The 58,418-nt window shown below is 50.8% G+C and overlaps 3 protein-coding genes across 7 annotated transcripts; 1 reads left to right on the top strand and 2 right to left on the bottom strand.

The window, feature by feature from the left end:
* Positions 1 to 367: 367 nt before the first annotated feature.
* On the top strand, positions 368 to 36,455 carry LOC122377719 (phosphatase and actin regulator 4B-like). 5 transcript variants are annotated; one of them, XM_043358083.1, is made up of 9 exons: positions 368 to 875; positions 23,799 to 23,966; positions 24,781 to 24,900; positions 25,522 to 25,776; positions 26,490 to 26,806; positions 27,178 to 27,374; positions 29,449 to 29,795; positions 34,632 to 34,735; positions 35,587 to 36,455. In XM_043358083.1, the coding sequence occupies exons 1-9, from the start codon at positions 737 to 739 to the stop codon at positions 35,773 to 35,775; spliced, it is 1,836 nt and encodes a 611-aa protein (XP_043214018.1). In that variant the 5' UTR covers positions 368 to 736; the 3' UTR covers positions 35,776 to 36,455. The 5 variants fall into 5 exon arrangements, with proteins under 5 accessions (XP_043214018.1, XP_043214021.1, XP_043214017.1 ...); XM_043358086.1 differs by having other exon boundaries at positions 406 to 875; positions 25,522 to 25,677; XM_043358082.1 differs by lacking the exon at positions 368 to 875 and adding an exon at positions 6,534 to 6,938.
* A 612-nt stretch (positions 36,456 to 37,067) lies between these two features.
* Positions 37,068 to 39,633, bottom strand: LOC122377720 (serine protease easter-like). The gene has a single exon (XM_043358087.1). The coding sequence runs from the start codon at positions 38,615 to 38,617 to the stop codon at positions 37,493 to 37,495; it is 1,125 nt and encodes a 374-aa protein (XP_043214022.1). The 5' UTR covers positions 38,618 to 39,633; the 3' UTR covers positions 37,068 to 37,492.
* Positions 39,634 to 47,538: 7,905 nt separating this feature from the next.
* Positions 47,539 to 56,369, bottom strand: LOC122377721. Its single transcript, XM_043358088.1, has 12 exons — positions 56,290 to 56,369; positions 54,655 to 54,831; positions 54,250 to 54,423; positions 53,643 to 53,963; positions 53,161 to 53,393; positions 52,509 to 52,676; positions 52,048 to 52,189; positions 51,519 to 51,731; positions 51,147 to 51,373; positions 50,792 to 50,907; positions 50,400 to 50,491; positions 47,539 to 48,180 (listed from the first exon to the last, which is right to left on the bottom strand). Exons 2-12 carry the CDS (start codon positions 54,829 to 54,831, stop codon positions 47,959 to 47,961), a joined length of 2,085 nt encoding a protein of 694 aa, XP_043214023.1. The 5' UTR covers positions 56,290 to 56,369; the 3' UTR covers positions 47,539 to 47,958.
* Between the last annotated feature and the right edge of the window lie 2,049 nt (positions 56,370 to 58,418).

The following is a 58,418-nucleotide window of genomic DNA, read 5'->3' on the forward strand; positions in this document are numbered from 1 at the left end:
ATATGGTGTGAATATGAATATGGAATACCGGTGTATACCTAATCAATATTATGCTGACAGCAGGCGGATAAAACTTGAGACGAAAGGGTTAGGAAAGAATGTAAAGCTGAATATCTTCTGAACATATTGTTTACCAATGTTGCCCTACATCTTGTGCAGACAAGCTCAGATGAAACATGCATTACTACAATTCAGCCATAGATGAGGCTTGGTGTTTTAAACACAACCTTATTCGTATTTTAATGTCAATTGTAACATCAAAGTTGCATAAATATTGATTTGCACCCAATTTGCACCTGCCATTCATAAATCGCCAGCATGCTTTGTCGTTTCACACGGGGAATAATAAGTGTTCCCTGCATCAACTGGCATCAACCAATCGCAATGGGCGTAGTCTTTTGTTCGTGTTCTTGGCGTTGTTACCTGTTGCTGAAATTTGTGTCTCGTGATTCGGCCTTGAAATCGTTTGCCTCTAAAGCGACGTGCAGTGAGTCACTATTCGTGTAATCACGTTTTGTGTTACATTTCAATTATTGAGACTTATTAGTCATCAAGCTGAACAAAATTTGAGTAGCTGAACTAGCTCATACCGTTATAACAAGCAAGATTCCTACATGTAACAAGACCAAGCTGATTGAGATGGTGTGTGATTCAGAGCCTGGATTTTCGTTTTTCATAGTTGACTGCTAATTTTCAAGGAATTTTTGATATATAAGGAAAGTGCCTTGCTAATGAGATGACAGATAAAGAGACTTTTAGAGGTGCTCATGCAATGAGGAATTTTTTAAGTAGAAAGAAGAGCAATTCTGATCCAAATATAAATGCCAACAAAGCAGCAAAGCCCGATTCAACAGAGGATGCAAATGGCGAAATAGGTGAGTGTTCTCATTTCCATTTCTGTCATCTCAATGGTGCTTTTGACAATTTTGCTGCCTTGAATTGTAAAACAGGGCGGTGTTTCACGGCTGTGAGCTGAACACAACAGAGTACCTATTTGGTTTCCATGGAAGCATCAGCAAATTTGGATACTCGCAAAGCTGGAGCATTGAGCCGAAGTTGTCTTGCGCGTTGCACCAACACAGCAGCACAGCGCACTGTAGTGCGCAGAAACACCTCCCATAGTAAGATTGCCCCATGAATGTGCCATTCCAGTTCAGTTCAGCAGTGTAGGTGTCCTATCATCCTATGACAGATGTCTACAACAGATGCACCAGCTGAGAGTAGAAACTGAGGATATGGAGGAGCTGTTTTATTTCATTCCTTTGCTTAAACTTGTTGTGAGGTGATTCAAATTTATTTCAAAACAGACACATAATTCAAGTTCCTTTGTCGTTGTGACCTAGAAATTAGAAGTTCTTCGAAATTGGAATGGCAACTGGATTCACCCATGGAAAATATTTACTTCATGGTAAACTTTCTATAGCCTTGAATTGAAACTTTGTCTCATTGCAATTGTGCCAAGGGAAAAGGAAGGGTGAATGGGGTCTGCTTCATTCTGTTTGCTCTGTACAGTTGATACAGAAGTCAACCCAGCTGAGGTCAGAGGTGAGGCCCAGTCTCAAGTATTGATAGAAGTTTTTTATGCAGTGCAGTTCCTCAGCATTGCAATGTTTTTCCTTTGACCATCACATATGTGTGTCACATCACATTCATCACATCCACATTCATATTTTCATCACATCCATGTTTGTGTTACCAGAGATGTGGATTGTGGAAACTTATTTTCTGTTTACAGTCATACATTGACAATTCTAATGCCAAACAAGCTCTCTCCCTAGGAGTCAGTGTTTCTTATTTGAACTTTGTCTTCTGCATTCATCCATCCTGTTTTTTTTTCTCTGCAGGTTTATCATACCTCTCATGGGCAAACATGACCCTCTAGACCAGTAACTTATATACCTACTGAGGTTACAGGCATTGCCTTAGGCATCCACAGATGTAGTGTTTTAGGCACTGGTACATGTATATCAATTATCAAAGCTTCAATAGTTACTTATGCAGCCATGCTTCAAGTCTAATAAGAAGCCCTGTGCTGCTGCATTATAATTGTACCCTACCTGTAGTGCTAGGCCTACCATGTCATGTAGGACTAGGCACTTTACCAAAGGTCAGATGCTTGCTCGAAATGTGGTTTCAACTTCATTGTAGTCATACTCATTACCCATGACTAACATCTTTTTCACATCGCCGCAGTCACAGGTCTTCAGTCGTAATAATCTCATTATGGTCATATAAGATGCTCGTATTGTTCAATGTTTATGACGTATTTTGCATGTAGGACTGATAGAGGTCGCCTGGGATGCAGAATCCGATCCGGAAGCCGTCGAGAAAACACGCTCGGAACTAGAGCCGTCAAAAAAGATTCGGCTAGGTTTATGAAAGAATCTCCAAATCTAATCTCGAAGCAAATACATAAGATAACTCAGATATCTATCTATCAATACCAGTATCATTGAAGATGTTATCTAGTGTCGTGGGCGTCGAATGAAGAGCACGGCATTTATGATATTGCGTCCCTAGGGCTCCGTACTTCGTAGATCTTCCTCGTTCCGAGACGACTCGCCGATGCTCTGCAGTCTGTTGCCGCCCGGTGCCACGGACACTGGCACGCAGCGGCGCTGGCACGCGTAACGGCGCGCCATGTGACGCGTGACGCCGTCATCCCATCCGGTGTGGTCTCCGTGACGCCAGCTGGTGACGAGCATCCTGCGCGAGCCGCCAGTGATAAGGCAGCCGGGGCGGCCAGTCGGTCTTCGAGCCAACCCGTCGGGGTGCGGCGCCGCTGAGGTGGTCGCGCTGATCACCGGGGCCGACACGGGGGTGACTCGGCGGTGCGGCCAGTGGCCACTGTCCACCGGGCGACCGAGGTGGACACGCCGTCTGCAGTGGTGCTGCCGACCAGGCTCAGTGAGCGTGAAACGGTGTGCGAGACGACCGAATCGTGGTCGTGATCTGAGTGCCTACGGCGAGTGACGACACTCTGGTCAACCCCTGCTGGCGTGACGGGAGTGGCAGTTCGGCATGTTAAGACGCAGCTGCAGTGTCGGGGAGCTGCTCCGGCTCACCGGACCCTGTGAGTGTCTCAGATGACCCCTTTGAGGGAATGACTGGCCATGGTAGGGTGTCCCAGAAGTCTTGAAGCTTTTTTATTTTTGTCGTGTGACCTTGCTATGCCACTGATTAAGGCAAATGACGCCTCAAACGAAAGAGAATGAACTGAAGTTTTGTATTTTTATGCGTAGAGCACCACTTTAGTCAGGTGGCCCCCGTTGTGAGTCGCACAAGATTGAGCACGAGAGATCACGTTCTTCGCTGCCGCCAAGATCCCCCGGTTTGCGAAACACCGGTGTCGCCATGCCCGTTTCTGGTCAGCTTCAGAGCCTTATTTCATGAAGCGAGCCAGGAAACAGAGTATTGGATCTCGGAGAAAACATGAGCAACATAATGATTTGCTGATCAGAGTTTGCACGCATCCTGCAAAAATAAGGCTCAGCTGCTTGAGCGCGCTAAGCAACAGCCCGTTGTAATCCTTTGATTCGTCGCATTATTATGGGGCTAAAACGAATATCAACCCGTCGCAAATATAACTATGTCGCTAATATTATGTCGCTCGCTTCAGGGAATAAGACTCTGAAGCTGACAAGAAACGGGTATGGCGACACCGGTGTTTCGCAAACCGGGAGATCTTGGCGGCAGCGAAGAACGTGATCTCTCGTGCTCAATCTTGTGCGACTCACAACGGGGGCCATCTGACTAAAGTGGTGCTCTACGCATGAAAATACAAAATTTCAGTTCATTCTCTTTCGTTTGAGGCATGATTCGCCTTAATCGGTGGCATAGCAAGGTCACACGACAAAAATAAAAAAGCTTCAAGACTTCTGGGACACCCTGTAGTTGACTGACTGGCACTCGTCAATGGCTGGCTGACTTCACTTCCGTGAGTGACCGATTTATCCCCTTCAGCGGCTAGATTGACCACTCTTACTCTTACTGGCTGACATACCTTTGTCAGAGGTCACGGACCTGAAGTGGTCAGTGACTCTTGAGTGGCTGACCGGGTCATGTTGCAGTGACCATCCAGGCTACTTTGTGCAGCAATTGATCTAGATATAACGTAGGAATATTTTTATGTACGTTTTGTTAAATTGCTATATTTTCATCCTTCCTACGTTGCACGCTTCAGTCTTCAATCTGCTTCAATCTTCCGTCATGCGCTCAGGGACCTATGGTGTTTGGTCGGTGTTTCCGGCGTGTTCAGCCGTCTGCAGTGGCTAGGCAGCGGGTGCGACCGCTTCCCTGTCTCATATCTGCACGAGGCGCGGGGCGGTCGCCGCCGCATGGCGCAAGCTTGCACCGCACGTCCGGTTTGCGCCACTCCCGGGACGAGCAGCTGGGCTCGGCTCCTCCGGCCGCCCGCTAGATGGCGGACCTGTACGCTCGTGGGACGGACAGGGCCTGCGCTGCGCCCTCGGCTAATTACGATGCAGGCTGGGCTGCGCCGCTCGGGTGTCGGCCGGAGGGGCCGCGCCCCCGGCCCGCCGACCAATTGAGCATGGTAATCAGCCGATACGATTGCCTCTAGTCACGGCCGTCTTTGTCCAATGCTGCCGCCAGACTTAGTGCTGGCTGCGGTCCGGCTGGGTGAGGCACAAAGCATGAAGACTGTTTTGGTCAGCGGGGCTGTTTGCTTACGTCTCGGTCGTGCGGCTGGGGCCGTTTCAGGAAACTGGCCTATGCGCGGTGACACTGGAAGTAATCGGCCCTTTCCGCGCCCATGATGTCACCGGATGTGCTGACCGCATCACGCTCAGTTCGTGTCTCGTGCGACCTAATGCGGACGTTCCAGGCACTGGTAATGCGTACGCTGGCGGCTGTGTGGGTGGGTCAAGTTGACACATATTGGATTTGTGGACACGAGCTGACATATATTGGATGTGTTGACACGGTCAATATGTCAACATATCCTACATCGAGGGTCGACCATGACATGACTAAGGGCGGCGTACACGACCCACTCCCTGGTTCTGGGCATTCATGTTAAAACTGTTAATACATGCAGCTAATTGCTGAGTGTGGATCAACTCTGGAAGACGATAATCACGCGGCGTGAGGAATAATTTTGGCATATTTTCAGCTAAGCGCCTTCTGCGCTTGAATGGTTGATAAGAAGCCCGTAATAACCTTCCTTCTGCTGCGCCCCGTCTGGCCAACTGCGCTGCCCGGGTTGTGTATCATTCCCGGGAACTTCCCTTGTTTGGCTGGCGACTGAGATAGTGTTTATTTGCTCCCGCCCAGTATCAGTGCTAGCTATGCCGATTTGCTGTTTGCGGACGCCGAATGCCACAGAGTAGGGTGATAATTATCGCCTGATTGCAATTGTTTATAATCGATAAACGATTAGGTATAGTCGTTCCGCGAAAGACAGTTACCCAATGAGTACTGGCAGTGGCCCTTGTAGTGATGCCATTGTCCGAGCAGCTACTTGCCTGGCATTCCCAAAGCCTGTGTTACCCTTGCTCGTCTCCGTCGACGACGGACCGGAGTACCGTTGACGCTCTGAGACAGACTGCGATTTTGTCGGTGACGTTATGCTACGCTGAGTCAGCGGCCGCGTCACCGGTAGGTATGTCTGCGCTCTGCGCGCCGACATCAACGGCTCTGTGACGGCCGGCCTCTCCACACAACGGGGAGTGACCTTCGACACAGCTGACTATCTCACGGAGTCCTCCTCCTTCTTCCTGACTTAAACATGCCGCAGGCCTGGGATGGCAGTCCCGCGGCCCATCAGCTATAATAGCCGCAATAACAGACGGGATAATTATCGGCAGCAAAGGATTGGATAATTTTACGGCGGCTTTGGTCTTCCCTGAGAACGGCGTCGGGCGGAACTGCTTCCGACCCTGACCAGGGCAGCTGGGACGGCAAACTGTCGTAGAACGGCAGCGCCTTCCATCTCACTGATATTGCTGAACAGGAATGAACAGTAGGCCAAAGCGACTTGCCCTCAATCTTACACAAAAACAAGGATTGTTTTTCATCGCATGAGTGGCACATGACAAGTCGATCGGTCCTGTTTTGACTGCAGTGCCTCGGCTGGGCGCTCCCCTCCACCCCGTCTCTGGGTCGGCGGCGTTGGGGCCCCTCTGGGTGCCCGGGTGCCAGTGAACCCGGTCTGCGTCCACCCCGGTAATTGGGCGCCGTGCAGCCGCGCGCTGCTCTGCCGGGCCTCCCTGCGGCCGGTCGGACCCGTGCGCCGGCCGCGCCGCACCGAATAATCACCGCACGGCCTTGACGGGCCGCTCTGCCGACCGGCACCGGCCGCGAAACGGACGGACGGAGCGGCGCGGCCACAACACTGCCGGCCCTCCACCACTCGGCCGCCGCCGGCTGGGCCGTCTGTTGTGTTCCTACTCGCCGCCACGCACCGCGGCGGCAGTGCCGGCGGCACCGCATTCCAGCGGGCCGTCCGTCGGTCCAGGTACCCGCGGCCCGGGCCCTCGTCCAGCCGCTGCGCTGAGCCGTCGCTCGGCCGACCGCCGCGCCAGTTTGAACGGAGCGGCGCTGGGAGCAGGTGGCCGGCGCGGCGCGGCAGCGGACGCCGACCGGTGTGCGGGTCCGTCGGAGCGGCTGGCCGGGCGCGGTGGTGCTGAGTGGGTCGGTGTGTGGTCGCTGCACGGTCTGTGCTGTGCTCGGAGCTGCCGGTAGCTCGTCTGTGTCTGTGTTCGCCCCGCCCTCGGAGGGGCGCGGCGCGATGGCCGTCCAGATGAACAGTGTGTATTTCACGACGCCTCGGCCGCGCGCCGAGCGCTCGGCCAGTGTGGATCACCTGGATTTTCAGCAGCGGAGACAGGCAATCGCATCGGCACTCTCCTTCAGTGATCTGATCTCTGGGCATAAGGTGGCCGCCGCCGATGGACGGCTGCACGGCGATGGAGCAGGTGGGTATTGTAATCCCCTTTGTCCAGCGTCTTGGGACACCTTGCAAGGGGCTTGGTTCCTCGTCCGGGGCAGTCTGTTGGCGTCACCTGCATCAGACGGTTGTGCTAGGCTGCGGAGATGCGATGATTGCATACTGACATTGATGAATGATGATGTTGCTCGATAGTCTGATGTCCTTTATGATTGTGCTCCACTGTCCACATTTTTCAGTTACTTTGTGGAATCATCGCAGAGATGCGCCACCTTTACCGGCTTTACCCAATGATTACACGGATGATGTGGATGGACCGTTCAGTAACCATTATGTAACTGATGGAGCACCGCTCAGACCCAGCTGTGGCTCCTCTATGGTCGCCGATTTACCGCTTTCCGACCGACCACTGAACCCATCCATATGGTATATAATCATCACAGAGTTCCGAGCGGTGTGTGGTTAGATGCCCGAAACTACATCTGGCGACAGACCAGGATTTATCACGTTGGCAGCACATGGATGATGTGTGTTTGGATCTGTTACTCGTGATTACGGCCGAACTGTCGAACAACTAGAGCCGTTGTGATCTTAGGCCCGCTTACCCTAGCTTTGTTGTTTCCTCTCGTCAAACATAGCTTGGTCATATCGGTCCCTAACGAACGCCCATCCTCTTCAACATTATTTTTGGAAGCAGGTTATTCGTCACTGGGAGAAGAATGAAACACTACGTTCCTGGAGCTGCATGCAAATTCATTCTGGGCATCCACTTCAGTCCCCAATTTTCGCTTATTATTATTTTATCCTGACAGGGTCGGGCTTTTCTTGGCCCACCCTTCTGTTTAAAGTTGTCTGAAGTCGCTCCAACTGTCCTCCGGTGGAGCTGGCCGCTGCACTGGTCGCGCGGTTGACGGGCACGCCTCGTCCACTGCAGGACCGCACGTGAGCGGTGCGGACAGCGCCGTCCTCTCGCTGTCGAGCGGTGCGTTGGACCTGCAGTACCGGGCGGCCCGGGTCCATTGTGATGCCGAGCACGCTCCATGTTGATTCCAAGCGATACGGTGCTGCGGGCAAGGTCTGCCGGACGCGGCACGGGCTGGTTTCAATGCAGACTGCCGACTCTGTCGTGTGATGTGAATTCACAGCTGCCATGGCGTGCAAAGCCTGCCTTGTAAGAATAATGCAGTAGTTTTTTGCACAGACTCCGAAATTATGCCTGCATGGTATGTTGGTTCGACTCGTATTTTGTTCCTGCTTCCTGCCTCCTGAATTTCGCCGCAGTTCAAGCGCTAGCAAAAATTGGATTTCGTTGGTCAATATGGCTTGCAAGCCGGTTTCTGGGTAGCATGTAAATACAGCTGATGCCTGAGAGAGCTGTGCTATTCGAATAGTAGGTAGGTACGTAAGTTTTATATGTTATGCCGACTTATATAGCAAAGCAGGATGCATGCTTTAAAATCCACGCAAAAATATTACATTGTTTGGGCCAGCCAACGTCAGCTTATTATGTTCATATATGTAAGCACATGTTTTTGCTATGTTTCATGTCTGTTCTGCAAACCCAATTCCATTTGTGGTGTTTGGCGTCCGCTACAGACTTGTTTTGCGAGGTCATCCGAGATGTCATGTTCTGAGAACGACATGTGACACCCGCTGTCGCTCGCTGGCTGTCACCCAAAATCACCCGACGTCACTGCCCATCGCCAGCATACGTCACCAGACGTCATCCGCCGTCACGTGCCGTCAGTTCCCACCAGCCGTCTCCCGATGGTCCTGTCCTTCCGCTGCAGCGTTGTCCCCGCGGAGCCTTGCCCGTGTCAAACAACGGTGACCAACCGGCAGACGCCGCCGATCCGGCCCCGTCCCGGTCTCCCCAGGGAAGCAGAGCTCGTGTCCGACCTTGCCCAGACCAGAGCTCTCGAGAGCGAGAGCGGACCGGCCGCGGCCGCCGCTGTGCACTGTGCACTGTTCCGTGCATTGAGCGCGCTGGTGCATATCGGTGCAAACCGGTGCAGGGACTCTGGCCGGACAGACGCGGCGGTGTCATGGTCGTAACACGCGGTGCCGCCGGGCAGCGTCCCCGTGCGCTATCGGCCCCCGGTGACCTGTCGGAGCCGACCCGCCGATAGCAGAGGCGGCTCCGACTCCCGGAATGACGAAATCCTCAGTGGAAAATGAGCGGTTTATGGTGCACAACAGCGGAAGTGATACGACTGAAGTACTGAGCCAGCCAATGGCTCACTGATACGCCCGCGATTTCGACGTTCAGGCACACCTGGCCGTATACATCGGTCTTGTTGGAAACCTAAGAGGGCTGAAAAGAAGCAGATTGCGTTCAAAAGACTGTGCTGAACTAGTGCTACAGGACTGCGATGGATGCCCAAGCGTCCAGAAATTTGTGCACGCGTGATCAGACCACCGTTTTTGGATGGCTCACGGACCATCGTATCTGAGAACCACAGATCACAGGGCACGATTATGGAACCAATTTGGCCGCAACGCTCCCTTATCGTGCGTCTGTCTGCGGCGTTAGCGCCCCTGGCGTACCGGTCACGGCCTGGTGAGTCCAGCTGACTGCCGGTCAGTCTGTTCCGTGTGTGTGGCCGGCCTCGGCAGCGGCGAAGGCCAGGGGAGTGCCACCGGCCGTCCTCCCCAACCCCTCCCGCTCCCGTCCACCTCAGCACTCAATTCTCCGTCTGGAGGGGGCAGTTTTTTTGCCAACGGTCGCCATGCCATTCACCTGTTTGAACAATGGTCCGTGGTCAGCCGGGCCGCCCCAGTCTCGTCCCTCGCCTCCCCCTACCGGACCGCGCGGGTCCCTCTCCAGACCCAGGGACACCCTTCCCTGACCAGGTAGTGCCGGTGACGGCGGCCCTGTGTGGATAGAGCGGGGTCATTTCTGCCGGCCTCGCCGAGCCGGTGGTCGGACCACGCCCCGTGCGCAATGTGCCCACCGCCGCCCCCTTCAGCCCCACCCACGCCCGTTTATGGGCACACGATATCGCTCAAATCTGCCAGATAGCGAACGCTTATTACGCACACTGTCATGCGCTGAGACATTGTTTGAACATAATCATGAATTAAGGAAAGAAATGATTTTACGGAAATGCGAGGAGGAAATGAACGATGCATGAAGCTAACTGCCAGGGATATTTCAAACTTCATCACATTTGGTGAGATGATCAGTCGCCTTGTTCACTCATTCTACTGGGACAGAGTACTAAGAAAGGACTGTTTCTTCGTTTCTCGGACTTGTTTTTGTGTGTGTAAACATCATCCACTGCCCTCCACCATATCTTTTCGTCTGCGTTCTCGCTAGAGGACCGACTGGGGCGTGGGCCTATTATCGGCCGGCCGGCTCGTGCTAATCTGACTGCGGCCCCAACCGATAGGCGTCGGCGTGTCTCGCGGGCAGTGTGCGGCCGGATGGCGAGCACGGACGTGCTCTCTGTGGGGTCGTGTGTGACACTTGTTCTCGGCGTGCGTCTCGGTGGAGCACGCGACGAGCCCGCGCGGTGCAAGTGATCGGTGGTTAGCTCTGCTGCCGTGTGTGGTGGTTATTGGCGTTGTGACGGCTGACTGTGCCGTAGTGTGATGGTTTGACGCTCTGCGGTGTGACGTGAGGCGCCGTCGTGTCACGGAGACAAATTCTAAACGCGTCCGAGAGTCAGCTGTCCTAGCTTGAGCTGCATTTAGCGGGCCGGAGCTGAAGCCATGAACGAAACGTTTCCTCGTCCCTCACCCGGTAAGCCTGGGAAGCAAGATCCGTGAAGCGAGGTCATGCACGGTCACGGTCAGACAAATTTGATCAAAACTTCTTTGACTTTTCTGTAGGTATTTGGTGGCAATGGTGACAGGGTCCGCAACTGTTACTACTTGCGATCGTTTATTTTGTTGTTTTGATAATTTTCTTTAGCGATAAAGCTGAAAATGTAGTTTTGGTTTTACATGCCAATCTCAGTTCACTTCTCATCTTATATTGCAGCTTAAATCTTTACACAATTACACTTGCCAGCATTTCGCATGTCTTTGCTAGCTTTACCTGTCGATAACATCGTTTTTTCCTGCCACTAAGTTTGTTTTTCATTTGTTCCTTCTTAGTTTTCGGCTTCTTTTTTAGTCGTTCTACTGGCATTCATCGATTTTCGCTCTGGTTCTTTTCCGATAGACTTTGAAGCGTGAGGCCTTAAAGGTAGTGTGCCAGCTTTCCTGGACCGTATGGAGTTAATGGCCCAGATAAGGAGAACCGGATTTTTAGAACTTATCCATACCTTCAGAACTCATGGAAACGTCTTAAATTCTTCAAATTTTGAGTACCCCAGTGCGAAATTCGCCCCGACGGGTTGTCGGTCGTACCCCAACCACAGTTCACACCACTATGAACAATAAATGCACACACTGAAATCGCTATTACCGATATGCTCATCCAATCAAGTTTCGATAAACCCGTTCATCATCAGCTCCTGCGGTTTCGAACACGCCTGTTAGGTGATGCGGTAGACCGCGCCCAAAGCCAGGGCCCCGGTAACGTGAGGTAGCCGAGTCAGGGCAGCGTGCGCTGACCCAAGCCGGAGCCGCGCGTCCTTCCGGTGTCATGTGATAGCCCGGGGCTGCCCGCGGGGATGCGGTAGACCGCGCCCAAAGCTGCGGCCCCGGCTTGGGTCAGCGCACGCTGCCCCGACTCGGCTACCTCACGTTACCGGGGCCCTGGCTTTGGGCGCGGCTTCTGCTCATACTTTGTGGTGCGGTGGTGGTGCGTCGGGCTGCGCGCTCTGACTTCGGCCAAGAAAAATGCGTCAGCTGATCATTGTCATTTCTGCCACTTGCGTGTGGTGAAATGGGGTCATAACTTATGAGACGGCTTTTTCATATCAATTATTTTACATAAAATCATATTTCAAACCATAAATAATGTTCGACAGCCAAATAAAAGAAACAATACCAATACAGGCTTACAGTTTAAGGCTCGACATTGTGTTGTCTACGATTAGACAGCTGATAACTCATTCCCGTACGTCGTATGGTCGTAACACTATAATGACCTTTGCTTATTGTCACATGTGCGCCGCATTCGCGATTGTTGCCGACGCCTGTTTGCAGGTGAGCCCACTACAGTTGTTATACATATTGTTAGGGTTCTGTCCCAGCCCCGTCTTGTCCCGTCTTTCCACTTCGTAGTTAGAAAAATACAACGTTTCAATTATCTTGCATTTTCCATACGACTTCTGTCACAGATACAAAAATCGTTCGGCACACAGCCCCTACCAAACACCACACACAGCGTCCAACCAAGAACTCCTCTCGGCCCGCCAGAAAACACCATTCCAGCCCCGACACGGGATTGGCCCAGAATCGACCACGCAACAAGTCTTGGCCAATCCCACCGCTACTACCATCCGATAGAAGAGATGGGCGCGGACAGTGGCGACGATTGAGTACCAAGTAGGCATAGGGATGGGAAAATAAACAATCTCTTCCTCCATCGACGTGAATGACGCAGCTCTAACGAATAACGGCGCAAATGGCTGCCAACCCGCTACCAAATCCAGTTTCCTCTATCGCTTACCCTCACATCCCCCTTCCCTTAAATTCACTAGGACGCGTCATACGTGAATCTATATGCCTAGTGACATCAACTCACTTCGCTGGTTTTGCTACACCAAACCAGTCGCACGAATCGGAGTATGGCAGCATTCGTACAGTGCACACAAATCAAACAAACATCCGACAGTAACATCGTTCTAACTTAACTCTTAACTTTAGGTCACACGTCCCACTACTGGTGCGTCATGTACCGGATGCTACCGACAGCATCTTCCATGTCTCAATCACACAATAGTTGACGAGTATCATCACACCATACCACTGGAATGTCAGTCGAGAAAACGACGAGGGCGACGCACCTCGCGTCCACATCTCGTTCTCACCACTGTCTCGGCTGCCCTGACCTCTAGGTCACCGGGCCCGGGTGACGCCCCCACCAACCGCGAAGGTGGCGCCACGGTCGCCTGCCCAGGTGCCGCCACTGACAAACGTTCACCGTCCTCACACGTCTGTGGGCGCTGCTCACCTGTCTCAGCACCTGTCGTCTCCAGCGTCCGCTCGTTAGCCACTGTCGTCCCCACCGGCCGTCCATCGGCCGTCACCGCCATCGGTCGTCCATCGGCCGTCACCGCCATCGGTCGTCCATCGGCCGCGATCAACTCCATCGGTCGTTCACCAGTGCTTGCCTCGTCCATCGGCTGCTCTCCGGTAGCCGACTCCTCCAGAAGCTGCTCTCCAGCAGCCGTCTCCTCCAACTGCCGCCTGCCAGCAGTCACCTCGGCCAGCTGTCGCTCGTCAGCAGCTGTCCCTGCCAGCAGCCGCCCGCCAGCAGCCGCCTCCGCCGGCCGTCGCTCGTCAGCAGCCGTCTCATCCAGCTGCCGCTCGTCGGCAACAGCTTCCGCCTGCTGCCGCCCGTCAGTAGCCGGCCATGGCCTTTCTCCGGCCACTGTTGTCGCCTCTGCCCACGGCAGGCCGCCTGCCGTCGCCACCAGCTCGAACTGCCTGCTGTCAGCACCGACCGCCTGTGGTCGCCCGCCGACTGTGCTGGTCTCCGGCTCCGTTTCACTTCCAGATTCCACAGCCACTTCCCGGCTGTCCCAGGTATCAGCTCTCTTGAGATGCGCTCCATGGATCCACCTCCGTCGTCTTCCTTTTCTGAGTAGATAGTCCGGTGGTCTGCATTTGATGATTGAGTACGGTCCCTCGAACTTTGGCTGCAGTTTGCCCTTGACACCTCTCTCGGCACGGAAGTTTCGGCACCACACTGTGTCTCCCAGCTTGAATGCTCCGGTGGATTGCGCGTCAGTCCTGCGGCTCTGCTCCTGCTGCACGCGCTCAGACACCAGCTGGTGGATGTCCGTCAGCCGACCCCGTAGACTCTCCACGTAGCGCTGGTAGGTGCGCTGCTTCAGCTGCTCTCCGTCCAACTCTGCCCTGAGCACGGTTCGAGGCGAGAAGCCGTGCACCAGTTCAAACGGAGTGAAGCCTGTGACAGAGTGGGTACTGGTGTTATACGCGGCTGCTACTAAGGGAAGTAGTCCAGGCCAGTCTTCCTCAGCTGTGAAATGAGACAGCATTTCACACAGAGTCCTGTTGAATCGTTCAGTGACGCCATTGCAGCATGGTCTGTACACAGTGGTCCTCAACTTCTTGATTTTGAGCCGCTCACACAGACCTCGTACCAGTCCACTCTCAAAATTCCGTCCTTGATCCGTCAGCAGCGACTTCATTACTCCATACCTGCTGATCACCTTCATGAGACAATCTGCTACATCTTCGGCTGTCTGCGTTCGCAGTGCAAACAGCTCCACCATCTTGCTAAACAGGTCCGTCACCACCAAAACGTATCGGTAGCCCTGTTCGGTCCGAGGCAGCTCCATGATATCAGCAGCCCATTGCTGAAGCGGTTGACCCTCCACAGGCACCGCTCCTCTTCCTTCCTGGCACGCTGTCGTCTTGGACTTGTGGGCCAAACAGGATGGACATGAACGGCACATCTGCCTCACGTCCAGTCGCATGTTGTGCCAGAAGTAGTCCTCTGTCAGTCGGTGAATCGTCCTGCGCACACCTCCATGTCCTGCCGTAGGAACATCATGTGCCAACTCCAGCAGCTTCGTGCGCAGACTCAGGGGTACAAGTACCTGCGGCTTCTGATGGCCCTTTGACTCTCTCAGAATGATGCCGTTCTTCAGGCTGAGTCCTCCGAGCATGCTGTAGAACTTCAACTCCTTGACTTCACTGTCAGTCAGGTCCTCTAACTTCAGCTCTTTCCCTTGTAGATGCAGACTGAGTCTTCTCAGTACTGGATCCCTTGCTGTTGCCTCTCTGAACTCAGCCTCACCCTGAGTTGATGCTGACACACTGCCGACAACAACAGCTTCAACTGTTGCTTCATCAGCCACTTCTTCTCCATCCTCATCGTGACCTTCTGAGTCCACCACACGTCTCAGATATAGTCGGTGTAGTCCCTCGCTCTGTGGTACGAACTCCGCTGCGTTCACATTCAGCTGGCTCTCCTTGTCTGCTTCAGTAGGCTCGTCTTGTCTGGATAGAGCATCCACATGAGGAATGGAGCTCCCTCGTACATGCTCCACGGTGAAGTCGTATTCCTGCAGCTTCTCAAACCACCGGTACAGTCGACCGGACGGTGGCTTGGACTTCTGCAGAAACTGGATTGCCTCATGATCCGTCCTTATCTTGAAGGGCTTGCCGATCAGGTAGTGTCGATACTTCTTGACCGACTTGATGACAGCAGCCAGCTCTCTTTCGGTTGCCGACCAATTCTTTTCAGCCGGTGTCCATTTGCCTGAGGCGTAGGCAATGACGCCCTTTTCCTGGCTCAGCACAGCTCCCCATCCAGTGCCACTCCCATCAGTCGTCAGCGTGAATTTCTCCATCACATCCGGGAACTTCAGAAGCGGATACTCCTCCAGATCCTTCTTCAGCAGTTGGAAGTGTGACTCGCACTCCTCAGTCCACTTGAAGGTCACCCCTTTCTTCAGCAGGTCCGACATCACAGCTGTCTTGCTTCCGAAGTTTGGAATATACTGCTGGTAATAGCCAACAAAGCCCAGAAATCGCCGCAGCTCCTTGACTGACCGTGGCGATGACCACTTGCGGAGAGCTTCCACTTTCTCTTCAGCTGGTCTGATGCCTTCGGTGCTCAGATGATGCCCGAGGAAGTCCACTTCAGTTACGGCCACTTTACACTTGGTTGGGTTCAGCAGCAGCCCTCCATCTCGGAACTTCTGAAGTAGCTCCTTCAAATCTCGCAGGTGTTCCTCAGTCGTCTTCGAGAAGAGGATGACGTCATCCAGGTAGATCATCACTTGTTTCCAGGTCATTCCTTTGAGTAGGTCTTCCATGATTCGCTGGAAAGTTGCTGGACTTGTCTTCAGGCCAAACGGTTGTCTGGTCCATTGATGAAGACCGAACTCTGTGGTGAAGGCGGTGACTTCCCGTGACTTCTCTTCCACTGGGACCGCCCAGTATGCTGCTCGCTGGTCTAACACCGTGAAGATGGTTGACCCCTGTGTCGCCTCCAGCATGTCCTCGATTCGTGGTAGCGGGTACGAGTCATGTTTGATTACCTGATTAACTGCACGGTAATCACAACACAACCTCATGCCTCCATCCTTCTTCTTGACGATCACTACTGGTGAAGCCCAGGGCGACGATGATGGTTCCACGAGGCCCTGCTCCTCCAGCTGATCCAACTGCTCCTTCAGCTGCTTCCTCAGGTGCAGTGGAGTGCGGTAGGCCCTCTGCTTGATTGGCCTGGCTCCTCCTGTGTCGATCACCAGCTGATGGGGTCCGTTGTACTCTCCTACCTCCTCTGGGCTCTTCGAGAACACATCCTCGTAGCTCTGCAGCAGCTCCTGGAACTGGGAACGAGCCGGCTCAGCAAGGTGTGACACATCAGGCAGACCCTCTGTCTTCTGCATGTGGCACAGCTCCGTATCCATCAGCTCATCCTGCCCCAGGACTGTCCCAGCTGGGATCACGACTTCATCATCACTCATGTTCAGCAGTCGAATCGGGATCGCTTGGTGGGCCAGACGTACCGAGGGTGCCATGACTACTCCATCCACCTCGGCTGGGTAGAACACTCTCGGCTCAGCAACTGTCACCCTGCGGATACTCATGACAGTCTCTGCCCAGGGGGCACATGTGACTGCACACCTAGCCCTCACAGTCGACCACCTCGGGATACTCCTGCCCTCAACTGTTAGTTGTCCTGTCCCACAATCGATAGTGGCCTTCAGCTGTTGCAGGACATCCATACCAATCAGCACACAGTCAGTGAGGTCTGCTACAACAAAGCTGTGGGGAAGGGTGGTGTCACCAACCTGCAGCATCACAGAACATCGTCCCATTGTCGTTACTCTGGTGCCGTTTGCTGCGACGAAGTGCTCGGACTCAGATGATGTCGCCTCCCGCTCCAGTTCCAGGTCATCAGCCACCTCCTTGCTGATGATGCTGGTCACACTCCCAGTGTCCACCACCGCCTGTACCTCCGTCCTATTCAGACAGATGACTGCCTTGACCTCCGCTGGCTGATCGGAGCAAACACGCCGCACAGTTCCTGATGCCTCCTGTGCTTGTCCCCCTCCTGGTATGGATCCGCTTGCTTCCGACCTCTGTGCCCCCGGCTGGGAGGGACACTGTCGCTGAACGTGGCCCCGGCCTCCACACCTGAAGCATGTCTGTGTGACATCCCGGCTTGATCCAGATCGACAGGCAGCTGCAAGATGTCCTCGTCGACCACAGCTGAAACAGGTCGAGGCAGGATCCCGGCTTGATCCTGTCCGACAAGCAGCTGCCAGGTGTCCCTGACGACCACACTTGAAGCATGTTCGTCGGTGGTCTGGTGCACCCCTGGCTGAAACAGTTCTTACTTCCTTTGGCCTGTTGGTGTCAGTTAACTCGTTTTGAAGTTCTTCGGTTGTTTTTATTCTTTCAAGTCGCCTCACCAATGCTTCTGTATTAGTAGCTTCGCTGTCTAGTACCCTCAGACGCCACTGACTGGGTACAGCACGGGTAATCTGTTCAGCCACCAACTGCTCTTGGGCCTCCACACTCAGCTCTGGCATAGCAGCTCTTGCCAGTGTTTGCAGTCTTCCTACAAAGGCCCGAGGCTCATCTGAGGCAGCCATCTTTAGCTCATAGAACCTATGTAGAAAGGCTCGTCGTTTCTCGGCTGGTACCAGTCGCTTCATCACATGGTCCTTCACCTCCTCCATGCTGGTGAGGGTGACGTCCTCTTCCAACTCTCTGGCCAGCCACTCATGGGCCTCCCCGAAGAGTGCCGGCAAGATGGCTCTCTGTTGACTGTCGGACCACCCGTTGGCCCTGGCCACTCTTGTAAATCCCCTCATGAATGTCTCAGGGTCTTCTCCCTCCTTATAACCACGGGGCTTGAAGACCGAACCGGATGGCTCCATTTCACTGGTCTGGCTATTTACGTTAAGATCAGATTGCAAAGTTACTGGTTTATTTTCCAAATCCTCAATATTCACTACCTGAACTTCCTCTTTTATCTTGCTCTTGATTTCACTCATGCGCCAGGATTGCCTCGCTCCGTTGAGTCAAATCCCACTTCTGTTGTTAGGGTTCTGTCCCAGCCCCGTCTTGTCCCGTCTTTCCACTTCGTAGTTAGAAAAATACAACGTTTCAATTATCTTGCATTTTCCATACGACTTCTGTCACAGATACAAAAATCGTTCGGCACACAGCCCCTACCAAACACCACACACAGCGTCCAACCAAGAACTCCTCTCGGCCCGCCAGAAAACACCATTCCAGCCCCGACACGGGATTGGCCCAGAATCGACCACGCAACAAGTCTTGGCCAATCCCACCGCTACTACCATCCGATAGAAGAGATGGGCGCGGACAGTGGCGACGATTGAGTACCAAGTAGGCATAGGGATGGGAAAATAAACAATCTCTTCCTCCATCGACGTGAATGACGCAGCTCTAACGAATAACGGCGCAAATGGCTGCCAACCCGCTACCAAATCCAGTTTCCTCTATCGCTTACCCTCACAATATCTAAAAACCGATAAACTTTTAGGCGAAAAAGGCACTATTCCAGGCCCATTTTTGATTTTTTTGCGATATTAGGTAAAAACAGAAGCTTCTTATCCTAGGAAAAATAAAATGGGAAATCTTTCAAAGGTGGCACACTACCTTTAACTACAGCTTTGTGCGGCTCAAAGGCAGCTGGGTCACTTTATAGTGAACCCAGATAAAATGGCACGTAAAAGCAAGTCGCTGTTACCGATAATAACAAGAGTCATTGTCTCAAGCGTGTCTGAGAGTACCCATACGAGTACCCAGGCGTTTGTGCGGCGGTTTCGGCTTGATGTTTGGACTATGGACTAGCTGACGGTTATATACGGTTATTCCCGCTACCCACTGGTCGGCTTCTCTGACAGGCTGAAGTCCAAGTCGACTCAGTGCTGGCCAGTGCCCACTGACCGCCGCCCACGTATGTCGACAAACTGACTGAAATAAAACCCGAACTATCTGGCACTTGTGCTCTCCCATAGCCTGCCATTCACGGCGTTAAGTGGATGCCTCTGCGGCAGCTGTGCGTGTCTGAGCTGGTGTATCCAGAAGAGGCTGTTCCGGTCGGCCGACTGCCGTGACTCGTGTCCATCCGAGCAGCACGCGTCCGATCCGCTCCGGCACGTGCTGGCACTCATCCCCTCGGACATGGCGTCCGGTTCTGATTAATGGCCCCTGAGATACGACATCAGGCCATGTTTAGTGCTCGGAGGTCCTAGAGTTGTGCTGATCGGGATAGTCCTTCGGGCGAAGCAGAAGGCCCTGTCCAGTCTTCAGTGTCCGGTTGTCCCTAGAATAGTATGTAGAATACAGCCCAAGTTGTTTCGTGATTCGTCGGAAGAAGGCTATCAGATACACACCGCATTTCTCGGGACATTGGCTCGTCCCTTATCATTGCGTCTTCGTCTGTTCGCATGCCGCTCTTATCTCAACATATCGTCATGTGGCACTCAAGTTCGAGTCGCTCTTTGGCGGTTTCTTCCCATAAAATGGTGATCGCCGTGGTGACGACCGGCTCAGGCCGTTGGGACTAGGCGTGAATGTGGCGCACACTTCCCTGTTACAATGCTTCTCGTCATAGATCTTTGGTCTGGTTAGTGGGACGCGGTATGAAGTCGTGTGATTATCTGCCATGAGCAAACTGTGTCAGACCCTGTGCTGGGTCCTACCCGTGTGGCGGATGTCGCCGGGTCCTGCCTGTGGCGAAAAGTGTCGTGTGGACACTGGACGGCGCCGGGTTGTTGGACGCCGACTGTTCAGAATCCTGTGGCAGAGGCGGTGCGGGCCTTGTAATGAAGACTGCCCACTTCTACGGAAGGGTATCCCTGAGTGACGAGGGAGGTGCGGACCGCGACTTGTTTGTGCGGCTGGACCCGCGGCGGCGCCGTGTGTGGTCCGCTGTGTTATTCGCCGCTCCTCGCAGAGGGCGGACTGACCAGCCACTGACTCCTCATACCGCCTGTCGGGGCCCGACCATGGGCCACCTCACCTCACCGACCCGACCCAACTGCTGTTCAGACCCGCCGGTCTGCCCAGCCGGACCTGCATGGTCTAAGGATTCGTCGGCGCCGATGACAAATGCCGTGCGGATGCGTCCAAAAACCAAGACCGGAACAAACCAAACCAATAGATTATGGAATCTTCGATCATCATTGCCGAATTCACTTTGGGATGGTTGTTGCATAAACCACCAAGGAGACTTGGTCGGTATAAATCTACACCTGCCATGCTTCCGTGCTCACCACTTCACGCAGCGATTGCAGCTTCAGTCACAGGGTTACGGGTCGGAGCTCTAGCTCGTCTCAGGGCTACCGTTTCGGGCGCCTTATTATATAGCATAATCGATAATTATCCTTATCTCGTGCAGTGTAAGAGCAGCATAAAACATGTAAATCTGGCATTTATGTGAATCCATTAAACTTTCATTTTCAGTCTTCCAGATGAGTGGGGTTCACGATGTGAAGTAGAGGTTTTCACTAATTAGCATCGTTGGATGTTGTTTTACCCGGATTTTATCGATGATTTGTGTGGTACCAATTAATGACAATATGATAAACGGGATATTTTGGGTCAATCATGCAATATGGCTCGTATTTTATTGTCTCCATCATCATCATCTGGCCGCATTTTCTTCTGTCGCCACAGTCTTGTTCCTTTTCATGTTCTGCCTTTCCCTTGGTTGTATTCCAATCAATCAACCTGTGTCACGAATCGAAGACGCAGCATCATAGCACGGAAGGGTATCATAGGGTGGTGGTATTTACAGATCTGGGCTTAGAATGGTGACATGGAGTTGGACACGGTCACGTAGCTGGGAACGGAATAGCGACATGTAACTGGACACAGAATGGATCTTGGCGTGGACTGGTCGTACGAACTACGGATCCGGCCACGGGATGGTGGCACGTCGTGTTCTGAGGATACCTTCAGTCAGCCGTCAGTGACAGCGGCGGCAGTTCTGACAGCCGGGAGTCGGTAGTAGCGCTGGCCGCTGACAGCCGGGAGTCGGTAGCAGTGCTGACAGCTGCGGTCGGCGGTCAGCGGCCGTGCTGACTGCCGGTGTCAGTAGCAGCTCTGGCCGCTGACAGCCGGGAGTCGGCGGCAGTTCTGACAGCCGGGAGTCGGTAGCAGTGCTGACAGCTGCGGTCGGCGATCAGCTGCCGTGCTGACAGGCGGGGTCGGTGCCGGCTCGTCGGACGGAAATGGGGCCCACCTCCGCCGCCGGCCGCGTACCTGACATTCCCGAGGACAGAGTCGGACTGACGAGCGACGCTGGCAGCCTCCGGCGCCCACTCCTCGCCACCCGACCCCTCTCCACTCTCCAGCCGGGAGGTGGTCTGACAGACCATGTCCGACCGCTCCTCTCACCCCCCCCCCCCTCCCCGACACACCGCCCCTCTAGGCAGAGAGGGAGGTTGAAAGATGAAAATCTCGGAAAACCATGAATCAGGATTGTCTTGTGCTGTTTTCGAATGGAAGCATACCAATTTTGTTTAGTTTGTTCCTTTTAGTAAGTTGGTCTCAAACAGAGGTCTTGAGAATCTTGAGCCTGTCACCGTCTAGAATGATTCAGGGAAGCGAATTCGCTTCTGGGGAACCTGTTCCCAGGCTGGTTATATGTGCGTTCTATATTGAACACACACGGCTGGGAATTTCTCCAGCAATGTAACATTGGCCCGATCTGAAGCTCAAGAGGAAAGTTGGGAGCACGCTGGGTATTTTTAACCAGCGCCTGATTACTAGTGTCTACTATTGTCCTGACTCCTGACGCTACTTTTCCTGGGAAATCCGTTTGTGACATTTATGAGATGTTACGATACGTGCACATCCGTAATGGCCTCAAGTGAATTTCCCGTGTATGATCCTAATATTGGAAGCAATCTGTCCACATTTCGTACATATTTATGTTCGCAAATGATCATTGCCTTTCCGTTGCAATGTAGTTTTGTTCTGGTAGCTGGTGTCTATTGTTGCTCGCTTCAACCTCTATGAAACGGGCTCGTGGCATTATGCAGTGGTATATTAGCCTAGCCGCTTAATTACACTCCGCCTAATGGTAAGCTGCTCATGAATGCGACACAATGCAGCAATTAGCAAAGACGATATTGATGTTGCAAAGACGGTAATGAATCCTTGCGCGTTTCCCATGTCGTAGTATTGTGGAAGACACTGATCTTTGGTATATGACTTGTCAAAGCGCGTTATTTCCTTTGCACCTCCGTACAACATGACTGTGATTGGCTACCAATAAATTAGCACGCAAATATTTTCAAATAGGCGTTCGTTCACCTATTGCTCATTCAGACCACAAAGCATTTGCAGTATAATATCATGGATACCTGGCATGACGGATGATATCTGCTAATTCCTGGCGCATAGTGTCGCTCTTATTTCGCATACGGTGTGCTGCCCCGATGTTGAGCGTTACTGGTCTCGTGATGCTGAATAGCATTCGTGCTGTGATTGAGCTGTGGTCACGTAACACTGACTGACATGCCGTCGTGCCCTGAAGTCGACCCACGCGTGCGACCGGACAGGTGGTCGCGTGATAGACGCGTGCAGTGGTGCAGGGACGCGAGTAGTGACACGTGACTTTTGCAGAGTGTAGTGCGAATAGTGCTTTTAAATCTCTGTCCATGATAGCTGCGCGTTAGGTGTCCACTGAACAACATGGACGTGGTGAAATCATTTATACGAATCGTCTTTTGGAACAGTCTTCTGCCACGGTACGCTATAATGGCCGCTTGTGATCGGGTGGCTAGTATCATTGGCATGCCACCCACCACTGAAGTTCGGAGGGTATACTCCGGCTGTCGAGATTGCCCTCACGGTCGGGACTGAACTAAGTGACGGCTTGGATTATGAGTTGATAAGGATCGATAGCTTCGGTAGCGTCATCGGGGAGGGCGATAGGGTATTCGATGATGTCATATTTCCACCGACATCCCAACGCCATAAGATTGTTCAGCTAGCGCCGCCAGACCTCTAACAAGGATGCAGAATCGACAGATACTATGCGTGAGAAGGCTTATAGCGCCGTCTGACTGTTGTGTTGTGTATGAACTGAGCGCTAATTCCACAATGGAGAGTCACTGCAATAATCTGAAACCACGCGGAGGGACTTGAGCTCAAGTACCGTTCTCAAGCTTATAAAGTCTGAGAGTGCTAGATAAAACAAGCTATGATCAATGTCCCACGCTCTGCCGTTTGGGTTTCTGTTTGACCATCGACCTTGTCCCCTGTGCACTTCGGTGTACCTTCATCTATCAATTTTATCTGCATCACTGTCTTTTTGATTTCGTGAGGCGGATGCTCTGTCGATTGGTCGTTATCTCATACGGCCGCCGCTTGCCGCGGGCTGGTATCTCCGTCTCTGTTGTCCGTATTGTTGGCAAATCTCAGTCGCACAAATTCGACGTGTTCCGGTTCTCTGCAAACTGTGTCGGGTGGGTGTGCCCGTCTCTGGGGAGGCGTCTGGTGGCCGGCTGCACTGGTCTCAGCCGCGCCCATTGCCGCTCTGTCCACCTAACCCGTTAATCTGTGTGTGCTGTGTGTCTATCGCTGGACTGGGTTGTTTGTCTCTGAGCAGGCAGCTGATGTGCGCCGGACCGGGGTGTCTGAGCTGCATCTGACTACTGTATATGTCTATGTTGCATCTGACAGCTGTTGTCTGCTCTTGCTGACCGCTGGGACTTCTGTCTATGTTGCGTCTGACCGAGGGAACGTCTTTCTATGTTTTATCTGACCGCTGGGACCTCTGTCTATGTTACAGGTCGGCAGACGGCCGAGATGGGCAGCACCCTTCCCTCAGCACACTCCCCGCGCTCGCGGACACCTCCCGTCGAGAGGAAACAGAAATTCGCCGGCCTCGGGCGCCTCTTCAAGCCCTGGAAGTGGAAGCGGAAAAAGAAGTCTGACAAGTTTGCCGAAACGCAGCGTTGTAAGTGTCCGCCTGTTCTGGGGCGGCCGGTGGGCCAAAAAGTCCGGAGTCAGGCCTGCAAACATGAGGATGTGGTGTATACGTCCGTTCAGTTGCAGATGTTATCGCTCACTTCCCGGTAATGCACTGCAACTTGGTTGTTCGGTAAAGTTGTGTTCTGCCGGGTGTAGCTGCGCTTTGCCGTAATTCCTGGTCTCTGGTGTGAGAGTCGTGGACGCCCTCCCTGTTCGTTCATATCACGTACCATACATCTTTTGGGTGTAATGCTATTTTAAATGTGTTCGACTGGGCATGTAAGACCAAAATTGTTGTGAATGTGACTTTCCAGTTGTTTTCCAATTTCCATTAGTGTTATTGTTTATTCCATTAGAATCATTCTCCCATCGCCACATCACCTGTGTCTGTTTTCCTGTGCTGGTGGGTGGGGCATCCACATGTGGCGGCGGCAGAACGCCCAGACAATCGTCATTGCAACGGACGTTTCTACGAATGACCTTGAATGAATCAGATACCATCGGCCATAAAGGCATTCAAATGCACGCGACCAGCATTTCATTGAGCTTTCCACTGCGGTACCAGCCGATGTTTTTCATTCATTCCACGTGAGGCGGATGTATACCTATGATTTCAACATTCTATTGCGCACTCCTTGAATAACACTTAAGCTGTGTTTGAAATATTTAGTATTTATGCATGCAGTGTGTACATTCCTCTAAAGTTGCTAGGATTGCTATCTCGTTTTTCCTTTATAGCATAGGAGCATTAACTGACCATGTGGTGTGTTCATGACTCTGACATTCTCTGTGCGTTTCAGCGCTGGAGCGGAAGATCTCAATGCGTTCAAATCGGGATGACCTCATCCAGAAGGGCATTTTGTTACCGGATAGCGCTACCTCATCGCCGTCAACAGCGGCGCCCGCCAGCGACGCTCCCGGTGGGTCCGTGGGCCCCTCTACCCAGCGGCCTGACGCTCCCGCTGGGTATGCGGTCCCCTCTTTCCATCCTCCAGTGAGTCTCTTGCTGGGTCCTCGAGCCTCTCTCCCCATCTCGGCCAGTCGCTCTCGGTGAGTCTACTCTCCCTCTTTTCCAATATCCGCCAGCCCGGGCGCTCTCGGACTCTCGGTGGGCCCACGGTCTCCGCTCTCCACCCTGGTCTGATGCGCTAGACCTTGGGTGGTCGATGCTGCCACCTAACGGATCTTGGCTGACAGACGTGGACAATGGACATAACTTAGAGCGTTGCACAATGAGCATAACACAACGATGTAGCTTATTAGTTGACAGAGAGGCTTTGTGAAGGCTTTTAGATAATCTTGAGCAATTTCCATAGCTCGAGTTATAACTTTGTTAACTATCTACTATTTGGTAATACAAAGCTAGATGTAGATGCTTTGTGTAGATGCTTCGTTTGTCGTTTGACATTAATCTCCATGGTGTATCCCTATGGCGTATTGAGTTCGATGCACGCCCTCTTACTGCATGGTCGCTTTGTTGTCCTACGCCACAGTGTGTCGTACCTCGCCGTTGACACCCCTCCCCCTCTCCCGCTCTGCAGACCTTCTGAAGGAGCGGGACCTGCTGAACGGTGCGGTCAGCAGGTCATCTCCCCCGGCCCAGCACCAGACCCCTCCTGCTACCCCGGCGGCCGCTGCGGAGACGCCGCCGCCGCCGCCGCCGCGGCCCGAGCGGCCCGAGCGGCCGGCCAGCCTGGGTAAGTTGGCCGCGCCGCCGCCGCCCCGGCCGTCGCCGGTAGCGGTGTCGTCAGCTCAGCGACCCGTCAGCGTGCCGTCAGCGCTGCTCAGCAGGCCAGGTGAGTACGGAGGGCGGCCTCAGCACGCTCCACCACCCGGTCCGCCCGTCCGTCAGGGCTGTCCTGCACGCGGCGCAGCGGCCTGGCCTAGTCTGCGACCGGCGACTGCCGTGTGTGTCTCAGTGTAGCCGGTTTGAGCAGCGGTCCTCTGGTACTAACCGTCTTCCATCGAGATTTGGAATGCGTACAAATACTTGGAATGAGCCCCGCCCCTGTGGCCTTTGTCTCGGTCTCCCCGCATCTCTGGCGATTCTTCAGTACCTACCGGTAAAAAGCATGGTCTTTCGTGGCATTTCTTCTGTGTAATGGTAAGTGTTTTTGTCCTTTCTGGTTATGTTGCGTTTGACTTGCACGTTCTTGTTCTGTTTCCAACTTGATTTGGTTACAAAGCTGGTGACTGTTCGATTTTGTTGTCATCGTCTTTACTTTTGCATGGTTCTATGTTCGTCTAACATTTTCTACCTTTTTTCCTTGATACATTGTTCCGATTTGAGATGGTGGAATCGTAACGAAAAGTAGAGCATACTAAAGCTTATGTTTACATTTTACTTGTTTGTAGTTTTTATGCTCTTTGATAAATAAGAATGTAACTTCTAAATCACTTTTTTCATAACCTCTTTGATGACTTGCCGGCGCCGTGCGTTGTTCGGCGCGTCCGGTGCCGTTGTTTGGTCGCCCCACCCCTCTGACAGTCCCTCGATCCGTGTCCTCAGGCGCACCCCCGGCCCCGGCGGCCGCCCTCCGAGGAGCCGAGCCGACCGCCGAGCCGCGCCTGTCACTCTCCCGGCTGCCCGAGCCGCCGATCGGTGTCACTGAGATCGGACTCATCCCGCCGCCTGCCATGTTCTCCAACGGTGGCGCCACTGCGGCAGCAGCAGCCGCCGCCGCCGCTGCCGCTGTGCCGCCCCCGCCCCCGCCGACAGCCGCGCCGCCGCCGCCGCCGCCCGGTCTGCTGGCCGGTACCTCAGTCAACACAGCCGTGCCACTGGACCTCAGCGACCCGCGCTTTGATGATCTGGAGGAGGAAGAGGTGGGAAAAGGGGATGGAGAGACGGAGAGGGTGGTAAACAGGAACTGGAAAGGTGGAGGAGGGACGGATAGAGGAATGAGGTAGGGAGGGAGCACAGAAGGGTCCTGAAAAATGGATGAAGAAGGTTGCGAAGGGGGCAGGACAGAAATAAAATATTTTACCTTGCTTGCTACCTACCTGTCATTTCCAACTTGTGAATGATTTGTCGGTCAATGCCTATGACTCAGCCTCGGGGATGACGAGACGGACAGCTCACCCAGGCCAGAGGGCGCCCGGATGATACCACTCAGCCGGAACTGTAGGTATCCCTGTTATGTATCCCGGCAGTCTCACCGCTCACCGCCGAACGCTCACCGTCTGCCTCCCCTCAGGTGATGTTCGGTGACGATGACGACGATGACGAGTACTACCCGATGGCCGGCGGCGGCCGCGGCGACGAGCCGGCGCTGCCGCCGCCGCGCGAGCCGCGGCTCGACCTGGTGCCACTCAAGTCGGCGCTGAAGAAGCCCCGGCCGCCGTCCGAGCCGGCCGCACCGCCGGGTAGCGGTCAGCAGGACCCGGCGCAGGGGTGAGTCGACTGGGGTGGAGGGTGGAATGGGCCGGGTGAGACAGAGCACTTGACGGTGTGAGCACTGGCAGGAACAGTTCAGACATGTAGCATGCACTGACGATGTTAACAATTAACAATATATTTTGTTCTTTAAACTCTCCTCTATCCGCTGAGCTGAGCATGACCAGTATTTGGTTTTGTCCTCCAGTCCGTTATCGTTACTTAATGGAGCCAACTCTCCAGGACCCATTTATTATCTCATGATGTCGACATCGTGGTGCCAGTTCCGGTCTCCGCTCAGTGGTAGAAACTGGCGCCAGTCGACCTATAGTTGTCCGGACCTAGAATTGTCCGGACCGGACGTCCTCCCTCACTCAGCGGAACATGGGTTCGCCTTTTCTAGAGGCTCCCGGGCGGTCTGTCGCAGCCGGCCCGGAGGACAGAGTCTCATGTCCCGCGGGTCATTGGCAGTTTGCGGAGTAAGTGCTGGCATCGAAGCTTCGCTAGGTACATGTACGCTAGCCTTTGGTCTTGTCAAACGATGCCTTTTGCATGTTCTGCAATGTTATTGAAGTGGACCAAACCACCTGAAAGGTCAGTTTAGTGTTTGGATAGAAAATTTTTCTTATTCTTGAGCGTTTTGGGAGCTATTTATTCTCTTTCTACACTGACTGTATCTCTTTTGAAGCTGTATACTATGTTGTTTAGTATGCGCTGGAAGTAGGCTGAATTCAATATTTTTTATAGTGACGCTTTTTGAAGGATCCCAGAATGACTGGCTCCGAGTAGAATATCGCACACTATTTTGCAGGCTATACGCTTAGTAATTACATATTCATACGTTGTCGGCTTTTCTATATCTTTACGAAAGTGAATGTTTTTTTTTCAAGGTGTGTTTCGGTTTCACTTCTGTCGTACCCTGCACTTCGATGTGCGTGGGGCTCTCTTTTGCGACAGGATCTAAAGATGTGCGGTGACCATGGCATAGTACCAGTCTGCTTAATCGCTAATCGGAGGATCATTAAACATCCGACAGCATCCTCACTCGACGCTGGATCAGGATTGTTTTCCTCGATAAAATCACCATGTGTAATATGGGATTTTAAGAACAAAGACTTCTTACGTTTCCTCTTCAGAGAGCGGGTCACGTGTGATGCTTCCTCCCTACCCGTCCGTTGCACAGTGATGCTTGTATCCAAGCCTTTGTTCTATCCCTGTCACCAATATCGTAGGCGCGCGACATAAATGTCGTATTTGTTACCCCATGACCCGTCCCTTTTGCTGTCTGTTGACCCGTCCCGTTAGTCCCCTGTTGACCCGTCCCTCATTGTTGACCCGTCCCGTTCACTCCCCTGCGGCCCACCAGAGGAGTCCGCGCTATGACCGACCTGTGTCGGCTGCGGTTCAGGTGAGAGCTCTATCCAACACCCACGGGCTTCGCTCGCACTTCTGATGTCTGCTCTGTCTTTCCTCTGTTCGGGCTTCCGTTCGAGTGTTTGCAATATGTGGGGATTTGCAAATAAAGCGGACTTACCAACTTTTGTTACTGTTTTCTACTATCAATGAGTGCGCTGTTGGTTTGCTTTTTTCCTATGCCTCTAATGACGCATTTTGTTGAGGGTTTGAGTTAAATTGACCATCGGCAATGATCTCAAAGCGTCCTGCTTCGCTTGTCAGTTATGATCCTCATGCCTTGGGTTTCATAGTTTTTCGACCCTTTACTCTTTCGTTGTTAAAAGAATCGCATGCACCTTATCTCCACTTCTGTTCCGGTGATATGTCGGATAGATGGCAGAACTCATTCGAAGGTTTAAGCGTGTCTGCTTATACGGCATCACACTTCTAGGCTGTGGAGGCCTTGGGTGTGATCTAGAATATGTACCACTGCTCATGAGATGTCCCTGACCTTCCGCAGCCCGCCTTGCGCCGAGTCGCGTGTCCGTTGAATGGTGCGCCGACCATCGGCCGCTAACTGGCTCAACTGCCGCTCGGCGGCGGCTGCAGCGGCCTCGTGCACGGCAGTGCCGCCCCGCGCCGCCCACTGCCCGGGAGCTGTGTGTGTCCGCTGACGGCTGTCTGTCTCTGTCGACAGGGCGCTGCTGACCGCCGGCGGCGGCGACCGGCGGCCGGTCGGCGGCGCCGCCAGCTCCGGCGAGGATAGTGATGACAGTGACGGGCCGATCCTCTACCGCGACGAGCCGGCCGAGGGCGAGAGTGGCGTGCTGACCCGACTCGGCTCGCGCGTGCAGCGCTCCGACAGCCTGGCCATCAAGCTGGCGCTGCGGCCCGACCGCCAGGAGCTGATTGATCGCAACATCATTCACGCGCAGACGGAGCAGGACCGTACTGACTGGCGCAGCGAGCTGAGCGCCAAACTGAACCGGCGCCTCAGCCTGCGGCCCACCGCCGAGGAGCTCGAGAGCAGGAACATCCTGAAAAGTGAGTGGTGCCGCCGCGTGGTCCGAGTACCCAGACGGTCGGCCTGCCTGACATGCACGGAATACTGAACGAACGATGTGTCGAATGTCCACTGTGCATCTTTTTCATTGTCTTTGGCGTCAACGCTGTCTTTGTGCTCAAAGCCCTAAAACACTACTGTATTTACTGCTCAAAATTGTTCAGAGATGATCCAATGTCTCGGCGCTCATATTTAACCCATCAGTTCACATCAAGTCACTTCGCTGTTTCAGTACGGCCTCCGGGCCAACTACCAGGACCTACAGTCTCTTATCCGTTGGCGCACACCCCTTGTTTTAGGTCTCCAGGAGACCAAGCTTGCGCCAAACGTCACCCTTGCCATCAAGGGCTACTCTGTTTTTAGGAGAGACCTGGACACCCCTACCATTGCCCATGGAGGTGTGCTTCTGGCGGTTCACCACAGCGTACCTGCGCGCCAGGTGCCGCTGCAGACTCCCCTGCAGGCGGTGGCCGCCAGAGTTGATTTCAACCACCGGGAACTGACTGTGTGCTCCTTATACCTTCCACCAGGTATAGCGCTCCCGGTGGTTGAGCTTCATCGACTTTTCGATGAGCTTCCACCTCCGGTCCTGATAGTCGGCGATTTTAACGCCCATAGCCTGGCGTGGGGATGTGACACGACTGGCACTCGTGGTCGACTTTTAGAATCTTTTATCCGCGATGAGGCGCTGTGTATTTTAAATACAGGACAGCGCACCCATTTTACAACACCCTCCGGTCAAACATCGGCTCTGGACCTGAGCTTAGTAAGTCCGCGGCTAGCTCAGCTATTTACCTGGTCCGTCCATGACGACCCACTCGGGAGCGACCACTTCCCAGTGTGGCTGGAGCACCAGGAGTCCCCAGTGTCGGGCAACCGTCCACCTAGGTGGAATGTTCGGAAAGCCGACTGGGACGAATTTCAGGCCGCTGTAGAGGCCTCTGTTTTAGCCAGAGCCGACGCCTCTGTGATGTCTACAGAGGATTTTACATCTTTACTCAATGACTCCGCAAACGGGTGCATACCCAAGACGTCGAGTCAGCCTCGTCGTCCTCCGGTCCCGTGGTGGACTAAGGAATGCGGAGATGCGATTCGTGCCAGGAAACGCGCTTTTAGAAAGTTTGACCGGAGTAGTACTACTGAGAACCTCATCGCTTTTAAGAGAGCGCGGGCTTTTGCCCGACGCGTTTTAAAGGAGGCAAAGGCTGTTTCATGGCGCACTTATGTAAGTTCCTTAAACCGTTTTACTCCTACGACCCAAATATGGGCACGCATGAAGCGCATTGAAGGTCGGTTCAGCTCTGTTCCGCTTCCGGTTTTAAGAGTGAACAACACGGACATATCTCATCCTTCAGACGTCGCAGAGACGATAGGTCGTGCACTCTATCAGCGCTGCCGAGGAGAGCCGTCCTCACGACCTGCACCAGCCGCCGTGGACTTCAGCACAGCTGAAAATTTGGTGTACAACGAGCCTTTCTCTATGGCTGAGCTCACGTCTGCCATCAGCTCGTTGCGCAGCGTCTCAGAAGGTCCGGATGCTGTCCACAACGACATGCTCCGTCATCTCCCAGCAGTTGCCCTCGAGGCGCTGCTAGCAACCTTCAATTCGCTTTGGGAGACTGGCACTTTCCCTGAGACCTGGCGGGAAGCCACTATCATTCCTATCTTGAAGGCTGGTAAGTCGGGACATGACCCTCTCCATTATCGGCCCATCTCTCTCACATCATCGCTATCAAAGCTGATGGAGAAGATGGTCAATGTGCGTTTTAGCTGGTTTCTGGAACATCATGGTGTTTTTACAAACGCCCAGTGCGGTTTTAGAAAGCACCGCAGCCCTGTTGACCACATTTTAGCCCTTGACACCGAGATACGCACCTGTTTTACTGAAAGGAAGCACCTTGGAGCACTGTTCTTTGATATTGAGGCGGCCTATGATACAGTCTTACGACACAGCATACTTTTCAAAGTTTATAAGTACGGCATACGCGGCCGGATGGGCCTCTTTATCGAGAACTTTTTATCGGGTCGTCGGTTTAAAGTCCGAGTCGGTAACCAGTTGTCTAGCAGTTTTACCCAAGAGAATGGAGTCCCTCAGGGAGGGGTGCTTAGTGTGGCGTTATTCGCAGTGGCGATTAACGATATCGCCGATGATCTCCCGGTCTCTATCGGCAGATCGCTTTTTGTTGACGATTTTGCCATCTGGTTCGCCGCTTCCAGCGCTCGGCACATGGCCAGACAACTGCAGCTTGCAGTCAGACGGCTTGAGAGATGGAGCCGCGACAATGGTCTCCGTTTTTCAACGAGGAAGACTGTTGCCATGCATTTCTGTCGCCGCCGCTGCGCCGACCCTACATTGGGTATCCGTCTGTACGGACAGACGATCCCCACGCAGCCGGTGGCGAAGTTTCTTGGTATGACGTTTGACGGACGTTTGACGTATAAAGAACATTTTAGAACGCTTCGGGAACGATGTTTTAAATCCCTGAACGTTTTAAAGTGTGTTGCCCGCACATCATACGGTGCGGATCGCAAAACTCTGCTCCTCTTGTACCGGTCGATCATCCGATCGAAGCTGGACTACGCGTGTTTTGTTTATGATTCTGCAAGTGAGTCCAGCAAGAAGTCCCTGGACGCAGTACATCACGCTGCGCTCCGCGTTGCCACCGGGGCTTTCCGCACTTCTCCAAAGAGTAGTCTTCTGGCTGAAACGAATGAGCCACCTCTAGCTCTTCGTCGCCAGATGCTGGGGATGCGTTACACTTTGAAACTTCGCCAATACCCAACGCATCCGACGTACCCGTACGTCTTTTCACGTCACGCTACTCGATCTGACGGGAGGGTACGACCGTCGTTTGGAGAACGCATGGGAGGTCTTTTTTCAGCTGCTAACATATCCTTGCGTGGCGTTCGGCGTACCTGGGACACGCCCCCTCCACCCTGGAAAAACGCCAATCCGCAAGTGGACCTCTCACTATCGACTGTTAAGAAGGACAACTTGTTGCCTGCTGAGGCGCGAGCCAGAGCCTTAGAGCACATTGCCGTTTATGATGGTTTTATCACGGTTTATACAGACGGCTCGAAGACAACCGAGGGAGCGGGCTGCTCTTTTGTCGCTGGTCGTGACACCCGCTCGTTTTCTCTGCCACCTTCCGCCTCGGTGTTTTCTTCAGAGCTAGTCGCTATAGAGAAGGCTTTGTGTTTCATCGAGGTTTCTGGCAGTCCCTTTTACTTGATTTTATCTGATTCTCTTAGCAGCTTATTGGCCTTACGTACTTTTAACTCAGTTGACCCCATCGTGCGGGACATTTTAACTCGGCTTACGTCGGTGGAGCAATCTGGAAAATCAGTCCGTTTCTGCTGGATTCCCAGTCACGTCGGCATTGAAGGCAATGAGCTTGCTGATGCTGCTGCCAGACGCGCCGCCGCAGCACCCTGCACTCGGCGCTTGCCTCTGCCTGCCCGGGATTTTTATCCGCTGGTGCGACCCTTCATGCTTTCAGAGTGGCAGGCAGAGTGGGATTTGTGTGTAAGGAACAAGCTGAGAGAGTTGAAACCAACTCTAGAGCCTTGGCAGTCTTGCATGCAAGGCAATCGTTTCCATGAAGTGGTCCTCTGCAGACTCCGTATTGGTCACACATACGCGACGCACAGCTATCTCCTTTCAGGAGGTGAGCAGCCTTTGTGCAACAGGTGTTCCGTGCCTCTAACCGTCGCTCACGTTCTTTTATCTTGCCCACTCTTTGAACGGAACCGGACACGCTACCTGGGCTGTATTGCTCCTGGTACCACTATCCGCCACTTACTGGGTGACGAGTCACCCTGGGTTTTATCCGGCAATATTTTTTCCTTTATCCGTTCGGTCAACTTCCAGGTGATTTACTCAACCTGACCCAATTCCTCTCTAGTCTACTTGTCTAGTCAGTTGACTGTTACGACGCTCTTGCGTTGTTCTATCTTACCTTGTCTTTTTATCAAGTCTTTTACTTTCTAGCCTTGGTATATAGAAGGTCTCTTGTTTTGAAACACTTGTTTTATTAGTGTGACGTTATGGGCGCAAAATGACCTTCGCAGTCGGCGCGCCCTAAAGCCCCAATAAACAAACAAACAAACGCTGTTTCAGTACCTGTTCACTGTGTCAGTGTTTCCCCGTTACTGCAAAACTGCTAAGTGATGTCCACGAGTACTCTGCCTGTTGCTGTCTTTCCTCTTGGCTCTTGGCTCTGTTCTTGCCAGTTGCACCCTACGTTGTCATTGCCGTTTTATCAGTACCTGGTAGTTCTGTCAATTGTCATCGCTTTATCAGATAGATACAGATACAGATACAGATATATTCGAGCCAGATCCACACATTGGAGTGGCTTTTCACAAGCTCACGTCATACGATGGGGGATATAATGGGGAGGGGGAGTATATCGAGCACACATCCACGCATTCACAAATCACAGTACGTATGCTCAACATAGACACACACAATCTAAGCATCTTGTTCAGGCATTGTTCGCAGCACCTTCATAGCGTTAGCTCTGAAAGATGACACCATTGGGTCAACTTTGAGCTGTACCTACTACACCGCTGTTCCTACACCCTGCCCCACTGTATCAGGTAGTCCGCATCACTCGTGTATTTCAGTATCTTTTAGTACCGCTTCCTACCCACTGTATTAGTTCCACCAGTCTGTGTCACCACCATCCCTCTGAACTCGCCTCTCTATCAATACCTTCCGTCCTCTGTATCCCGTGCCACCGTTGACTGCACTGACCTGCATACACCACCGAGTGTGGATCACTCTAACGGCTCCTTGCCCCGTCCGTCCGCAGCTATGACCAACGAGGAGTCACAGCGAGAAATGGAGAACAAGAAGGCCACTCTGCTGCGGAAGCTCAGCTTCAGACCCACGGTGGAAGAGCTCAAACAGCGAAAGGTACGACCCGCCTGGCTCCGTGATCGAATGAGCAGTCTTGGTAGAAGGGAAAGAGGGTAGGCCGTGCCTGAATGAGCGGTCTTGGTGGAAGGGAGAGGCGGAAGGAAAGGGGTTTGGTGGGACAGGTCGTGTGGGACAGGTCGTGTGGGATAGGGTCGTGGGGGACAGCATCTAACTGACCTACTGCGGGAAAATATTTAGAACGGAGGCGTGATGTAGTAGGCCGCGGACAGTCCAGAGCTTGGTGTGGCTTCCTGCGCTAAGGCTCGCCTAATTCTGAGAGGCTGCTTGGATGATGGCGGTTTTTTAGAGCAGCTTGGTTTGTGGTTCGATTGCTGGTGAGACAGACAGTGGTTAGTTCAGATTAGCACTCGGTGCAGGTCCCATGCAGTGCTGAGCGGGGATTGACTGGATTAGACCCGAGTGAGCTCGTCCACAGGCTCCTCGGCCCCGCTAAGACTAATGGCGCCGGTATCGTCTGTGGTCCTGACCAACATGACCATTGACCAAACCGGACCCTCGCTCCCTACACCTTACCTATGCCTCCACGAGACTCCGGCTTTGGGGATCACTGCGTCTCGTTGATCCCACGAAGAGGTCCTCTCCGGGCCGGCTGACAATATCTTAGGCGTGTGGGGCGGCTTGTGGGGCGGTCCGGGCTTCTGCTCGACCTTGCCCGCGTGGCACACCCGCGGGCGCTTGCGTGACGTGCAAAAGAAATAGAAGATCGACTGGATTCTACTTTGTGATTATGATTCGATCTTTACCCCATCCACTAGTGTGTGGTCTGCTTGCTGGCTGATGTCGCTCGCGTGCGTGTTCTTATCCTCTGACGCTCCATTCCGCCGCAGGTGATTCACTTCAACGAGTACGTGGACGTAACGCAGGCGCACGAGTACGACCGTCGGGCCGACAAGCCCTGGACGCGGCTCACACCGCGCGACAAGGCCATGATCCGCAAGGAGCTCAACGACTTCAAGTCGTCCGAGATGGACGTTCACGAGGAGTCTCGCCACCTGACTCGCTTCCACCGGCCCTGATGCCGGCCCTCGCCGTCCGCCGCCGCGTGTTGTGATAGTCGTCAGCCGTGCCTGCCGCCAGACATCTGTCGGCGCCGCGCGGAACCCAAAGTGTCCATGACGGCCGCTGGTCGTCCGTCGGTGTCGGCCATTGTTCACCATTCGCGAGAGATTTGTGCGATACGTCGTAGTATATGAGAATCGCGAGTGGCGTGTCGTTGCTTCGTTCCAGAGAGTGCTGCCGTGTATATGTGTGCGTGAGTGACGCGCCGGTGCTGTGGGCCTCGTGCCAGCCGTGCCTTACTCTGTCCGACGGTAGATAATTAACGGGCCGACTCCGTGGCCGGGGCAGCCGCCTTTCGCCCGCCGTGGCCCGCCTGAGCTGCCCCGCGCGACACCGCGCCCATCCGCATCGATAGATATACTGGCCGTGGGCCGAGAGCATCACTTATGCAGACAAAGTGTGAGGAAGCTGGTAAGTGCATTTCTGAGCGAATTACTCGTTAATGCTTGTTTTAATAAATCGTTGTCTTCCACACGTGGTACCTGTTTTCATCTCATATTTTATGGTCTGTATTTTTATTCCGCCAAATTACTTGCTTGACGTGTACATATTTGTACGTTCCATGATTTTGGAACTGCGAGGGAAGTCCTAAATTGTCTCATATCTGGTAAATGATGAATAATAATATATGAACTAATGATGGTTTTGCTATGCCGAAGGGTAAGAGGTTGTCGGTCTCTTTTTTTCCAAGCTGCTTCTCTTCTTCGGTATCCAAGAGTACCAAGAGTATAGCTAGCGTCGTGTTTCGTTACCATCTGATTTTTTTGTCTTGGTTATTTTATTTCATTGCCGCTCGCTCAGATGTTTCGGTGCAACAATGACCTGGGAAGTGGGAATCATAAGTGCGCTACTACAGATTACGATCGGATTTTCTGTTATGCTTAGCATTTTGTGGTCTGCTTCTAATACGTATTTACTCTGCCCAGGTGTCTCCGGATTATGTTGGAAATGGTATTTGTGGAAACTGTTGGCCTTAACCCAAAGAACGGAATGGCACTGGAGGGAGTCGGGATCAGCTGCGCCACGTCTCAGCCAACCGGACTTGGCCTTCAATGTACGCCAACCTGCCTTAGGGCTTTCATACTCTATCCCTTGTTGACGTTCAGATTTAAAACTTGTTTGTATGGATGTTGCCCAACCATGTCTAGGTATGACCGCAATAATAGATGTAGCTATAGCTTACATCTTTCAGTGTTTGATCGAATTTATTTTTTCTCATCTACCATGGGCATCCCTGAGAACATCTGGCCGTTGTCTATACCATGTATTATATATCGTCACCTCTAAAACAACGGCGTCATAACCAGCATAACCTCCGAACTGGAAACACGCCTCTCATTCAGTCCCAAACAATACCGTCCCAGCGCGGACGACGCACGGCAGCTGCATCCATCGAGCGTGCGCGGGATCCTGGTCATTGAACATTGCTGCGGGTAATGCCCCATAGGCACCGGACTCGATCTCAAATGTCCTCTAATATCCACTACAACGCTGGCCTCGGCTCTCGCAGGAATGACAACTTGAATGCCCGCAGGCGCTGCCACGTTCAGCCGGGTAAACGGTCAGCTGCGTCAAATGTAAACACGGCTTTATATGCAAGAGTAGCTACGTCTGCTCAAAGATCACTTTGCTGATCAAACACAACTCAAAGTTCGCTGCTGAGGCGCAGTGCCCTCACTTGTTGATCTGCTCCAAGATCCAATCCCGGTAGTCGAAGACGCGTGTGTAGCCGGCCACGCTGCCGCAGACACGGGTGCCAAAAGACGAGATGCCCGTCTGGAAGATAGTGGTACCGAATCGATCAGAGACCATCAGCGGTCCGCCCGAGTCCCCGCGGCATGTGTCGGTGCTGTTGGGCCCTCCGCCGGCGCACAGCCGGCTCGGCAGGCTGCGCCGGAACGACGTCTCGCACTCTGACAGATCGCGGATCGGCAGCCGCGCCTTCTGCAGCACCGGAGTGAAGCCGAGCTCAGAGCTGACGTTGCTGCGCCCCCAGCCGGCGATGATGCCCATCTGGTCGGGGGTGATGTCCGTTCGAGTGGGGTCACCCAGCTCCGAGAAGTCAGTCAGCAGGCATATTGGCTGGATGAAGTCGGTGAAGGGGACCTCGCGTGCCAGCCGCACCACGGCGATGTCGTTGGGCAGAGCCAGCTGACGGATGTTCTGGAAGTGTGGGTGCGGGAAAATGGCATCGATGTCGACGGTGATGGGTCTGTCGGCGCACTCGCTTGGCATATCGGGCAGGCAGTCGATCTCGCTGTCGAAGTCGAGCTCGCCCAGAATGACGGAGACGGGCGTCAGCTCCGGGAACTGGGGAGTGCTGAGGAAGCTGACACAGTGAGCCGCCGTCAGCACGTGTCGCGATGTGATGAGCGTGCCTCCACAGCCGTGCTCAGGCCGTGAGTCGGGCGTCTTGGTGTACTGGATGGATGCCATCCACGGGAACTCTCCGATGAACGCATTTACGCCGCCCGTCACCCGCGGTGAGAAGCCGTGCCCGCAGCTAGTCGGCAGCTGCACCCTCGGCGGCGCCACCGAGCGCCTCACCTCATTCTGACAGCAGATCTGAATACGACCGCTGGCCGACCGGGGACACCTTCGAACGAGACTGCGCAGTCGCTGGACGGCCGGTGTGTTGGGACGGGCTGAGCGGGCCAGTCGCTCCAGCTCGGGACAGTCGGAGAGACTGCCGCACACGCCGCCGGTGCCGGCCTCGTCCACCGTGCACGGCACCTGATCGTCGCCGGTGGCGGCTGCGACCAGAGTGCAGCACACCAGCAGCGTCACAGCGCGCACCATCGCGGAGTGGTCCTCCCGGCACGGCGGTCACGGGTTCACTGACAGCGATGCTACGGCGGCGGAGCTGGCGGCGCGGGCATCAGAGGTGCACGGCCGCTGCACGGCGACGGCCCCACCGGGGTACCAGCGCGGAGCGCCCGCTGATACTGGAAACTGCACCGCTAAATGGGCTAAGGTAAAGCGCATGGCAACAAAAAGAAAGAAAGAAAATAAAGTGCTAAATGCTAATCATTCATAAGCAATTTAAAAGATTTTCGTCCTCATTCCCCTTACAACATGATTATGTTGACTTTTTTCAAGTAACACTGTTCAGTGATCACTTCTTTAAAACAGTCGGACGTCCCAGGATCGCTACTTTCGACCCCAGGGCCCAGAGCGCATGATATGAGCACTGCTCTGCAATAAATTTACATCCTCTAGCATAAACAAGCCGCCGAGGAGTTGCGGCGTAGTTTCGAGCGTCCTGCGAGGGACCTGGGACTTCCGTCAATTCAAATATGGTGCAAATATGCAGCAGCAGCAGCTGCTGCATCGCCTTGTTTTGTTGCGGGCAGTCTTGAAGCAAACACTGCGGGTGGAGAGTTTGCATCTCCGTGGCTCACAGAGATATCGTCAAGGCCGCGCGGTGCTCTGGAAAAGCTGGGTTTCCCGGTGCGGCTGGGCGACCATCCGGTCGCCGAGTGGCTCGGGAGGGGGGGGGGGTGGCCGCCCCAGCTGGGACGACCCATGACGTCATGGCATTGTGTCCTCTCCCCACCTGACTGAATTAACTGCGCGGCCGAGCCGCCGACAAGCAGGCTGGAAAACTGGGGTGATTACCACTTACCAGCGGTAATTATGGGGATCTCCTCGCGTGCGAGCGACATTAGACGGGAAGAGTAAACAACGAAACAACGAAACAAGGCGTGAGGTAGGTTTTCCCATTTAGGTTGTTCCATAACATGAAAAAGATAGGTAGGTACCTATAGGTAAAGTTATGTTGTGTTAGCCCGCGTCTCGTAGGGCTATTGCCGGACCCTGCAACCGGGGGGGGGGGGCTGCCCCCCAAGAACTCGTAAAGTTACCGACCGATTTTTAAAACGGCGTTCGATAGCCCCAACGGAGAACTACCAAGTGACCAAATTGCATTGACCTAGGTCAAGTCAACTGATGGCGTCTCAGACTCAGGCCAAAATTTTGCATTTGTAAGCAGTAAGAAAACATATGTGATTACGTCGAGTTAACCCGCGCATGACTTGGGTATTTTCCATAACGCGAGTGACTGAGGGGGGGGGGGCTCTCCAGAGCCCCCCCCCCTCCTATCTCCGAAGCTACTGGGCCTATCGTCAAAATTCAAACGGCGTCTGATAGCCCTGGAAAACTGTCGAACGAAACCTATTTTCATTGACCTCGAGGTCACCGATGACGTCACAGGTCAGGTCAAAGTAATAATTATCGGCATTTTTGCTTGTTTACGATTTAGGCTCTGGCCGCCGGCTGACAAGTCCGATCAGGCTCATCTTTGGTTTACACACTCCTTGATATATGCATTAGATACCCTGAGGGTACCGAACTTTTACTTTGAATTCTTCAGGTCAAGGCCAGGTCACCCTAGGTCACGAAAATTGTATATCATGTATCGGTCACGTGACGCATGTTTTATGGTCTATTTTACACGTAGATTTCGAAAATAATGTCGTCTGTGTCATTTGAGGTCATTTTCAGCTGAATTTACCGGAGGTCAGGTCAATTTCAGGTCAGAAAAGGTCGAATTTTGAAAATGAAATTGTTCAACAAAAAAGGTGTCTATCAGATGCAGTTCGAGCTCAGGAACACGATGGTGCCATTTATATTACTGTACGATGTCAAAAACGTACTGAAAACGGTTTTGAAAAATATATAATTGTAAAATTTTGACAATTATATACTCGAGGGCAGCGCTTTTCGAGGAGCGCTGTGGCCCGAAGGTTTGGACTTTGAATTGTGAAAAACGCCCGCCCGCCGGAAAACGCAAACACCGCAAAACGCGCAAAACGCACGCCCGAAACGCCAACGCAAACGTCGCAAAAAATAAACAAACGCCCGCCCGCCGCAAACCGCAAATAAAAAACGCAAAAACGCCGCTAAACAATAAAACCGCCCGCCAACCGCAAACAAATTTAACACCGCAAACGACGCAAAAAAAGAAGAAAACCGCCCGCATCGCCCACCCGCCCGCCCGCCCGCCGCCAAAGACAAACACCGCAAAAAACACAAAACGCCCGCCCGCTGCAAAACGTAAACACCGCAAAACGTGTAAAACGCACGCCCGAAAAGCCAACGCAAACGGCAAAAAATCACCCGACCGCCGCAAACCACACAGAAAAAAACGCCGAAACGCCGAAAAAAAATAAAACCGCCCGCACCGCACCGACGCTAACTGCTAACCGAAAACGACTAAAAGTCGCCCGCCAGCCGCCAAACGCAAACACCGCAAATAAGCGCCCGGCCGCAGCAAGATAATAATTTATCAGCGGCTGGCATACCGCTAGGCTGGTCATTTTCACAAATCAAAAAGATATCTGCAAAAATCTCCTAGATGAAAGCGCCCGATTAAAAAACGGATGGCACGTGCGTGTTCCTCGCCCCCAACTTCCTTCAAGTCATTCGTCATTTGGGTCATCTAACGCATTGACGTATCTGCAAAAATCTCCTAGATGAAAGCGCCCGAGTAAAAAACGGATGGCACGTGCGTGTTCCTCGCCCCCAACTTCCTTCAGGTCAATCGTCATTTGGGTCATCTAACGCATTGACGACCGGCTGGGTGGAGTGAACATTGCGCCAAGAAACGTAAGTATATTGTCAAAAAGAATCCCCAGAGTGGTGGATCCCAAAAGTTTGAAACTACCACTTTGGCCCACTGGACGACACCTTAAACAGTTGCCGACCGGATGACACCCATTGTTTGGTCACCCACGCCATAGTATGCATCATGGGTGCGCCGAAATGACCAAAAGTCCCAATTTCCGGTGTGCAGGGTCATTTTCAACGGCACGTGGCACGTGGTTCTGGACTTTTCCGGCCACTTTGCGACATACCCATGGGTAGTGCACCGAATGGTGGTTGATCTGCATGTAAGAAAATGGGGGGTCGTTTGGATCGTTTTCGAGCAATCTGCCGTGGAACGCATTTTTTCATTTTCCCCATTGGCTTAACACGGGAATTTTTAAAGTCACGTGGCACGTGCACCAGATGGTCCGCGGAGGGGAGACCCATACCAGAACGTAGATCACCTGGCCCACTAGAAATCCTGAAAAAAATCAGAATATTTGGACCAGCCGTTTTCAAGAGCATCAAGTTGTACTGATCTCAGGCAGCTTTTGCCAAATTGTCAGGGAACTCAGATTTGTTTTTCAATAGAAAAACACAATTCTAAAGAATAGTGTTTTAACTATTGACAACAAACCTTCGGTTATGTACTTACCGAGACGAACGCGTGGCGCGTGCTCAAAAAGTGCAAATTCGCGTCATAGACTTTACATGTATAAATCGGCGTGCGAAATCGGGCGAAAACGGCTAATTTTGGCCGACACGGGTCCAGTTCCCGTGCAATATCTTGGTGACCAGGGGTCCGACCGGCACGTGGAAAACAGCATCGTGTACAGAATTGAAGGGGCTATTGAATGGTGTGCAATGCAGAGGATAGCACGCGCCACGTGCACCGGAGAGGGCACTTTTATTTGAAAAATTGCGGTTTTTGAGGGATTTTGGAATTAATTTTATTTTTAGGTGACCGTTAACCCTATTAGTGGCAGGGGGGGGGGTTGTTTTTATCCACCCCTCAGGTTTTTCGGGAATATCTCCGAAACCGCTGAAGCTACGATGCTGAAATTTTCTGACTTTTCCTAAAACTAAATTGGGCACATTCCCTGAAAATTTCAAGTTCATAACTTTACCAGGGGCGGCTCCAGAGCACTGGGAATTGGGGGTCCTATTCGTGAAGCGAGTCATTTGGGCGAAGATCACGATGCTGCACCAGTTTTACGAACAGTGAATGAAAGGTATCATGTGATAACATATACAAAGTTATTGTGCATCCTCTTTTGACACGTTTTTGCTATAATAGGCGGATCCAGGCGTCCAAAAAGGGGGGTTATTTTTTACCTCCCAACATAGGTGCCCTGACACCGCCTATGCATGACCAATACAATTTTAGTCGTTCTCTCATAAGAAAATTGTAACATAACAAGACCATTGCCACCCTTTTTAGAAACAGTACCAACAAAAACCTTATTTACTATACTTTTTGTGTACCCCCAATCTCAATGATCTGTATCCGCCTATGATTTTTGAAAATGCATATTTTTAGGATCCATGTGAATTCCTGGTTCATTCTCTATCGATCGGCAAAAGTTGCGTTAAGATTGGTTCAGAAACCTGGCCGTGATAAACAGTCTAAAATGTATCTGCAATTTGCCCGTTTTTACCCCCCTCTACCCCCCTATTGACATTTTTTAATTTTTTTTTTTAGAAATGTAGATCTCGTTGAGCCAAATCGAATGCCGTTTGAATTTTGAAAATCGGCCGGTTAGATCTCGAGATATCAAGGGGGGGTCGTAAACAGCCCCCCCCTGCCACTAATATGGGGTAGCCAGGAGCCTGCCACTAATAGGGTTAAATGGAGCGAGTTGAATCAACGCCTATTTGCAAGAGAAAGGTACCGCCTCTCATATAAAAATTGTGAATAGCTAATTGATCGACGCCAAGGTGGCACAAATCGCTAGAGAAAATGGTGTTTTTCGATGATGTGCCACTTTATTAATTAGGGTAACTGTGGGGAAAACGCACCCCTGGGTTAAACGCCTCCCCTAAAAAAATCGTAGATCTTATCGGCGGATAGGTGTTTTATCCTGTCTTTCAGAACAGTCAGCTGCTTGTTTACGTAGTTCTCTATTTCCGGTTCTGCGTCTTGGGGAGCAGCGTGGGTAGGTGCTGATGTTGGTTTTGGGTGTTGTTTTTGTTGTTTTTACAGAAGATTCCTAAGCTTTTGATGCCCTCTTTATTTCACAAAACTTGCTATTGTGCACATCACTCAAAACTGCGTTTTATTGTCATTCTGTTGAATTTATTATGCTGTGGCGTTAGTGGCGCGTTTTTTGTCAATATTTTGTTGACCGGAAATGGAGTGGATGGGGAAAGACGCCTACTCGATGCATGGGGCAAGACGCCCCCAGTTTTCTGAAAGGGGGGCGTTTTGCACGGTGGTGAGAGTGCAGGGTAGCGCCCTGTAGGTCGGGGCCGAAAAGGCCTCTCCCTGTCCTTTTTTGCTGATACATCCTAAACGACTGCAGATATCGTCACCAAACTTTCAGGACTCCTCCGGGCATCCATTTTACACATTGCAACAACATTTTATTCCAAAGGCTATGATAGGTTGACCACAAATGACGTCAGAATGACGTCAAGTTGTGCCATGTTCATCATTTTCTCTGTTGATGGATGGGGTGGGGGCGCTTTGCACATGGGTGTGGGCGTATTACCCAGGGTGTGGGGCAAAACGCCCTTTTGTAAGGGTATGCGGAAACCTTTTTTGGGGGTTAAATACCACACGCAAGTGTCTTTTCTTGGTCTCAAAGCGTAGTAAAAAGAATGAGCTACATGATGGTGCCCAAAGGTTTGAGTAATCTGGGTTGGGTTGAGTGTCAGAAGGTTTCGCGCTTACTGGGGGCGTTTTTGACCTATTCACCCTACACGGGTTTTGCTGCATGACCTGATACGTTTGGCAATTGAAAATGGCACCGTTGGAAAGAGCATTCAATTCTGTCCAAGATTCACTCTTCATGTTTGCATGATGAGCAACAGTATTCTTAAAAATGTAAATGTTCCAAACCATTACATTGTCATTTTTAGCGAAATTCAGCGATGGCCCTCAAAAGACTTCACGCCAGTTTTCGAATCATTCTTAAGTAGAACGCATGATAATACGACACGGGCACCTCGATGCGATGTATCTTTTTGTTTTATTACAAAATGCTTGGCCGTCAAAAAGCAATCGAACGAAATGGATACCAACCAAACCGACACAGACCAACCCAATACCCACGGGTCAAAAATAACCCTTCTTCGCGTTGCGGAGCACGCGGGTAACCCTAGTAACTTGGCTATTTTTTAAGATATTGGGCTAAAACTTGCTAGAGTAGCTCATCAGTGTGTGTTCTATCAGATCTATTCCGGATTTTGCGAAAAATCTAAAACTTTTTGAAAAAAATAAAAAATATATATTTTTTGTAATTGTAAAAAGATATTCTTCGAAATAATCAAAATTTCGAAAATTCGAGACAGTTGTTTGATAGTTATGTGTATTTTTAGTCCACTGATGCAAAGAAATTGGATCTAGCTTTAAAACTAAGCTGTTGAGAGCATTTGCCGTAATTCAATATTTTGCATCAAAATCGGCCGACATGACGTCACTCTGACGTCATTTCCGGCCAAACTATGGTACCTAGAAAGTTGAAATTTTTAACACAAGGTGTCAAATTGATGCCGCTGAGGGTACAGCAAGTTTCGTGTTGATCCGTGAAATGGTTTAGAAACTATTGCCGAAAAACGGGAGGGGGCTCTGTAGAGCCCCCCAACCCCAGTTATGCGCGGGTTAAAGGCACATATTTTGCTAAATAAGTCACTGATACCAGGTCAGGTCACAGAGGTCAGGTCACTTAACCCGCGCCCTGGTGGGGTCTGATTATAACGCTACCTAGCCCCTAAAGGAACTATTAAAGTGCGACCGATTTTTGTCCCCTCGTATAGGTAGTATCTCCGGACGGATTTACAAAACTCAAACGGCACTCGATAGCCCTGTAAAAACTAATCGTGGAAAATTGATTTCATTGACCACGGGGTCACCGATGAATTCACAAATCAGGCAAAAAATCGAACCTTTCAGTTTTCACTGTTAACGGGCCTTCTAGCCTGCGTTATAACATCGAGTACAAGGCATGTAACCGAAAATCATCAATAGAGCGTTGGTTGCCTAATACATATGTTGCTTAAAGAGGTCACTGTTACCGGGTCAGCCGTCAGCTCACAGAGATCAGGTCACTAAGGGTCAAAATATGAACCCAACTAAACTAGGGCCGTGTGATACTCGTAGATGTTTTATTCATTTTACATTTCCAATTCAATGGTGTTGGCCTGTTGGGTAGACGACCATTGAGGCCGGGTTATGTTACGTGCTGGTGGAGATCAGGACAAGATCACGTCAAAAAGGTCAAATTCTAAAGCTGATAGGTACCTATTTTGCGTAAAAAGGGTATCTATTCGATGCAGCTCATCACGGGAAATCTAATGGTGATCTTTGTTTTACCGTACGTGGTCTATACGTAACGGCTAAAAAATATATAAACGGTTTGAAAATTTGACGTCATCAAGTTTTTTCGCCACAACTTTGCCAAAAATCGACTGCTATCGATCCCACATTTGGCATGTCGATAGCAGACCAATAGTTTTATAACATAATTCGTTTTTCAAATTTTTGAAAAATTTTGGTATTTTAATGGTATATACCTATACATTTTTTAATGTTGGGGGTCGAAATAACAAAACCCCGATACAACAGTTCTGTACTCTGTAGCCCTATATCCTTTTTGATATTGAATATTTTTCCTATCTTCAAAAATGTAGGCGTGATAGCTCTTCCCGCGAAACCTTTTTGTGGGTTGAAAATGCCAGAACATGACGTCACAATGACGCCATTTTCAGCCGACTTTAAAACCCTGAAAGTTTTTCTTTTGATATAATGTGTAACATTGATGTAGATACAAGAAGGCACTGAAAGTTTCGCGACAAATCGGCGCATTAGTTTTAGAGATAATGCGAGAAGACTTGAGGAAGGGGGGGGGGGGGGGGCAAAAATGGCCCTCCGCACCAGGGCGCGGGCTAAGGTATAAACATGAACCCAACTATAGTTAGCTATTAGGGTCGTACTATTCAATGGTCAATTTTACATTGAAAATCAAATATATGGGCTAGTAGGCGACCATTGGGGCCAGTTTATGTTACGTTTCGTGAAGGTCAGTCTAAGGTCATGTAGGCCAAAAAAGGTCAATTTCATGATTGATATATCAATATCATGATGTCAATATCATGATTGATATATATTTTTTTCATAAAAAGTATCAGTTCGATGCAGCTCGTCACGGGAAATCCAATGGTGTTCTTAGTTTTACTCTACGTGGTCCAAAGCGCCTAAAAATTGAATGAAACTTTGACGTCATTGAGTGAAAATTTAGGGTAGGTAGACCCTAGACCTGGGTCAAGTCGCCCCACCGAGATAAATGGCTTGCGCCGCCGGCCCGTTGTTGCTGTACGAACGCCGTGCCCGAACACCCCCGGCCCGGCGCAGGTTAACTTGACCTCCACCTGAACTCCACCCAAATATGGTCCATGTCACCACTTGAAGTTGAGATAGGCATGTCTATTAGTTTTATGATAAAAATGACCCATGAAACAGGTGTGGCATACCTGTCTATATCCTGTTCAATATATAGTTCGTTTTGGTGACTTTACCTGACCTTGACCGTTGCATGGTATTTTATGCAATGTGGTATTTTCATCATCATCATCATAACCAAGTTTATTAAACAAAAAAATACGGGCTGAATTTGTACAAAATATAAGACAGGCGCAAAAGCAAAAGCTTAACTCAAAGCGCCTTGTCTGAATGACATACATAAACAAATGTAAACACGGCTGCGGCCGCCGCCACGGCACAGCTCACCAGCAGTTAAAGTCGCCGCTCGCCCGTCGTTCCTCTCCGGAGATCGGATTTTATGCAATGCATCTTGCTTTGGTAGTCTAATAGGTAACGAATAGGTAATCAATCTAAATCAACTCCTCGCCGACTGGGCAACGAAGCCAATATTATAGAAGCTTACAGTTTTTACCCTTGACGTGATCCGGGATGGAAGGTGCTAACTGCTAGCAGAACATAAAAGTTTTATTGTATTACGATTGGAAAAAAATCGCGCATTTTGTGATCTCTTACGACCTGTTTCAAACGTGCCTCGAAGAAAATCCGTTTTAAATCACCCAGGGTACGTGTATTCGAAGAGAAAAGAGGGATCCTCACGAACTTTGACCGCATAAAACAGCATCAGCGATCCACACGTCCCTATAGGGATGTTTGGTATACCAATAATCCTTCACACTCACGATAGACGCTGTGCAGTGTGCCCTGCAGTCAGCACCGACCCCGGCCTCGGTCCCACCCTCCCGACAGATACGAACACCCCTGTCCACGAGCGGCACACCATCAACGCTGTCCCCGGGAAAACCAAGTGGTCGCGCCGGACCCTCTCCTGTCGCCTCGGTGACCTCCGCGCCGGCTACTTGTTCATGCACAGGAGGCGCGACATGGTGGCCTTGAAGGAGACGTCCTCGCTGGAGTGGGCGCGGCTGCGGGCCTCCCTGCGCCGCTGCTTGATGGTGTGCGGGTTCTCGGCCGTGACGTCCATACCGTCGTCGACCTGTGTCGGAGGCTCCTCAGGGTGCGGGTCCAGCGAGCCGTGCTTGCCGATCAGCCAGAATGTCTGCATCATGCCCTTGCCCTGCGGTCGGCACAGGACACAGGTTAGACAGGCTGCAGTGACGATGCTGCAGTTGCAGCACCGGCGCCTTTTTCACATATTTGACCTGAGGTTAACGGCTTGTCCTTTAGAGTTCGAACGCCATTAAAATTGACGTACCTATTTATGAAGAAGTGTTTTTCCCTGCAAAAACGTCTCATAGAAAGGTTCCACGACATTTATTATTCCAGCACTGTGTTCAGTGTTTAGTTTGTCGTGAACCGATCTGAACTGTGCATATGCCACTATTTTGCATTGCTCTAGCATAGTTCATTCAAACGTCATAATTGAAAAACGGATCATAACCTTTAATGACTTGAGACGTCCTCACCGTCGGGTATGCGGAGGCTGGTAGTGCTACGAGTGCACCTCTACAAATCGTTAGGACGGTGAAGCTATAGCGAGCATTTACTTTTTGGGGCAAGATCACTTGACGTGACCTGATGACCTGACCTCAAAGGACCTGGATCTGAAATTTTCACAAAGTGTGGAAGTTTGCCCCGCCAATTTTACGGCAACGTACAACTTTTATTGAAGACGAACGAACAGCATTTCCAGATAAGAATGCCTACATGTTTTCCTTGAGGTAATGTGACATTACTTTGCAGTGGTATGTCTGCAACGCTTTATTTAGGCCATAGAGACCCTATTTGTTTAGTGAAGTGACTCGTGGAATAGGTGTATGCGAACAATGCACATGCACGTTTTTCTCTGAACACTTCTGCTCAGTTTTCGCCCTGTAAATCCGGTGAATGTCTTCTTTCTCGCCATGCATTGATGCTGATTGCCTGCTGATTGCTGAGAGGTAGTTTTAGGCCCTTGGCTGAGGGACAACGCAAGACGCAGTGGTTCGAAGACTTCAAGAAGAGTGGATGATTATCTCTGCACCAATTAGCAGCTGACATGAACCCGGCCGTCGTACGAATCAAGATGCTGACACTGGCTCTTGGAGCGCTGATGCTTGCTGTCAACATCTCTTTGTTCTGTTTCGTCCAGTACAACATCCTCAGGCTGCACATGTACAAATCGGAGCCGGCCGTGCGGCTCGCTCACTACGTGGCCGAGGTGGCCGCCATCCTCAACTGCGTCATGTGCTTCTTCGACTGCTACGTCGTCTGCTTCGAGCGGGCGCACAGTCGCCGGCACGTCAAGGCGCTCGTCTACGCCATGCTGTCTGCCGTGATCTTCGTCTCCAACTGGGGCAGCTACTACTACATCACAAACGGACACTACCAGTACACCATTCCGACCAAGAAGATCACGGCGTTCTATCCGCCCCATTTGGAGACCGTGTGGTATGACGAGATCCACGACTATCTCGTCGAGTATGAAGACGCTAGAAATGTCACCAAGACCAGACAGAACGCTGGGAAGTTTCTGAAAACTCTCAGCCACTTCCAGAATCTGTCCCACTGCTGCGGGGTGACGGGCTACAACGACTACACCTCCCTCGGACTGCCAGTGCCTCCGACGTGCGAGTGTGGAAAGTGGAGCATTCTGAAGGTGGTTCGCTGCACTCGAGGACACAAACTCAGCACTGGCGTGGCTCGGCTAGTCGCAGATGAATCAGAGACCGGGCATGACCCAGGCGAAAGATCCTCTTCCAGTAAGTACGAGCTGACAACGCCGGTGTTCAAGAACGGTTGTGAGAAGGACCGTGCTCACTGTGTGTACGTGCTCACTGGAATGTTGCGGCTGCTGGTTTCGAGTGTGGCGCTGCAGTTTCTTTCCCTTCTCTTCATACCATTACCCTGGCTGTATCAAAAGTGAACGTTGGTTCATCTCGGTTTTCTTCCCTGGTTGCATCAGGAAAGAACTATTAATTACCGATCTTCACCAATCTGTCTCTACGAGTACTGCACCCGCATTTATCAACTCGCACAGCATTGAGATTGAGTCCAGTATCATATGAATGCGTCCTGATGAATATCGTGTTGTTTCTGTTTTCATGTCTGTGTAAAACAGAATGCTAGCTGTTATTTGCAGTGAGTGTAAAATGTAACTTTCGTAGATTCAATAAGATGTGAAAAGGTATTGAAGCTTTTTATTTCGTTATTGTTAGCGTCGTGAATCACATGAACCGCGAACCAGATAAATATTTTACTAATGTGGTTACCTAATAAATACCTACATATATTCATTAGGCTCGTCACCTTCTTATTGTAAGTGATTTAAACCCGAGAATCAGAGAGCAGACTTACCTTGATTTCGATTTCGCCGCGTAGTTTGGTGATGAAGCCGCCATACTTATCCAGGGCTTGCTTGGTGTCCGCTGATATGTGTATCTTGAACGCTGTGAACAAAAGCTGTCAGAACAGTTGACAACATGAAAAATATTTTTTTCGGCCGGAGCTGGTGTGCCTAATCATCAGCAGTGCTTATTGGAGCAAATTAGGGTCGATTATCGCTTTGCTGGGCGCTGGGAATCTCCAGGACTATGTTTTCTCTTGTAGGGCATGATCTTATAAATGTAAAGTTATACATACGTTACGCATAAAATAAATGTTACGCATAAATGCTGCATAATTCATATAAATGTAGCGTTACGCGGACTGCGCTCGACGCCACTACTTCTGGCGCTGTTTTTACTCACGCAGTCCGGTGCTTTCCATTCTGCTGGCAGTGTTGACCGAGTCTCCAAACAGACAGTAGCGCGGCACTTTGGTGCCTACCACGCCGGCCACCACTGCACCTGTGTGGATTCCGATCCTGCGGGATCCGACAGCACACCGGAGCGTTAGACTCGAGCTAACACGGTGTATCATGGACGCCTGGCTGTAGTTAACCATGTCGTGGTTGGACAGGTGGGAATTTCGTCACAGCACCGCTTTCTCAGCTAATCCCACGATAATCAGCTTACAGCCTAAAAGTGTTACGTGGAATATCTTTGCACGCAGACTTGCCTCTCCTATCTCCTTTCTCAAGCCTCCCTTGCATCCCATTCTCACCTGATCTGAAGCCGCTCTCCGGGCATGTGTGAGATGACGAAGTTCTCTGCGCCGTGCAGCAGGCTGAGAGCCATGGAGGCGATCTCGGAGGCGTGGTCTTTGCCCGTGCGCTGCGGCACACCCGAGGCCACCATGTAGACCTCGCCGATAGTCTCCATCTTGTATACGTCGTACATGTCGATCCGCGAGTCAAACATGCGGTACAGCGCGTTCAGGAGAGAGATCACCTGCGACGGAGAGAAACAGGAGTGAAGGAAGTTTTAACTATATCGGTAAAAATGGATATTAAGACATCTTACTGCATTTTTGAAGATCGACATGCCAAGTTTTTCAAAGCCCAAGGCTGTCAAAAGCCAAGTTTGTTGCAGTCACCTGCATCGGGGTGCTCTCTGAAGCCAGATCGGTGAAGCCGACGATGTCGGAGAAGTAGATGGTGACCGATTCGTACGTCTCTGCCGACACCTGCTTTCCTTGTTTTAGCTGCTGGGCCACCGTGGGTGGCAGCATCTGGTACAGCAGCTTATCTGTCCGCTTCTTCTCGAACTTCAGCTCGTGTGTTTTGTGCAACAAAGTCTCTGAGAATGCCTGCAACGTGAACCTTGTCAACATGACCGACTTGAAATTGCAGGCTGCTCCAGTACAATCGATATCGATAGAAGACAATTGGCAAAGCCAAAAAAGATGACTGTGATTCAAAAATGTATATTACAATTTATTATAAAATACATTTAACCATACATAAGAGAAGAACCTATAATTTAACTTTTTATTTCGTCAGACTTTTACTATCTCTAACAGAATGAATGGATAAGTTAGGTACGATGTCGTTTTCTACCGAACCGATGCACCATCGCCTCTCTCTCCGGCATCTCCCGTGTCAGTGGCACGTTCATGTACTCGCCTGCAGCGTCCTGGTGACCATGCGCACCAGCAGGATGATGATGGGGGAGATGAGCAGCACGGTGCAGAGCACAGCGATACCCAGAAACACCTGACTGTTGGAGTCGCGCATCTCGTTCATTATCAGCTTTTCCACGCGGTCCCTGGAGACAAGAACAAGCGCGTTTATCGCCGTTTGTGCGGACACATTTTTTTGCTGTCACTGGAACGCACGGTGTGCCTACATCTGGGGATGTATATCAATGTATGTATGTATTTCGGGCATTTGCAGTGCGCACGTTTATGTACCTATATCATGATGTACCTATGTTTAATATTTATTATTATTATATTTTAATATATTGTTATTATATTATAATGTACATGATGATGTATATTTACCTTTAAAAGAGGAATGTTTATGTTTAGATATATCCAGCACTTTTTTATTCCATCGAACGGATTTTCAGAGGAGCCACTCACCTTAGTTCGTACTGGATGTTTTTCAGAGCATCCAAATATCCCAGCATTGCATAGAAGTACTCCGTAGCCTTGTCGAAATCCGGTTCTATTTTCTTCCTCATCAGAATTTCCAAACGACGCCGAGTAATGTTAGAATACCACGGATAAGTATCTTGAACTGAAACATACCTGAAAGCCGTGTTCTGTCACTTTGTTGGTACCTATACAATTGTTTTCATTTCCCAGTGTACCCCTCAAAAGAAGAACTCAGAGTTTCAAAGTTTAGCCGTGCATACTTCGAAATACCTTGGGTATGTAGATTATGCATAAGTTCATACATGCTGGCATATAAAATGTTGATAGGGGAAACGCTAAGAATAAGCAGTGCATTTGACTAAGTATTTACTCAGATAACATGGATTTACGTGAAGCTGTGCTTTATGCATAGGGAAGCTTCTTCGCCTTCTTGTTCCCCCCTCGACATAATGAAAAGCGGTGCTTGAGATTAGGTAAACGCTCCCTTTTCAAAGTTGCGAGTGTATCAGCTTTTCATGAAAATGTTTTGAAGATTTTTTTATATTACTTATGGTTTGCAGATATTAAAAACCAACATAAATAAGTTGAGACCTTCTATTGCCAACACATTTCTACTGCCGGCGTAACCATCGCCCACCTGTCTTTGATCCAGTAGGCGAAGTTCTGCGACTGGTTGAGAAAGTCCTGGCCGAGGGCGTCGTTGGTGACGAACTCGATGTAGCTGCTCTGGTCGAGCTCGCCGCGCCCGTAATACTGCTCACCGAACACCATGCTAATGCCGAGGTGCTCGATGGCTCGAATCATGTTCTTGTAGGCCAGCAGTAGCCGCCACACTCCACTGGCATCCTTCTCCTTTATCTCGCGAGTCAACTGGTCAACGGAAAATAAGTTTAAATGTAAGAACAACATTGATGCAGTCTGTTGTTAATTGGCTTTGGTATGAAAATTGGCACGAGAAGGATTTGATGTATATGGATGCATTTTGTTTGAGTGCCGAACATTGTTTAATTAAAAATCTGTGCAATCGACTACTTTGATAGTGTTAGGTATATTTACAGCCAGCTTAGATCAGTTTAGATCGGTATTCTCCATCACACGAGAAGCGAACCATTAACTCACCTGATCTAAGAAGATATAATTTGCTTTATTATAAAACTCGATGCCCGATTCAATGGAATACTTCTCATCGAAATCAAACTTTGCAATTTTGTTCCTGAAGTCATCCAGACGGATTCTGAACAGGATTTTATTCTGGAAGAGCTCATCGTCGATCCGAAAGTCGGGCCACTGGAGGTCGTCGATCAGCAGGTTGGTATACTGAAAGTGCTCGGAGAGGTTCCTCCGGATCACAGAGCCGTTGGTGAAGAGGAAGAAGGCGATCTCGGCTCGCTCCGACTGCAGAGCTTCGGTGACGTTTCCCAGATCGGTACTGATTTGCACCTGAAATCATAACAGCGCTATAATGTGGGCACTCCTTATCACCCGCATCACCCGTTAGGTAGATGGGAAATAGAAAACAAAGAAAGTGAGCCAGTATAGACGGTGCTCCTAAAGGTCAAGTCATGACTTACAGCAATGCCAACATGAAGTGTTGGCATTGACAACAGATGAAGTGATAAGTGCCATCGTTACCGAGGCTTCACTGGATCAACCCAACAATTAAACATCAAATGAATATGATGCCGGAAGGAACGGGACCTTGCTGTCTCCTCAGCCTTCAGCTCACCTGGTCAATGCTCTCCTGCATGTCGTACTGGTGCTCGAGCACCGTCAGCATGTTGACCACGTTCTGGGTGATGAGTGCCATGATGGGGATGAAGGGCAACAGCAGCATCTGGATCAGGTGAAGCTGCTTTCCTCGGCCGGTGGTCGGGTCCATACCGCAGCAACCCGTGCGGACCTGTTGGGAAAGTAGTCTGGCAGGCACTTCAAATTGGCATACCGAGGCAATCTACATACATGCTTACTTACATAGGTGTCGATTATTGACCTGCAATGTCTGAAGGAATAAAAGTACGACAAATATATTCAATTATAAAAAAGTACCTACAAGGCAAGAACGCAAGCTTGAAGCATTGTTACAACGAAAAGTTAAAATGCACAAAGTATAACGTTCACCGCTCAGCGTTACCTCGACCAGCTTGTGCTCGTTCTCTGAGTCGATGGAGATGAGAGAGGCTCGTCGCAGCGTCTTGGCATCCCTCAGCAGCTTGTGCGCCTGTTCCGTCTCCTGGCGCAACGTCTGGGCCGAGTCCTGACCTCCCTTTTCATCCCCCGCCTGCGCCGCCGACCGCGCCGGCGGTGCCATCTGTTGGTGACCCAGGCAGTTTTTGGAACTACACTACACAATCGTGATATTTCGTTGGTTTTCTTTTATTTCGAAAATGAAAAAGTTACCAATTAAATTCAACAACACAAGAAACCGTAAGAACACAAAGTTTCAGACAGTTACCAACTAATACCTAAAGTTTATGCGTGCAATATGTTTGGCAGTGTTATCCATCGTTAGGCAGCATGATAATCTATATTTGATGTCCTCTTTGACAAGGAATCATTTTTTTCAGATTAATCATCGGTAGCCCGGAGGGGATAAAGCTTCGATTTAGCCTGATATAATTAAAAGTTAACGCGACGGGTCGCAATTTATTTTGTACACCATATGCTACATCTTTTCTACATAGGTACCTATTCCCGTTAATTATATGCACCATTTTTGGATGACTATCCTACCTTCATGCACTCTCAAACATCACTGACCACTGACCAGGCTTATGTTAAAAACCTTCATTGGAAAACTGCACCCGTAACCACACATTATATCTTCGATGTCATCCTAGGTCACGAAAGGTCACAAACAGTTTTTCAACAATAACTTCGAATAGAGGCATATAATTTTTACAGGGTAATTAACATTCCTTTGATGTCCAAAGATAAGAAAGAACGAATACAAAACAGATCAGCTGTTGCGATACAATGGTACAACACGATTCCGGTTAATTTCTGACGGCCTTTGGTCAAACTTTCTAACTGAACTTATTAAGTGAGATTACATATGGAGGTAATGCCGGAGGCAGAGCTATTGATTTTGGTCAAAGATCATGTATTCGGAAAAGACCTGAAGAAAGAGCTATATGTATATTTTTTTGCCTTGCACTTTCAACAATTGAAGATCTTAACGGATTCGCCAAGAAATGTCATAATAGGAGTTTCTATAAAGACGGCCTTTGAAATTACCAGCACATAAAAGCGTATAATTAAATTTTGATGGTTATTGACAACCTCCCGAAATCCTCTTGTCGCTATTCGCTTCGTGGGACAGTAGCCATATTAGAAGAGGATGCAAAACCGCCCTTCTCCTACTCGAAACAGTATGTAACTGCTCCCACGGATTTGAATTAAATCAATTACTGACCGTTTTCCATTCACACGCGCTTGTGCGTGACGCACGTATCGAAAATTTGTTGCAATAGTTCATCTTTATTGCATAAAAGTTCAATAATTAGTAATATCACGTCAACTCGTTTACTGCTAGGACCATTTTTCATCTATTTATCTATTTATTGGAAAGGGAAATTGCGCGATAACATTTGGTAAATGATCAGGTATTGTCAATTTTTTAGCCGATTAAGGCACATATCCCTCATAAACACATCAATTCAAAAATATTGGCTTAGCCATGAGTTGAATCACGCCAGAATTTCGAATATGAATTTACTCTAGTTCCACTGATTCAGTGGTGTTCTGAGCCCTCGCTGGCAGGACCTACCTTCGTCCGGCGCAGGGTCACCGTTGCTGGAGCAGCCCCTGCTCCGTCCGTGCCGGCGCCCTCTCCCACGCGGCGGGCCCGACTCCGGCGGCCGGAGGACCCGGGGTGCTGCGCTGCCCCCTCCCCCACCCCACGCCCGGTCACCGATGCAATATGACCAGCGCGCACACAATGATGACCGGCCCAGCCAATATAGGTCAATTAGAGCCGACCGACCGACGCGGTTAATGAACAGAAAACCAGTCAATGGCCGCTATGGATGTCTCATATGAGGACACCATAATTTGTTTTGGGAAAGAGGACAAGAGACTTATTGCGTCACAAACGATTTTTTCGAAACATAAAACGTTTTGTGTAATAAGTACCTACAGCGCCGTGTATGTGCATCACAAACATCCAAGGTTTTCCCTCATACCTATAGGAACAGCCCACCGCTAAAGTAATGTGCGGTTTTACCAATCTCAACGGATGGCTTAGACCCGCGATTTTTTAATGCAGGGTGGTCGAAAAGAAGACGTCAATAGATAAAGTTACAGCTGCGAGGGTGACAATACATGTAAGCTACATGTATCTGATTATTACTGATACAACAATGTTATGAGCCCTGGCGCAAAACTCAACATTGTCCGGCAGGCGGCAATGCCTACTTTGTTTTGTATTTACCTGTTGGCTTTTATGTCTTTCCTTCATTTTCTTCTAAAGATTTCACGGCACACACATCCCACCACCCGGCACACGGATCCCCATAGGCAGCGGAACGGGGAGGGCACCGGGGCACCGTGCCCCCTTTGATTTTGGCATTTTAACATTAGCCCTATGGGCGTTGCATGGAAAGAATGGGACCAAAAGTCGGCAGTGCCCCCCCCCCCCCCCCTTAAAGCTGTCAGAGGTGGTTGACACCTACTACGAATACTCTGTAGGACCCCTGGGGCGTTCCACGACAAATCGACAAATAAAAAATTAAATTTGCACCCTCATATTTTATTTTTCGTTGAGAACTGGTGTAAGGGGTTGTGATGGGCGGGGAAGCCAGTTGTGGCAAGGATTTTTTTCTTCGAACAACGGTTTCCGAGATATAGCCTCGGGCAATTCCTGGAGGTCGCGCTGCAGCCCTGCGTGAATAGTTTTTGAACATTGTGACAAAATTTTTCCAAGGGCTATGATAGGTTGGCCGCTAATGACGTCGGAGATACGTCATTTCTGCCATTTTCGACCTAAAAAGATTTCTTGAGAAGAGCTGTCAGGCCTACAGCTTTAGAGATACAGAAAAATGTTTAAACATTAAAGATGAAGAATTGACGGGGCTACAAAACTGCTATCTATGATTTTTGAAATTTTTGGATTTTGATCCCCAAAAATAAAGCAATAGGGTTTTTAAATATAATAGCAAAAAAATCCAAAAGGTTTTGTGAATTTCAAAAAATGGAATATATATGATAGTACCTACCACCTTCTATCTACATACCAAATTTGAGATAGATACCTCTTTTTTTGCCAAGTTATAGCGAAAAAACCGTTCAAAATTCATTACGTCAAATTTTCAAACTCAATTTTTAGCGATTCTAGATCTCGTAGCGCAAAACAAAGACCACCATTAGACTCCCCGTGACGAGCTGCATCGAATCAATATCCATTTTATGCAATCAATCAACCTTGAAATTTGACCTTTTCGACCTTTTTTGACGTGACCTCCACCAGAAAGTGACCTAAACCGTACCAGATGGTCTTATAACCAACACCATTGAGTTGGAAATGAAAAATTGACCATAAAACACGCATCGCACAACCTTAGTAAAATTAGGTTCATGTGGTGACCCTTGGTGACCTGACCTGTGACCTGACCTGGTATGATTATTGACCTCTAATAGCAACATATGTACTAGGCAACTGACGTCCTATCGCTGATTTTCGACAAAATGCGTTTTACTCGGTGTTATAGCGCATTCCCTAGAAGACCCGTGAACGGTGAAATATTTTATCTATGACCTGACCTGTGACGTCATTGGTGACCCTGAGGTCAATGAAATTTAGTTTCCTTCAACAAATTTGACAGAGCTATCGAACGCCGTTTGAATTTTCAGATCCGTCCAGTAGTTTCGGAGATACGGGTGGGGCAAAAAAAAAATGCC

The sequence above is a fragment of the Amphibalanus amphitrite genome, unplaced genomic scaffold (assembly GCF_019059575.1).
Source record: "Amphibalanus amphitrite isolate SeventyFive unplaced genomic scaffold, NRLGWU_Aamphi_draft 000049F_arrow, whole genome shotgun sequence".
Classification (NCBI taxonomy): domain Eukaryota; kingdom Metazoa; phylum Arthropoda; class Thecostraca; order Balanomorpha; family Balanidae; genus Amphibalanus; species Amphibalanus amphitrite.

What these genes read in the sequence shown, in the direction of transcription:
- LOC122377719 (XM_043358082.1), top strand. Translation starts at nt 6,752, where the DNA reads ATGGCCGTCCAGATGAACAGTGTGTATTTCACGACGCCTCGGCCGCGC. An exon ending in GTTTGCCGAAACGCAGCGTT is followed by an intron (nt 23,967 to 24,780) that starts GTAAGTGTCCGC and finishes TGTGCGTTTCAG; the next exon opens with CGCTGGAGCGGAAGATCTCA. An exon ending in ATGATCTGGAGGAGGAAGAG is followed by an intron (nt 26,807 to 27,177) that starts GTGGGAAAAGGG and finishes GCCTCCCCTCAG; the next exon opens with GTGATGTTCGGTGACGATGA.
- LOC122377721 (XM_043358088.1), bottom strand. Translation starts at nt 54,831, where the DNA reads ATGGCACCGCCGGCGCGGTCGGCGGCGCAGGCGGGGGATGAAAAGGGA. An exon ending in ATTATATCTTCTTAGATCAG is followed by an intron (nt 53,394 to 53,642) that starts GTGAGTTAATGG and finishes TCCGTTGACCAG; the next exon opens with TTGACTCGCGAGATAAAGGA. An exon ending in TGGTCACCAGGACGCTGCAG is followed by an intron (nt 51,732 to 52,047) that starts GCGAGTACATGA and finishes TTCACGTTGCAG; the next exon opens with GCATTCTCAGAGACTTTGTT.
- LOC122377720 (XM_043358087.1), bottom strand. Translation starts at nt 38,617, where the DNA reads ATGGTGCGCGCTGTGACGCTGCTGGTGTGCTGCACTCTGGTCGCAGCC.